Source organism: Chelonoidis abingdonii, chromosome 9 (assembly GCF_003597395.2).
Source record: "Chelonoidis abingdonii isolate Lonesome George chromosome 9, CheloAbing_2.0, whole genome shotgun sequence".
Lineage (NCBI taxonomy): Eukaryota > Metazoa > Chordata > Testudines > Testudinidae > Chelonoidis > Chelonoidis abingdonii.
This window is the reverse complement of record NC_133777.1, coordinates 36,049,132-36,112,937: the sequence shown is the minus strand read 5'-3', so window position 1 is coordinate 36,112,937 and position 63,806 is coordinate 36,049,132. Positions and strand designations below refer to the sequence as shown.

At 50.9% G+C, this 63,806-nt stretch overlaps 2 protein-coding genes across 5 annotated transcripts; both read left to right on the top strand.

The window, feature by feature from the left end:
* Positions 1–3,302: 3,302 nt before the first annotated feature.
* NME4 (NME/NM23 nucleoside diphosphate kinase 4) lies at positions 3,303–13,300 on the top strand. Of its 2 annotated transcripts, XM_032799402.2 has the most exons (5): positions 3,303–3,534; positions 9,550–9,680; positions 10,615–10,716; positions 12,321–12,433; positions 12,867–13,300. In XM_032799402.2, exons 1-5 carry the CDS (start codon positions 3,387–3,389, stop codon positions 12,985–12,987), a joined length of 615 nt encoding a protein of 204 aa, XP_032655293.1. In that variant the 5' UTR covers positions 3,303–3,386; the 3' UTR covers positions 12,988–13,300. The 2 variants fall into 2 exon arrangements, with proteins under 2 accessions (XP_032655293.1, XP_032655294.1); XM_032799403.2 differs by lacking the exon at positions 10,615–10,716 and having other exon boundaries at positions 3,304–3,534.
* An 11,555-nt stretch (positions 13,301–24,855) lies between these two features.
* On the top strand, positions 24,856–51,748 carry DECR2 (2,4-dienoyl-CoA reductase 2). Of its 3 annotated transcripts, none has more exons than XM_032799375.2 (10): positions 24,856–24,910; positions 25,252–25,361; positions 28,746–28,814; positions 30,096–30,147; positions 39,635–39,770; positions 41,109–41,233; positions 42,729–42,822; positions 43,908–44,012; positions 44,826–45,043; positions 47,213–51,748. In XM_032799375.2, exons 2-9 carry the CDS (start codon positions 25,264–25,266, stop codon positions 45,041–45,043), a joined length of 897 nt encoding a protein of 298 aa, XP_032655266.1. In that variant the 5' UTR covers positions 24,856–24,910; positions 25,252–25,263; the 3' UTR covers positions 47,213–51,748. The 3 variants fall into 3 exon arrangements, with proteins under 3 accessions (XP_032655266.1, XP_074925472.1, XP_032655262.1); XM_075069371.1 differs by having other exon boundaries at positions 24,867–24,899; XM_032799371.2 differs by having other exon boundaries at positions 24,875–24,910; positions 44,826–45,014; positions 47,213–47,731.
* The last annotated feature ends 12,058 nt before the right edge of the window (positions 51,749–63,806 follow it).

Genomic DNA, 63,806 nt, shown 5'->3' with positions numbered 1-63,806 from the left:
AGTTTGGCAGTATCCTTTTCCCCTCAGGGTCTTAAGTCCAGCAACCCAAAAGTCTCTGGCACTGGTCACTGCAGCCCCAGACTTCAAAAGGTTATCTGCACAGTTTTACCTCCCAGCCTGGGGGGCACGCAGCAGTGTTAAGGGGCACCTTACATGGCCTGAGGCCAACTGCCCCCCCCATGGGGTTCTGCTGTAGCCTTCACCCCAAGTCACTCTGCTCCAGTCATCCCACAAACTGCTCTGCTCCACCAGCTGCTCAGTAACATATCTTCAGCCCCCCGCTCCTCCCAGCACTCAGTGATTTCAGCTTAGTAATTTTAGCTCTTTGGTGATTTCAGCTTGTATTGGGGAGCCTCACTGCTAGTGCACCATTGGCCTAAAGTGAAAGTCAGCTCAGTAGCCTGTAACTAACCTCCTAACAGAATTAAAATTAGCTCTGATATCCCACTATAGAGAGAGGAGGCAGTGCAATTGGTATTTTGGGGCCCATACCATCAGGTACAAATACCTATCCCCAGCCTCTCTTAATTGACTGTGTTTTGGAACCCATGTCCCTTGTCTAGTGGGTGCTACTTAGTTGATGGCGAGACCCTCTGTCATAAAACAGTTTCATTGTTCTTGATTCACATAATCAGGGTAACAACACTTTATTCTTCCTGCCCCAATAACAGAGAAACTGGGGATCCCACAGCAGCCAAAGTGACCATTTGGGCTCATGCTAGGCGAGATGGGTGTGCCTATGCAAACAAGATCAGTCCTTGAAGTTCTTTTCCACAATTAACCACCAGATATCAGGGTAGAGCTCAGCCTGACTCTGCTTACAGATCCATGAGATACTTTTGTGGTGACTGCAGCTGTGATACCATCCACTAGCCACTATCCGATGCCTGTTGGTGGACTGGGAAACGGGTTGGGTGGCAGGAGGACCTAACTTCTGTTCCCAGCTGTGCCCTGACTTTGTGTAACCCTGGGCAAGTTGCTTTAGTTTCTGTGCCTCTGTTTCCCTGTTTGTAAGAGGGAGATGATGCAAAGTGCTAAGTGTCCTCCATTCCCTATTCTCCTTCAGATTTGCCTGCTAAGACTAAACTCTGAATGTTATTTGAAACATTCTTTGGAGCATCAGTTTTTAAATGTTACCCCACTCCCCCCTTTTCATATTCTAATGCAATCTTTTGGTTTTGCTGCCTCATTAGTGAAACTTCCCAGGAGTGTGAACCTGTCCTTGACATTGTTACAGAGTGAGAGCTATTTTCCAGATTCTTGTTCAATTAAATATTTCTATTCATTGGGAAAGGCCTCCAACTGGGCTTCTAGCTAGCTTGGGTTTCTTTCTTTTGTTCCCCCAGGGATGAAGGAATCATGCTGATATCTGTATTTCCAGCAGCATGCATAGGAAGTTGATACTCCCACAGGATGTCTGCTCACATCCCTCAATCCCCACACACCTTGGCACACTTGGCACTCTGTAGGGTGAGGCTTGCAGAGAAAAACCAGCTCAGGCCTGAGCTGCAGCAGTAACACTGTGTTCTGGTCTATTCATATGCTGTGCTCATCACTGGAGTACGAGTGCCTTCCAACAGCGAGTTCAGTGATGTGACTAACAACTGTCACGTGTGTGAATGGGGTACATGGGCACTGCCAGGAGAGAGGAGCTTGCACTGCAGCTGCCTGAAATTTAAAATCTCTTTCCAAACATGCACAAGACCAAGAGTCAAAGTAACCCAATCCAGCCTGTGTGTGGTGATGCAAATTCTGACTCAAAGGAGGGTCAGATAATGGCGGATATCTTCCCAGAGTCAGGTGGGAAGGCTGCTCCAGATGCCAGAGGAAGCTGCTGCAATGAAGGGTCTCCTATCACCGGGGGCAGGACAGTGCAGAAGGACAGAATGCCTGAAGTGGTGAGTAAGCAGAGACACCAGGAGTCCCGTGGAACAATCCAGGGAGGGTTTTAAAACCAGCAGAGGTACTTCTGCTTTGAGGGGGTGGGGGATGTGGCTACACGTCCTTATCCACAGGACCAAATCACAGAATATCAGGGTTGGAAGGGACCGCAGGAGGTCATCTAGTCCCACCCCCAACTAAATCAGGACCAATCCCCAACTAAATCATCCTAGCCAGGGCTTTGTCAAGCCTGACCTTAAAAACCTCTAAGGAAGGAGATTCCACCACCTCCCTAGGTAGCCCATTCCAGTGCTTCACCACCCTCCTAGTGAAACAGTTTTTCCTAATATCCAACCTCAACCTCTCCCACTGCAATTTGAGACCACTACTCCTTGTTCTGTCAGATGCACAGCTGCCATTGTAAGTGGGCTCCAGGGTGGGAAGGGCAACACTCTTACAGGTGTGACTGGGAAAGTCAGAGGTGATGAGGGGGGGGAGTGCGCGTGTGTGCGCGCGCGCATGTGCATGCAGGCAAAGAATTTTAGTCAAGGCCCCAGCCTTTGCAGGCATCATGGTGGATAGTCCCCACCTCTCCTCTGGCCCGGCCCACAAAACCAAATAACTTACCCACAGTCCCTCCCAGCAGCTTGTTTCCTAGGTGCTGTGCTGCATCAACTCCCTCCTGGAAGCACAGCTCACACCTTGCTGCTCTAAGCTACATGCCCAGGCAGCCTGAGCCACCTACTGCCCCAGCCCCACTTTGGCTTGTAAATCGGGGGAGGTCATAGCCTCGAGCCTAGGAGGGAGGTTGGGCTGGGTGGATGAGCCATAAATGGCACAAGGTCTCTCAGGGGGTTGGTTGAATGACAGTTGCCCTTCCTTCCCAAGGGCATTTGCAAGGGCTGAGGATTTTAAGGCTCTCCAACCCTAGAGTAACCTGCACCTAGACTGGATTTGCTGTGCTAGGCCTCCACCTGCGTTTGGGAAGGGGAAGTGAGGCTCAGTGGGAGCCTAAACCCTTCATGGAGATTCCTGGGCTGTGCCTATCACCTTGGCCTCTGGGTGCAGGGGTCAGCGGGAGGACAGGCCCGTGGCAGCTGGGGGGTGACGAGGCTGAGCAGGATTCCAGGGGAGGGAGCCCCCGGGGGTGACTGCGTGGAGAGGGGCGGGCTCTGCTCTGGACTTGCTGCACTCCAAGGGCAGGAGCTGTGCGCCCTGGGGGGCGGGTATCCTCCATGCAATGGGCGGGGGGAGCGGCTTGGGCCCCCTGAGGCCGGTGCAGGGAGCAGCCAGCGCAGCGGCCTGTGGGGCTGGCGTCTATTGTAAGGGGTGGGACGGAAACCTGACACTTCCCTTGTTCCTCGCCGGGCCCCGGGGGGTGGGGGCGGGAGCCTTCCCCGGCCAGGAACCAGCCTGGGCGGGCTATAAAGTCCAGCCTGAGGAAGCCGAGCCCAGCGGCCGGGGTGGGCCCTGCTGTCCCGGGCCGCTGGGAAGGGCCGCGCATCATGGGCTTCTTCCAGCGCTGCGTGGCCAGGAGCCTCCTGCAGGGCCAGCGGAGTCTGGGCGGCCCCGCGCCGGGCTCAGAGCGCCTCAAGCCGGAGGCGCCAGCAACTCGCTCGCTGGGGCCTGGCTCCAGGCGCCCCTACAGCGCCGGTGAGTCCGAGCTGTGCGGAGCTGGGGGCCGACCCCAAACCTCCCCCCCCCCCCCCCCCCCAGCGCCGGGGGCTTCCCAGCTTCCCATCCCCCCGATGCAGCGCCGGGGGCTCCCCTAGCCCCCCCCCCCGCTGGGTGTTTCTCCGCTCGGGGTTACCCAGCAAGGCACCAATCGCACCCCCCGCCCCGCTCCCCATCCGAGCGCCGAGCAGCATCAAAGCCCGGCGGAGCCCTGGTGTGTGAATGGGACCAGCTGCTCCGAGCCCGGCCGCCCGGCGGGACTTGGCCCTCTGCACCCGACGGGCCCTGAGGAATGTGCGGGGATGTCTGTAAACCAACAACAAAGCCCCCCGCTGCTCTGATCGCTGCCGGCCGGGGCGCCCCCTCCTAGCCTTTGTCTCCTAAGCACAATATCTCCACGTGCATGGGGAACACCTCCCCCCTTCCCAGTTTGTTTGGTTTGGTTTCCAGTCCCTCCGTGGATGTGCCTCCTCTGCTGCTTCCCAGCTGGGTCATCAGCTGGCTGAGTCTGTGATCTCACTGCCTGCAGTTGCTCCCTCCCGGCTAGCCCCGTGCCCAGAGCTGCAAGCCTCCAGGCATCTGCTGGCCAAGAGCCCTTTCGGTGAGAGGGTGCTGGCTAAAGCTCCAGGGACTGAGGCTGCCAGATCGTGCTGCTGCTTTGCACTGGGACCCTCTTCCACCACCAGTTCTCAGGGCCCGGACTCCTTGCTTATAAATAGGGTATGAAATCCTCTAGAATGAAAAATGTACACACCATCCTGGTGAAATTCTTCTCCCATGCTGCTTTATTGGGAGGTTAAACTGTAACCTGGAACAAAGAAGGCAGGTTTGTTTACTTCTATTTTGTTCCTCAGAATGGTGCTTCTGGGGGGGGATTCGATACTGAGCGCTGGTCCCTTTGTCACTGCGGAGAAAGTTGATGGGTCTCCCTCTGTTGCCTGAGCCAAGAACACTCAGATGCCTCCCGTCCAGCCAGCGTGATCCCCGTTTGCCGTGTTCTGGGCAGGGTCCAGAATGTTTTCCAAGTTTCTGGGAGGAAAGAGGAAGTATTTAAGACAGTGGAGCTTAAATGCAATCAGCCCTTCCCAAGTTGATGAAGGGGGCAGTGCTGGCCAAAAGATGAAAGCTACCCCTATCCTTGGACTCCCCTCTGCATTTGGCACATGTCCGGCAGTGCCTACTCTAGAGAATTCACATCCTTTCTTTCAGCTGCTCTAGTGCTAGCAACAGCGCAAGTGCTAGGATAGACTGGGTCCAGCATCTTCAGCAGTGTCACAGCCCCCTAAGTGCCACCTGCACCATGGCTAGGGATGCATCTGATACTGGAACCTTTTCCATGGATGAGGGGCAGCTGTGGGTGACAGGCTCTGTGGGTCCTACATCCCACTCTCTTCCAACTTCTCTTTTCCCTGTATTCTCTCCTCCTGCTGCAAAGGCCTCTGCTTGAGAGAATTGAGAACTTTAGTTCCTTCCACTTAAACTGGAATTTAAAGCTTTTGGGTCTTTCAGAAATCCCCTGTAATTCAGCAAATGAGGGAAAGATTCAAGCTGGCCAGGTATTTCATTTGGCAAGCGGGCTCTCCTCTCCAGTCCATCTGTCTGGTCTAAGTAAAGTGTGCTGGCCTGGGGCTGAGCATAGGCCAGGCCTGGGTTACTGAAAGCGTGCTGTGCTGCACTAGGCTGGAGCTGGCTGCAGTTCGAGCCTGGCTCCAAGCAGTTTCAGCCCAACACCCAGCAATGGCTGCAGCTCGGCAAACAATTGGACATCAAATAATGCACAAGTGCGATGCCCCAAGTTAAGGTGCAGCTCTGACATGGGCCTTGCTGCACTGTAGAACTAACTGTCTGTTAGCCCTGATTACTGGGACTCGTTTGTCCTGCATGCGTGGATGGGATCCAGCTGAGACTCAGGGACTAAGGCCAGAAGGGACCATGTAGTCTGACCCAACCCTGTGGCACTGGAGTCCCTGAGGACTGTCCACACCATGAATCTGACAGGGTTTAAGCCTGCACTCATGTTTAGCTCTGCCTGTGTGGGTTATAGCCACATGTGGGGCAAACAAAGGGGGCTGGGGGGGAGATATGTCCAAGTCTCCTGAGTCCCCGTTCCATGATCAAACCACAGAATCATGCTGCTGCCTCCATCAATTCTCCCTCTGCTTTCCAGTGGAGATGGGATGAGCCTTCGGCTTGGTCTGACTTTAAAAGTGATGTTGACATAGCCTGTCAGAGATGTGAATAAACCACGTTGCTATGCTGACCTACCCCCAGTGTAGATGCAGCTGTGTCAAGGGCAGAGTGTCCATGGCCAGAGCTAATTTTCTCTGGGGAGGTGGTGGTCCTACACCCATGGAAAAACCCCTTCCAGGGGTGCAGGCTGTGTGCACGATGGGATTGCGCTGGCAGAGCTATGCAGCTATGTCCATGTGGGGTCTTCCTATCCTGGACCCACTGTTTAGTGTTGCCGGTTCTGAGGAGCGGCTGCAGCCTGCCCCGGGGTGGTTGACCTGATTGTTGGTTGGCATACAACCTGTGAAGTGTGTTGGGACCCCACAACTTAATGCAAATCACACAAATTTTGTGTAGCCCCTCGGAGGTGGCTGGCGAGAACACCCAGCTGAGTCCAAGCCTACCCAAAAGGCTCCTGAGTCCTGTCTCCCCCACTGAGGCCGGGGACTACTCATCCTTCAGCATCTGGGAAGAGATTGCAGGCTGGAGCGAGATCTAAAGAGCTGTGTCCCTTCCCCATGGAGCTGGCTGAGCCCAGGCCTGGCCTGTGGGAGTCACTGGTTAATACCAAGGGGCTGAGCTTGGAAACAGATGAGTCCCATGAGGCCTCCAGCTTGGTTCTTTCCAATTAGCAGACAGCTGAAGCTCAGCTGTCTGAAAGGGGACAGGTGGGATCCCCTTTGCTTGGTAATTGGGGGGTGGAATCCTGCAGGAAGATGTCTTCCCATATCCTGGGGAATGGCTAGTGCGGCCCGTGTCTGCGGTAGAATACACACAAATCCGCCAGGCCCTGTCCCAGCAATCAGACCCATGAGCCAGGAGGTCTCAGGAAGCTGGAGTGGAAATCCCTCATACACTCCCTTCCCACTGACCATGGTAGGAGTCAGGGAAGAGAGGGAGGGTTCTGCCTTGGTGAGCTGGGGTGGTCAGGTCACCTCATGCAGCAGGGAATGAAGGGTGCCCCCTATGAGACAGGAGTGGGAGAAGGAAATAATTGGGCTGCCCAGACTGGCAGAGTAGGGGCAAGGCAATGGACCAGATGGCAGAGCTGAAAGTGAAGAATTCAGCCTGGATAGTGGGGGGTGGGCTATGGGGAGGCAGTGGAGGGCAGCGATCTGGATGGGAAGGAGACTGGAGTGGTGTCTGCAGCTGTGTGTTGGAGGCTGGCACCGTGGCTCCTGCTTAGCAGCTCTTCCCACAGAGCTGCTGCAGGCTGCGCTGCTTCGTGCTCCCCCTACTCGGGAGCACTTAGCACAGTGGCATGTTTCTCCTGGCTCCCTGCAGCCTTGACACAGCTCCAGGCCCAAGCCCAGCCTGTTGCTAGTTCAGCCAAACCAGCTAAGAGCTGCCATCCTCTGCAGCAGCAGCCCTGCGGGGTAGGGGCTAAGCTGAGAGGGGGGGGGGGGGCACAGAAACCATTCCTCAGTCTGAAGACCCTGCAAACTCCTGGTAGGCCCAGGGGCTTCCTGCACATGTCATCTCTCCCCACCTGGCTCTTGCGTAGGGAGCTGCAATTGTAAGCTCCTGTTGGATCCAGAAATCTTCCCTCCTGCCTTGTCTGTGCTCCCTCACTGCAGAGAGTCACCAGCAAAGGGGAACTGAGCACCAGCTGCCTCCCTCTCCCCCCCCCCCCCCCCCCCCCCCCCCCCCCCCCCCCCCCCCCCCCCAGTGTCCCCTGGCTGAGCCAGGCCCTTCCAGCTGTTCCAGTGGCTGCAGGATACAAGGCACCGCAGCCTTCAATAGTTCCAGCTGGTGACTAGAGATTTGGCTTAGGGAAATGTTGTAGTTCCAAAAGGTGAGGTGTGTGAATAGGTGAAGATGATCCAGCTTGAGTGGTGTCCCTCGCTGCCAGCAGAGAGCAAGAGGGACATTCTTCTCTGCACGTCCCATGGCCCTAGGGGCTTGCTCTGCAGGAGCCTGGGGCTGGCATTGAGCAGAAGTGAGGGCTGAGGAAGGGGGGCTGCTAGCGCCGCTGCTGTGGCCTGTGCCTCTGGCTGCAGGCTCCAGTCTGAGCAGTCCAGCCCCAATTGCACCTTGTGTAGTCACAGGCTTGTGGCTACTCTGGGAAGGGAATGTTATATTTGAGGCAGTGTGGCCTAGTGGGTAGAGCATTTGACAGGGACTCAGGAGACCTGGTTCTATTCTTGGCTGTGTGGTTGGATGATCTTCTCCTCCCTGTGTCTTTTCCCCTCTCTAAAATGGAGGTGAGGATACTGCCCTGCTTTGAGAGCTGAGGCTCCTGAGACCACAGTAACTGTCTCTGCCCACACTCAACCACCATAAGCCTCCCTGCTTTCCGGACAGGTATACCTTCGGGCAGGCCAGCAAAGGGCACAAGGCAGAGGGGGGTACCTCTTGGCCAGGCACCCTTCCCTGGCACCTACCATCCAAGGAGCTAAAAGCCCTTTGCAGACACTAACGAAGTCAGTCTCTCAGCCTGGTGGGTCAGTGTCATTCTCCTTATTGTGCTGATGAGGAAACTGAGACACAGAGCGGTGATATGACTTCCTGCAGGTCAGTGACAGAGCTGGGCATAGGCCCAGGGATTCTGACTCCCAGGCCTGTGCTCTATCTGCAGGTCAGCCCCAAGGCACTCCCTGCCTTTCCTAGCAACCAGCCCCCAATACTCTGACCCCTGTGCCTTTTCACTGGCTGTGGGAGAGTCCCGCCCTCTGGCTCTTGGGGGACTGAGCCCAGCTCCCAGGGCTGTGACTCCTCACTGAGCAGGAACAATGTTTGCATCCTGTGCTCTGGTTGGGCTGCTGCAATTAGCTTGTCCTGGCAGGGTATTGACTGCAGACCAATGCCGGCAAGTCTCCAGGCTGGCAGGGCCCCCAGGGAGAGGGCATTCCTGATCTGCTGATGCCCATGGACAATGTGCACCGTGCTGCCCAGTATCCCAGAGGATTTTCCATCCTGCATCTACCCATTGGTCCTGCTGGTCCAGCATCCTGCCAGTAGCTGCAGCTAGTGCCCACTTCCTTCAGAAGGAGGTGGGAATCTTGCAGTGCACTTGAACAACTGGACAGTTACAGACAGGTGGGGAGTGGGGTTAATTTCCTTGAGCCTGCTGCTTCGCTTGGTCAGTCCTTTCATTAACACCCACAAGATCCATGCTGGCGATGACTGAGTGCACTGTCCCCAACACCGTGTCTGCCTAGAGAGAGGGTTTGCTGGGTGGTTCTAGGAACAGGGGTTGATCTTCCAGATCCTGTATTCTGAGCCCTTGCTCCAGGAGTTTCTGATCTTTGGCCCCACACACCCACTCTCTTCATGCGCCAGTGGGGTACTGATGTTGTGCCCATCACCATGGTATCTGAGCGCCTGGGCTTGTCCATCTGCTGCTGCCCCAGGGGGATTTTTGAAGGGCTCAGATTCCTCAAATTTGTTCCCAATCCTCAGTCGTGAGAGATGCCAAGCACCCACACCTCCCATTGCAGGACCAGTGGGTGCTCAGCACCTTGTGGGAGCCAACCCTGTGAGAGAAACCTACCCACCCTGCATTGCCTAGGTGGGGCCAGGCAGCAAAATTCAGACAGTGCTGGGAATCCTGCTCCAACTTCTGGCTCCTCCTGCCGACACCACGGGTCTGAGCAGCATAACCAGCTGCAGAGTGAAACCAGTAACTCCTGTTCCCTGCTCAGGTCGGGTCCTTGCAGGGCTCCCTGTGCAGCTGCTGGGAGAAGGATGGTGCCCAGTTTAGCTGTTTATGGATGGGTGACCTGGGCTGTAACCTGCCCTTCTCCCTTTCTCGCTGCCCATTAGGGATCCCGGGGATCCAGGAGCGGACACTGGTGGCAGTGAAGCCAGACGGAGTGCAGAGGAGGCTGGTTGGTGACGTGATCAAGCGCTTTGAGAGGCGCGGATTCAAGCTAGTTGGCATGAAGCTGCTCCAGGTACCTGCCTGCCACATCCCAGAGGACAGCCTGGTTTTCTGTTCCTGGTCCAGGTGACTAGAGACCTGGACAGACCAGCTAGATGGCAGGGGGACATTAAAACGTGGCCTGGATTTCTGTTCTGATGGAAGTGAGGCACTATCAATGCTGGCCTGAGCCAGGCCATGATGGCAGGAGCTGTCTAATCTTCCCCAAGCGCCATAGCTCGAACATGGCCCTCAGCAGCCCCTGCTGGTCCAGTCCGGAGCGTAAGTGTCTCCCAATGCATCCTGCAGCTCTGGCCCTCCGTTCCCTGCCGGCTCTGGCCCTCTACACTCCACTATTGCAGGCTTGAACCTCATCCCCACATCTCCCGCAACCTCTCCCACTGCATCGCCTGGCCTCCATTATTGCAATCCTGCAGGCCCCAACTCTGTCCTTGCCCTTAAATCCTGGCCAGCTGCCCCCTGCTATTCCAGTTTCAAGCTGTCTGAGCCAGAGGCAATTGCCGCTAGTATGCTGTTTCGTGGTATGAATACAGGCCCGCTAGGGATTAGACAGAGTTCTCCAGGCTAAGCTCCTTGGTGATCTGAACCAGAATCTGCTGGGGTGTGAGTCCAGTCCATTAACCCTTTGTCCACTGACCTCTAGGTCCCCACTCCACCCCCTGGGATTCACAAATTGTGGCCAGGGGCAATGAGACACCCCCTTCATTGGTGCCATGGGACAAACAAGAACTGAAGTTGTCTGATCAGCGGCTCCTGCCTCTGCAGCTCCCCCAGAAATCTAGGTAGAACCACTCTCTGCACAGGGAAGGTGCAGAGGAGACACTGAGTACTGGGAGATGCTGGATGAACTCTCTCTTCTGGCCATAGGGAGGGGGTATTGATTTCCTATTGGGTCCTGTCCTGGGCTCAGGGCTTGCTTCTTACTTTGGGGTCCCCCCTTCTTCCAGGCTAATGAGGGGCTCTTGGCAGAACATTACCATGAGCTGCGGAGGAAGCCCTTCTACCCAGCACTGATCCATTACATGACCTCAGGCCCAGTGGTTGCCATGGTAAGGCTGCAAGCCCAGTTGACGTGTGTGTGTGTGTGTTTAGGGGCAAAGGGTGTGGGAGAAGGGCACAGGGGAAGGGTGGGGTGGGTTAAAAGTAATGGTGGGGATGGGGATGTAGGACATTACTTTAGTTTCATTGTTTATTTCTCTCAGTGAAAGGGAATCTTCCAACACGTTCTGTCCTGGAATCCACATTCTCTGGGGCTTTGGTTTCTAAAGTCGGTTTGTTCAGCCCCAGATCCAGTGCTTAATTTGTGCCGGGGCTACCTCTGGGCATAGGCGCCGACTCCATGGGTGCTCCAGGGCTGGAGCACTCACAGAAAAAAATTGGTGGGTGCTCAGCACCCACCGGCAGCTCCCCGTGGCACCACCCCACCCCCGGCTCCTGCTCGCCTCCGCCTCCTCCGTGAGCGCACCACCGCGTCCTGCTTCTCCCCTTTCCCACCCAGCGCTAGTGCCACGAAGCAGCTGATTCGCAGGGCAGGAAGGAAGGGGAGAGGAGGGGGAACGCGGCACACTGGGGGAAGAGGTGGGGCCAGAGCAGGGATTTGGGGAAGGGATCCAATAGGGGCAGGGAGGGGGCGGAGTTAGGGTGGGGACTTTGGGGATGGGGTAGGAATGGGGGTGGTGCCAGGGGAAGGGATGGGGTGGAGTTGGGGCGGGGGGGGCACAGGCACCCACTGGTGCCAGAAAAAGTTGGCGCCTATGCCTCTGGAGATGCCAGTTCAGAGCCCCGGCACCTCTGGGCTTTCTGTGTCACTTGGTGGATATAAAACAATTGCTTGAGCCCCCACACCTCTTTCATTACAAATTAAGCACTGCCCAGGTGCAAGTGGAGAATGTTTCCTGCCCAGTGCAATACAGGGGACCATATACTGGGTGGAACTGGGACCTTCCCATGCTGTGCTGGGAACTAGCACCTGTCCCCCATGAGCACGGGAATCAGAAAGTGAGGATGACCAGCCTTATGTGCCCACCCCAGCTGGGTGAAGCTTCAGTGTAAACACCACGAAAGCCCCTTGCTCCAGTGACCTGCGGAGGGGTTTAGGATCATGATGGGTGGGGAAGCCTGTGGTGACATCAGTCCCAGGTGCAGCCCCTCACCCAGGCCCAGATCTTGCTGCTTTGACACCCACTCAGCCCTTTTGGCTTTGATCTTGGTTTCCGTTCATTTTTCCTCCCTGCACGTCACACTGTCTCTGTCCTCTGCTCTGCTCCCCTCCCCCACAGAATCAGCGCTCACTATGCCAATGCTGCCAGTGTAGGCCCAGGACTCTGCTCTGTGGCTCACCTTGGCGTGGCCCTCCCCTGCCTTGTGCCTGGCTGGCTGTCCCACTCTGCTTCTTTCACACCGGGTAGGAGGAGTCTGATGGGCCTGAGGAGCTCAACATGATCCCAGGCATCCCAGCCTTCCCCATTACTCACCCCTCTTCTGCAAGACCCAGACAGTCTGCATACACCGGTTCATGGCCCTAAGATCGGTCCTGAAGGGGGCACCCAGTTTGGCTGCTGGAGCAGAGTTCTGTCTCCCCACTGTGGTTGTGGAATGAGAGTTTCTGTGCACCTTGCCCTGTCTCAGCTCACACAGCCTATGTGTATTGCAGGTATGGGAAGGTTACAACGTGGTCAGGACTTCCAGGGCCATGGTAGGAGATACTGACTCCGCTGAAGCCAAGCCTGGGACGATCCGAGGAGATTTCAGCATCCACGTCAGCAGGTACAAACCGCACCGAGCCAGCCAACCAACTAACTCCGGCATGCTGGGCAGTGCCATGTGCCATGCTCGGCAGTCCCACAGACCTGAACCTCCTTGGCAGCACCCTGGCATCTGAGACAGTCTGTGTCTTGAGCCTCCTGTAGACCCATCTGTGGACAGCATTACGGTAGAGGACCAGTTGCCCCACCCCCATGCATGGAGTGAGGGGAGAGTACTCACAGGGGGGTAGCTAATGAAACTGTGGGGAGATGCTGGGGAAGAATGAAGTAACACTTAAGTGACCAAGGCTATGATATGAGCATATCGTCCATCTGTGGTGGCCAGAGGCAAGGGGAAGGGTCTCGGCTGCAGGACCATGTTCCCAGCAGCACCCAGGTTCTGCCCTTGAGGCTGCATGTCTGCCATCCTTATCGTGGGTTTCTCTTGGCTGCAGGAACGTCGTTCACGCCAGTGATTCAGTGGAGACAGCCCAGAGGGAGATCAGTTTGTGGTTTCACAGCAACGAGTTGGTGGAGTGGGACTGCTGTGACTACAGTAACACTTATCAGCTCTGAAGGCCTCTCCTGTCCACGTTGCCTGACCCAGGATCTACTACCTCTGACAGCGTTGCCTTTCTGTAGTTCCTCGGGGCCCAGCGAGCATGCCACAGGTCCTGACGCTGCGGAGTGGAGGCCACGCTTCCTTCGCGTTGACTCTACTAGAGAGCCGTACCTCCCTTCAACCTGCTGGCTACCAGATGTGGCAGACTTGCTCCTCTTGTCACCCTAGTGCCAATAAGCCCTTGGGGATCTGATGTGCATGAAGGAAGAACGATGAGGTTAAGTCCTTGAAGGATTCATATTAAAATCTAATTTGTTACAAATGTGACTCTGGTTTCCCTTCCTCTTTTGTTTTCTTGCCTTTCTTGTGGGAAGTGCTTATGGGGCCAGCAACCAGCTCTGTTGTAATATGCCACATAAATGGAGTAGCCAAGTGGCAACCCAGTCCAAACTCCTAATTTTTCCTAGATCCATTATTGTGGAACAATCTGAGGTATCTGGGTGGTTGGCACTGTCCCCCATATCTAGCAGCATATTGGCAGCTGATTTGAGCTTGGCAATGCGCCCTAGTGGTTGGACAGAGACGCAGAGCAGAAGAGTGGATAGGGCTGAGCCTGGTGGGATTCTGCAGGTGGGCTGTGGAATAGGAGGAGCAGCTGCCTGTCCTGACACTCTGGGAATCTGTCTGGCGGTGAGCAGAACCTTTGGGGGACAGCTCCATCAACTGGATCCAATAGAATCCACCTGGGTAACATGTCCTGCTCCAGAGCTATGAGACTATCCATGTGTGCATCTGTGTCACAGCCTTCTCAGTGACCTAGTCCAGCAAGGAAAGCTAGCTAAAGAGATGGTTTGGGGTCTGTGGATCTTCTCATTCCGAGTGTTGGCTGGACTGACACATGCTCTAGGCCTCCTGGGCAGTTGCTCTCCTCGAGTGATACATTGACCACACCAGTGCAGAATGGCCCCAGGTGTTTGTCACTTGATTTCGCAATCCACAAGGGGCACAGACATCCCATAGTACTTCCAGGGCCTCTACCACTCTGACTCAGGAAATGCTAACGGGGGTGGCATGGTGCTTGTCTGTCCTGTTGCGGTTTCTGCTGCTTGTGCGCTTAGAGACCTTTGCTGATTTTCCCACCCCCGAAGTTCAGTATGATAGCAAATCTTTGCATTGGGTGATGCTGAGCTCAGAGGTGTAGCAGTGTGGCCTGGTGGTTTTACTGTTGATATAGTTCAGCCACTCAGGATTTTGCTGCAGCTGTGGTCAAGTGATAATAAGCTGTCTTGTCTTCTCATGAACTCCTTCTGTCATAGAGGATCTGATGCTGATGGAGATTTCTGCCACCCACATATAGGCTGGACACTCCTTTGTCTTGCCCACAGTACCCTGTGTTCACATTTATTATGGGCCACAGGCCCACATTTTGAAGAGTGCAGCAGCCACCCACTCCATAGTAAGTGAAGATTTATTATCCACTTGTCCCACCATCCCACTGTGACTACAAAAACTACAGTATCTCATATCGCAGGAGCTCGAAAGATGCCAGCAGCCTGGGACCTTAAGAACATAAGAACGGCCATACCGGGTAAGACCAAAGGTCCATATAGCCTAGTATCTGTCTACCGCCAATGCCAGGGACCCCAGAGGGAGTGAACCTAACAGGCAATGATCAAGTGATCACTCTCCTGCCATCCATCTCCATCCTCTGAGGAACAGAGGCTAGGGACACCATTCTTTACCCATCCTGGCTAATAGCCATTTATGAACTTAACCACCATGAATTTATCCAGTTCTCTTTTAAACACTGTTATACGTCCCACCTTCACAACCTCCTCAGATAAGGAGTTCCACAAGTCACTGTGTGCGCGTGAAGAAGAACTTCTTTTATTTGTTTTAAACCTGCTGCCTATTAATTTCATTTGGTGACCCCTAGTTCTTGTATTATGGAATAAGTAAATAACTTTTCCTTATCCACTTTCTCAACATCACTATGATTTTATATACCTCTATCATATCCCCCCTTAGTCTCCTCTTTTCAAGCTGAAGAGTCCTAGCCTCTTTAATCTTTCCTCATATGGGTCCCTCTCCAAACCCTAATCATTTTAGTTTGGCCCTTTTCTGAACCCTTTTCTAGTGCTAGAATATCTTTTTTGAGGTGAGGAGACCATATCTGTACACAGTATTCAAGATGTGGTGTACCATGGATTTAAATAAGAGCAATAATATATTCTCAGTCTTATTCTCTATCCTTTTTAGTGATTCCTAACATTCTGTTTGCTTTTTGACTGCCTTCTGCACACTGCGTGGACATCTTCAGAGAACTATCCACGATGACTCAAGATCTTTTTCCTGACTGTTGTAGCAAATGTAGCCCCCATCATTATTGTATGTTAGTTGGAGTTATTATTTCCCCATGGTGCATTACTTTACATTTATCCACATTAAATTTCATTTGCCATTTGTTGCCCAATCACTTAGTTTTGTGAGATCTTTTGAAGTTCTTCACATTTGCTTTGGTCTTAAACTATCTTGAGTAGTTTAGTATCATCTGCAACTTTGCCACCTCACTGTTTACCCCTTTCTCCAGATCATTTATGAATAATTGATAGGATTGGTTTCTAGGCAGGACCGGTGCTAGGGTTTCTGGCGCCTTAGGCGCCAGGACATTTGCCGCCCGCGCGCGGGTCTCGGCGGCTCTGGCGGACCTGCCGCAGGATGCCTACAGCAGGCCCACCGGAGCCATGGCTTCCTGACCCCGGGGGGGAGGGGGTGCCCTGAGCTGCTGGGTCGGGCGGCGCTCGCTGACACCCGGGGGGGCGCCCTGGCTGCCGGGTCACGGCGGGGCTCCCTGACCCGGGGGGGCGCCCTGGCTGCCGGGCTGCGGCGGTGGCTCCCTGAGCCCGGGGGGGGGGGCGCCCTGGGCTGCCCGGCTGCGGCGGCAGCTCGCTGACCCCGGGGGGGCGCCCTGGCTCCCGGCTGCGGCGGCGGTCGCTGACCCCGGGGGGGGGCGCCAGGGCTTGCTGGGCTGCAGCGGCGGGCGCACTGACCCACGGGCACGCTGACTGGCGGCGCCCTGACCCGGGACACCTTGGCTGCCAGCGGCAGGCAGCTGCTGCTGCGGCAGCTCAGCCCTCCAGCAGCAGCGGCTGCAACCATTTAAAAATTTTTGGGGGTGCCACTTTTTGGCGCCCCAAATCTTGGCGCCCTAGGCAACCGCCTAGTTCGCCTAAATGGTTGCACCGGCCCTGGTTCTAGGACTGACCCTTGGGGAACACCACTAGTTACCCTGTCCATTCTGAGATTTACCATTAATTCCTACTCTTTGTTCCCTGTCTTTAACCAGTTCTCAGTCCATGAAAGGACCTTCCCTTTTATCCCATGACAACTTAATTTAGGTAAGAGCCTTTTGAGGGACTTTGTCACTAGCTTTCTGGAAATCTAAATACACTATGTCCGCTGGATCCCCCTTGTCCACATGTTTGTTGACCCCTTCAAAGAACTCTAATAGATTAGTAAGACACGATTTCCCTTTACAGAAACCATGTTGACTATTGCTCAACAGTTTGTTTTTCTATGTGTTTGACAATTTTATTTTTAACTATTGTTTCGACTAATTTGCCTGGTACCGACGTTAGACTTACTGGTCTGTAATTGCTGGGATCATCTCTAGATCCCTTTTTAAATATTGGCGTTACATTAGCTAACTTCCAGTCATTGGGTACCGAAGCCGATTTAAAGGACAGGTTACAAACCTTAGTTAATAGTTCCGCAACTTCATATTTGAGTTCTTTCAGAACTCTTGGGTGAATGCCATCTTGTCCCAGTGACTTGTTACTGTTAAGTTTATTGGTTAATTCCAAAACCACTTCTAGTGACACTTCAATCTGTGACAGTTCCTCAGATTTATCACCTAGAAAAGCCAGCTCAGGTTTGGGAATCTCCCTAACATCCTCAGCCATGAAGACTGAAGCAAAGTCTTCACTGAAGCTTCCTGCTGGAGAAGCCCCCTTTCCCCCTGAATCATGCTGCCATGACTGAGATGATCAGGGGAGCTCTTGATGTAACCTATTTGCTGATATTGTTTAAATTGATGATAGTGGCCAGAGGCTCGAGCTGAAATCAAAGCCCCTTTGTGCTGGGCACTGCCCAGACCCATAGCATGAGACAGTTCCTGTCACTGAGTGCTCACAATCTAAAGTGTACAACACAGAGGCAGCACCTGGCAAAGCGCTCTCTGTGTCGTTTCCTTTTCCTTCAGGCAGAAAGGAGTCATCCCCCAACCAACGTCCAGAACAGCCTAAACCTGGTGACCCTCCAGACCTGTTGAGGGGGCAGTGCAGGGGAGCTGAGTCTGTCCAGGTGGAAGGGGAGTTCTGATCCATGCTGCTGATTAGAATAAGATGTAACTGGGGTGGGGAAGGGAAAATGCTGCTGATTTCACGGGCTGTGGTTTGTAACACCTCTTACAAATCTATGGCACAGGCACTGCCTGGAAGGGCCTTCTTTGGGGTGGAGGGTTTCGATCCAAATCAATAAAATATCTTACCTGTTATATGCAGTCCTGACGCCCTCCTTCATCCACCATCCCACGATGGACTGGAGAGCCCATCTTCCTTTCCCCCCTCCTTGCATGGCCTGGAAACCCCACTGTACCTCCCGCTTTCACTCTCCCTCAAGGAACTGTGAATTCCCACCACGCACACTCCAGAGACCTCCTCCATGCCACAAATACTGGCCACAGACCCATGAGACAGCAGGCTGTGTAGAAGTCCTGCTACCTTCTGAGACCGCAGCCAGCATCTGTCACTGCCAGAGTGCAGGCCCATTCAGGTCAATCAACAAGTCATGTGTTATAGCCTGAAGAGGTTGGATGCACCCAGTGTGTCTCTTATTCCGCTATCTAGTCCCTCTGGGTCCTGTGTATTGCTCCAGCAATCAGTTGTGTTCTGCCAGCTTGCAATTACATTCTGTTTCCCAGTAGAGGTTGGAAGGGTGGGAGCCTGGTCAACGCAGTGATTCTCAAGCTTTTGTACTGGTGACCCCTTTCACATCGCAAGCCTCTGTGTGCAACCCCCTTTTAAATTAAAAACACTTTATATATATTTAACACCATTATAAATGCTGGAGGCAAAGTGGGCTTTGGGGTGGAGGCTGACCGCTCGTGACCCCCCACATAATAACCTCACGACCCCCTGAGGGGCCCCAACCTCCAGTTTGAGAACCCCTGGTCTACAACTAAATACCATACTAATGGAGATAGCCATCCCTCTGTTTTGCTGGGTGTATTTTCTCTGGGGATCAGTGCAGGGCTCCAGCCCACAGGTGGAGAGAGGGAAGGAAGTGGGTGCAGAGGCAGGGCTCATGCTGGAACTGCAAATTTCCCATCTTCAACCATTTAGGCTTTTACTTGAACATCTGTTAGAGGGTCTCAGCTATAACTTTCTCACCTGGGGATTGAGCTGCATTTGCCTTCCACTCCCCAATCCTATAAAACACTCCAAATCCTTAGGAATCAGATTGCAGTGTTCCTTGCCGTTTGCTGCAACTCAGACTTCAGTAGCATCAGCAAATACTCTTTTCAAAACCCATCCACCAACTTTTGAAAGTCTAAGTATTCTCCAGCCTCCGAATATCCCTTATTCATCCTGGCAGCATTACGTTCCCAGAACTGCAGCAGTTAGTTAAGCATGACCTCCTATGACATTACCCAGAGTACAATCTGGACTGATGGACAGCTGTGTCACCTCAATTCTCCAGTCTGGGGTGCTTTTTACACTGCTTTGTTGTGAGGGCAACCACTCCTGGCCTGCTCATATACACCCTCCAGCATTCAAAATCATTCCCAGTTGAATTATAAGAGTGCTTCTAGCCAGCCATTCCTGAATTATATTGCAGAAGGACATCAGCAACTCCCAGTCCCAGACTTGTGCCCAGAAATATCCATTGTGTAGTGCCCAGCTCTCTCCTTCTGGGCAATACAAGCTCATAGAAAGTCCATAATTTCATTAACAGATAATGATATGCACAAACCCTCCCAAGGATAGGTTATTTCAAGTGGTGGTTCCTCAACACTTCAATCCAAACACATTGGTTTAGACAAAACAATAAAATAAAGTTTATTAACTCTCAATAGAAAGATTTTAAGTGATTACAAGCAATGAGACATAAAAATCAGAATTGGTTACAAAGAAAAAAAAGAAAATGCAAACTGATATCTAACTTAAAAAGCTAAATGAGTTAAAAGGAAAGGTTTTTCTCACCAACTGCTTTTTGCAGTCTTTAGTGGAGGGAAGCTTCCCCGCCAGGATCCCTCCCCCAGTTCAGTGTTCTTTCAGGTGCTGTTGATGCTGTGAACAGAAAGAAAGGGAGGAGAGATGTCATTTGTGTTGTGTGTTCTCTATTCTTATATCTTTCTCTCCTCTTTGAGGATCTTCTCTTACTGGGCTTCAGGCAACAGTTGGTCTGGGGTACGGAAACCCCCAGCTCTTTCTTTGCCAATATGTAAATTTCTCACCCACACCTGTCTTCCTGCCAAATAATGGCTATCTGACTAGGTGATAGTCCATTTGATTATGTTGACACCTGGCTGAGGTGGTGGCTAGCCTTTTTTCTCTGGGGAAATGGTCTGAAGCTGTTTGTCTAAACTTGGAATATATTCAGCAATGTCATACAGCAGAATCTTAAAACTTTACATAGTGTTGACACACATTTTACCAGGACAATAATGTTCAGCAGATTGAGTTTTCAAACGATACCTTACAAGGCATACGTTACGCAAAATTTATTATAGTCTTGGGAAAAAGGTGAAAATAAGAGTACAGACTGCCACACCTACCATGCCTGAATCCACAGTGACTACCCTCTAGCAAAATACTTTTCCAGGGGTTCTCCCTCCAGTCCTTGCCATGGACTTCTAAGCTTTCCCCAATACTACACAGTAAACTCACTGCTCTGTAGTTTCTTATTTTGACTCTTGCCTTTGGAGTTATCGGTCTACTGTCCAGTCCCTCCAAGACCCCTCTAATGCAGTTTACTAGTGTCTGTTACTTTGAAGGTTTGCTGGTTTCCCCTCTTGGCTCCTTTACAGCTCGCGTAACGTGCAACCCAGAACTGCTGCTTTAAGAACAGCTACACTTTGTATAACCCATTCTCTTATCAGTACCTTGCCTGACTCCACTCTGAGAACCTGATCCCTGACTTTGTTATATTTCTTCCCATCTCCTCAGAAAAGACAAAAGCAAAGTAACTGTTTAACAACGTTCTTTCTTTATCCCCACCATATGGTATCCACTTTAATTTTTAACAGGCTTAATGGTTCCTTTTATTCTTTGAAGAAAGATCCTTCTGGGCTTATTTGTGTGTGTTCTGTAGTTTGCTTTTCATTATTTCTTTTTCTACTCTAATTTTCATCCCTTCCTCTCTTACTCTCGTTTCTACAGTGGCTGCTAAGCAAGGGGCCAGCTAGTACCAATTGGTTGTGTCTTTGTGGTGGGAATACTTGTCCCCCGTGAACTGGACCTAGGCCCTCCACCTACCCTGCACACACTTCCTAACAGCCATCGGATGGTAAATGACCTTCCGGCACTGCTAGGCTGGGCTGGATTAGAACCAACACCTGCAGGTGAGGGAGAGTAGCTCTTATCTAGTAGTTAGAGCACAGGAGGTTCATAGAGTTTAATGCCAGAAGGGATCATTCTGATCATCTAGTCCAGGGGTTCTCAAACTTCATTGCACCGCGACCCCCTTCTGACAACAAAAATTACTACACGACCCCAGGCATTAGCTTCGGCCCTGGGCTCCAGCAAGTCTAACAGCAGCCCTGGCAATCCCATTAAAACTGGGTCCTGACCCACTTCGGGGTCCTGACCTAAGTTCCCTGTAAACTGCGAGGCAGCGCAGCAGCCTATTTAGTGCCGCACAGGCATTCAAAGAACCCGCCCAGGGACCCGCTGGGGGAGGGGCACTCCTCTCCTTGTTCCCACCTAGCCTGATCCCCAACGTGTTGTGGCCAGGACATGGGGCGCCTCTCCCCCAGCACCAACTCTGCTGTGATGCAGCCTGGGCCGGCCCCAGGCATAGCCAGAGCAGCCTAGACCCAGTTGTGGACGGGTCGCCCAGACCTGCTGGGGTGGTGCGGCCGGATCAGGCCCAGCCATGGTTGGGGAGAGGCAGCCCAGCCCCAGCTGTAGCCAGGGTGGCGCAGCCTAGGGGTGGCCCAGACCTGGGACGGCGTGGCTGGAGCAACCCAGTCCCAGTTGGAGCGGCCCAGACCCAGGCATGCGTGGGGTGGTCCTCCCCCAAGCCAGACCTGCTGGGGCCTGGGGTGGGGCACCTATCCTGCAGCCCCAATCCCAGAGCTGCTGCAGCAGGGAGAGGTGCCTCTCCCTCCCAGCCTAGGTGCTGCTGCTGCTGCAGGGAGAGAGAGCTAGGGGGAGTCCTCTGTCCACACATCGCCCCTGAGCACCCTCCTAAACCCCAAACCCCTCATTCCCGGCCCCACCCGAGAGCCCACACCCCCAGCTGGAGCCCTCACATCGCTGCACCCCAAACCTCTGCCCCAGCCCTGAGCCCTCTCCCATACTTTGAACCCCTCGGCCCCACTCCCACCACATGAATTTTGATATGTGCACCAATATGAAGGTGATGTGTCACACATCACCTCCATATTGGTGCACATAACAAAATTCATTCCGCACATGGGTGGGAAAAATTAGAGGGAACCCTGTCCTGACCCACAGTTTGAGAACTACTGATCTAGTCTGAAATTCAGCACCACACACGCCAGAGAACCTTATCTAGTAATTCCTCCATTGAGCCCATAATGTTATGTACTACTCGTATCTCCTGGGCGCTAGAGCAGAAAGGCCCTCATCCTGTGCTGTAGGATGGACTACTTACAGTGCATAGCTCAACACTACTAAGCTCCACAGAGCCTTCTTTAGTGCTATCTTTATAACCTCAAAGAAATGAGCTTAGGTTAAGAGCTGCTTAAATGTACTGTAAGTCATAAAAACATTAATCACTCTTTTGCCAAAGGCGGCACAGTTAGTTTTTATTAGGAACTGTGGACTCCCTCTGGCGTTGTCTTTGCATCTGTGCGTAGCTAGTCATTTCAGACCTGATCTGGGGCCTCGTTATGCGATCAACTCACTGTGTAACTTTGGCAAGCCACATCACTTCCCAGTGCCTCAGTTTCCTTGAGAGGGATATGCTATAGCCTTCCTTTTGTAAAGCTCTCTGAGATCGACAGATGAAATGTTCAATGTGTTATGGTTTTAGTTTTTACTCTCACTGTCAATCCCTGAGCCAACCCCTCGCCTACCAGTAAACCTTAAACACATTTCCTCATTTGATTTAAAATTCTCTCTTTGACTTTATAGCTTTTTTTTAAACTTTATAGCTCAGCATCTAAGGTTAATAAGACAGTAAAAGTTACAAAGGCTGGACTGGAACAGTTCTGAAGCAATACAGCCTACGCAATTTCAATGGCAAACAAGCAGATTATTTCAAAATTCTCAACAATAAAAGCTCAGTTTAGTGCAGCTAGATGCATCATAAAAAAATGGAACTGGGTGAAAATGCTTAAGCCACTCAAATGGTACCTTATTCAAGCACTGTGTGGTTTCCTTTGGGAATTAGCATGTAAACTGGAGGGAGGAACAGAGAGGACACGTGAAGAGAGAAGACAGATGTATTAGAATAAATGTTTGATTTGGGCCAGAGTAGAAACATCCAAATCCAGGTCCAAATCTTCCCTAAATTTTAAGCTGTTTGGATTTGGGGTTCTCATCTCGCCACTGCCAGAGAAGGGACAGTAGTGAAGGTGAAATTACTTCCCTGAATGCTGGGATTGTTTAGATCTCGACCCTTCTTTGGATCACTAATCAGTTTTGTTCAGTGTCATACTAGATCAGGGGTGGGCAAACTACAGCCTGCGGCCACATCCAGCCCACCAGCCAATTTAATCCAGCCCTCGAGCTCCCGCTGGGGAGTGGTGTCTGGGGCTTGCCCCGCTCCCGCGCTCCAGCTGGCTGTGTGCCACAGCTCCCGGAAGCAGCGGCATGTCCCTCCTCTGGCTCCTACTTTTCGGGGCAGCCAGGGGGCTCCACGTGTTGCCCCATCCACAGGTGCCGTTCCCACAGCTCCCATTGGCTGGGAACTATGGCCAATGGGAGCTGCAGGGGTGGTGCCTGCAGATGGGGCAGTGTGCAGAGCTGCCTGTCCATGTCTCTGTGTAGGAGCCGGAGAGGGGACATGCTACTGCTTCTGGGAGCTGCTTGAGGTAAGCACCACCCAGAGCCTGCTCCCCTGGCCCCCTCCCATCCAACCCCCTGCATCAGCCCTGATCCCCCTCCGTCTGAACCCCTCAGTCCCAGCCCAGAGCATCCTCCTGCATCCCAAACCCCTCATTCCCAGCCCACCCCAGAACCTGCCCCCCCCAGCTGAAGCCCTCCCCCCACACCCCAACCCGCTGCTTCAGCCTGGAGCCCCCTCCCACACCCAGAACTTCTCATTTCTGCCCCCACTCCAGAGCCTACACCCCTAACCATAGCCCTCACCCCACACACAACCCATGCCTCTGCCCCAGCCCTGATCCTTCTCCTACCCTCCAAACCCCTCAGTCCCAGCCTAGAGTACCCTCCTATACCCCAAATCCTTCATCCCCACCCCAGAGCCTGCACCTCCAGTAAGAGCCCTCACCGCCCCCACACTCTAACTGTCTGCCCCAGCCCAGAGCCCCCTCCCGCACCCTGAACTCCTCTTTTCTGGCTCCACCCCAGAGCCTGAACCCCCAGCCAGAGCCCTCACCCCCTCCTGAACACCAACCCCAATTTCATGAGCATTCATGGCTCACCATACAATTTCCATACCCAGATGTGGCCCTCAGGCCAAAAAGTTTGCCCACCCATTCTAGACTATTGTACAGTCCCTCCCCTAGCACAAGCAAAAGTAAGGGAAAAAAGAAAACCATTGTTGAGGGTTACATCCCATGATCCCTACACATGTGGAGATGGGGACCACTGTGAAGATCAGCAATGTGGATGTTCCCACTGGAAGCAAAGCAAAGGGATATTTGAATGACAGCTACTAACCTTAAATCAACAAGTATCAGGAGATAGCCATGTTAAGCTGTTCCCACAAAAACAATAAAGAGTTTGGTGGCACCTTAAAGACTAACAGATTTATTTGAGCATCAGCTTTTGTGGGTAAAAACCCACTTCTTCAGATGCAAGACCTTAAATCAGACTCTGGTAGGACAGGGATTTTATCAATCTCAAATCAGCTCCTAAAGGTTCTTGTGTGGGAGAGAGAAGACCCAAGTGATCAACTCATCTCAAGCTGGCCACGTTAACGAGTGCGAGAACTACAGATAACGTTAGGGGGCGAGGCAGTCTTGCCTAGTGACAGAGCAGGGGTCTTCCTGGGTCTGCTGCAGGCTTCCTGCTGGCGGGTCCCCCCTGGGTGCCAGTTATTGCCAGTGCTGGACCCAGAGCCGCGCCTCCGCCGCTGGGACGGGGCGGGCTCCCTGCTCCGCCTCCGCTGGAGGGGGGTGTCTGTGCCCCGCTGGGGGCGGGAGGGGGCATCAGCCTGGCCTGGAAACCGGGCTGTGGGCGTGTCCGTGGCCAGGTCCCTCCGCCACGCTCTGGGCAGGCCCGGGGACGCTACGCCGCGTGCCCCGCTTTCCCGCACACAGCACAGCCGCTACCACTCCACAGCAAGGCGAGCAGCGCGCATGCGCCTCCAGAAACACACCGCCCGCCCCCACAACGGGAAAGGAGGCCCGAGGGGGAAAACGAGCCCCGGAATGTCCTGTATGGACTACAAATCCCGGCGTGCCCCGCGCGGAGCCAGCCGGTGCGCAGGCGCGGTGCACTGGAGGTGAGAGAGAGAAAGAGACCTGGCTTCGGCGGATCAGCTGACGGCGGGTGCGAGGTGCGTCCCGACCCGAGCAGGCGTCCCCGGTGCCCCAAGCCAGGGAGCCCCCCGGGGGGGGTGCGCCGTGCGGCTCCCCAGCGACCGCGAGAGCCCCTCGCCGTGTCGCTGGGCTGTGCCCGCCGGGCGGGTGGCCAGAGTGCCGGGCTGGCGAGCGCTAGCGGGCTGGGGCAGGCTGGCATGGGCCGCCCTGGGTGGGAGCGGGTCCCTGCGGGCGGTGCACGGGAGGGCAGGTTGGGCATGTTGGCGGGCAGCAGTGGCTCGGGGCGCTCTCCCCGGGGGCTGCCCCTTGCCCATGTCGAGCTCGTGGCTTGTGCCTGATCCTGTCTCGTTCTGTGCAGTGCAGGAAAGCCATGTCCCAGCCCGGCTCTGCTTGCCAGCCGCCTCCTGATGTTGACACAGATGACTGCCTGCAGGACTATTCCTACCTCTTCAGCCCAGATATCCTCAAGTGAGTGCAGGGAGAAGCGGCTATTTCTGGGCCCCAAACATTCTAGATGTTCGCTGGCCCATGACCTGTACTAGTCAATGGTTATTTGCACTTTGCTCCTTTCCTGTGTACCATAACAACCCTGCCTCGCGCCTTTCAGCCTGAAAAGTGGGGGAGGGTGTTTTATGGGAGGGCCTTCCAGGAATTGTCTTTTTATTTAGGAATATAGGATTTGTTATATCACAACTGGCCATTGGTCCATCAGATCCAGTATTGTGCTTCTGACCATGGCCAGTATGATTCTCTGTATTTGCACAGCACATGAGTGTGTGTGGTCCTTCACATGTAATGATATATTGATAAATAGAACTATATATTAATTTATCTCAAAGCTCTTTGCAAAGGTGGTCAATATCATTATCCCCGTTTTATTAATGGGGAGACTGAGGCACTGTAGGGTGAAGTGACTTTTGCAAAGTGACTCAGCTGGCTAGTGGCAAAGTCAGGATAGACTCTAGGTCTCCTGAGTCCCAGTCCAGTGTTCTATCCATTAGGCCATCGTTTCTGCCCTATATACATAGGGTAACTTATACTCAGAGGTGAAAGTAAGCTGGTACGGGCCAGTAAGGAGGACCGGTAAGAAGAAGAGACTGACTGAGGGAGGGAGAGAGAAGCCTGCTCCCTGCATAAGAATAGTTTAAACTCAGCTGTTCCCTGATGGTTCAGCCCTCAGGGCTAGGTTTCTGGCATCCTCATTAATTTCACTCACAGTAGCTGGGGGGAGGGGGTTGAGGGGAGGGTGTGTTTGACCATGGCAGGGGCAGTCTTTTTCTGCCCTCGGGATGAGGGGATCTCTCCAATACTACATACACAACAAATACAGGCATTTGGCTGCACAGCATAAATCCAGAGCTAATAAAAGCAGGTGGAAGGGGAAAACTCACTATCACGTTGGTTTCTCTGCTCCTCCCTCCCCCTCCTCCAGCCAGGCTGCAGACAAGGCTCTGCATTCCTCCCCCTCTCCCAGCAAGAGTTCTCCTCTAGGCTCTAGCTTGAAGTAGGGACACTGGCTGAGATGCCTGCTGCTGCTGCCTGCAAAAGAACAGTTTAAACTCAGCTGTTCCCTGTGCAGTTCAGTGCCCAGAGTTAGGAGCCGTTTCTGGCATCCTTGTTAATTTCACTCCCAGTGGTTGTTGGGTGTGTATGACCATGGCAGGGGCAGTTCTTTTCTGCCCCTGGGATGAGGGGATCTCCTAAACACAATCAAAATCAGGAACCATTTCCAAGTTCAAATCTATCCCATTCCCTCCCCAGCAGAGGAGGGATGGTTGTGATGTCCAAACTGCTTGCAGATCCTCTTTGAAATGTTACTATTTAAAAAAAAAAAAACACAAAAAACATGAGAGACAAAACAAAGAGCACAAACAAAGACTTTCCCTCACCAAGATTTGAAAGTATCTTGTCCCCTTATTGGTCCTCTGGTCAGGTGTCAGCCAGGTTTACTGAGCTTCTTAACCCTTTACAGGTAAAAGAGACATTAACCCTTAACTATCTGTTTGTGACACCTCCTTTGAAAGAAATAGTAGTTTTCATTCCAATCCACCCTCTTTATATATTGATTTAAACCACCTGAAATGTCCTTAGAACATCGGGTGCAATCTCAGATCTTTGTCCTGCCTGCAGAGTGCAGAGCCTGAAATTGACAAAACTTTCTTAGAAATATCTTGTATACCTCATGAAGGCTTTTCCAGTTGTCCTTCATTCACCCCTGACTTCCCACCCCCAGCTCCCTCCCTGGCTGGCTGGCTGTGGTTTTTGCCTTGGTTACTTACTCCTTGGCAGACCCAGCCCAGTGGCACCTGCTGGCTCTCTGCAGGCAGCAGCTCACAGGGGCCGGTTGCTGGGGTCGCTGCTGGTCGGTGGCAGGCTGCAGCTGCATTATTTGACAAATTCATACACATACACGTACATACAGTCAGAGGTGAAAGTGTGCCAATCTGGTCTGGTCCGGCATACCGGCAAGAGCCAGTACGCTGTGTTGGACTGCATCGACTTCCACGGTGGGAATTGAAAGGGCTCTGGGCTGCCCGCGGCTGCGGGCAGCCCTGAGCTCTTTAAATCCTAGCCGCTGCTGAGATTTAAAGGGCTCAGAGCTCCTCGCCGCTGCGGGCAGCCCAGAGCCCTTTAAATCCCGGCCACAGCTCTGGTGGCCGGGCTGGAGCCAAGATTTAAAGGGCTCTGGGCTTCCCTCAGCGGCAGGAGCTCTGGGCCCTTTAAATCCCTGCCCCAGTCCCACAAATCTTGGGGTTCCCCTGGTGTCCAGAGCCCCAGGCCCTTTAATTTGCCCCTGAGCCTCGAGGGTCTCCCAGCCACATCTGCAGCTGGGAGCCCCTGGTTGATTTAAAGGCCCTGGGTCTCCCAGCCATAGCTGGTTCCTCAGGGCCTTTAAATCTTGAGAGGCCACACCTCTTCTGGATGAGTCCACGCCCCCTCAGGCCTCCGGCAGTACCAGTAAATCCTGTAAGTTACTTTCACTCCTGCTTATACTCTACAGGCAGGGCTGTCCCTGGGGGGGTGCGGGGCCCAGGGCAGAAGTGATGAATTCGTCTCTTCTGGGACCAACCGTGACAGCCAATTGCACTGGTCAGAACCCCCGCTCCAAAGCCTGGGGCCCGAAGCGGTCACCCTGATTCACCCTACCAAGGGACGGCTCTGTCTACAGGTTTCTGCTGCAAAGATATTATTATCTAAATTTATGCTTCAGAGAAAGTTGACCCCTCCACTCATATAGCTAAAGACATCTAGCCTATGGTGCAGTGCTGCATATGTGGGAAGAGATGTTCCTTCCCCCACCTCTGGTGGTCATCTCATATCTTGGAGCATGCGATTTAATTACTCTTCTCTTAGCACGTATAGATTCAGATTCCTAATGTTATTCAGCCCCTTGGATTTGGATTAACCTCCCCATTTACAGATTTAAAAGTACTGTCATCAGTGAAGGTGCTTGAGAACTGCCCTCTCTATGGAAGGGTTTCTGCAGACAGACAGATTGCTATAGCAGATGGACATCGCTGCCTCAGTAGATTCAACCTCAGGAGTCTCTCTAAACTGACCCCTACATTCGGAGCCTGGGACTAAGTGTCCTGAGCATGCTATTTAACATGGTGAGTTCTAGTATCTGATCTGCTTCCTAAAGCAGCCCCCATGCCAGCAGCCTGCTGTCTAACTCCAGGGGGTAGGGTATTTGTTGCTTCCATGAGATTGCTGTGCATGCACTTCCCGTCACTGCTGTGTCTTTCGCTTTGATCAGAATTGTTGCCCTCTGTGACTGAGGCAGGGAAACATCTAGATTAATTCCATGTGTGAGAGTTTGGCTTTGAATGGCTTTACTTCCTCTGCCAACAGGGCCAAAGTTGCGTTCATCACTGGAGGTGGCTCTGGGATTGGATTCCGTGTAGCTGAGGTTTTCATGAGGTATGGATCTCTGATCTTCCATGATAGTTTTGTTCCCAGTCCTCCCCATCTGCTTCCTCTACTTTCATATTCCCCAGCTTCCTCCATTTGTCGTTTAGTTGAAACAGCCCAAAGTATTTTGCACAGTATAGTATGTGATTCCTGAACTCGCCCTTTGGAAAAGCCTAACTTTTATTTTTGTGACTTTTCATTTTGCTGCTGGATCCCAGCTAGCTTTGTACTTACCAGAATCTATTGAGAGAGGCCATTCTCTTGTGATTTCCAGCACAGTTTTTCATGTTCAAACAGCTTAGTGCCCATATATTTTCATAAAAACATGAAGTAAAATTACTCCATGGCATCTGAGCTGTATCCTTTGTATATTCTGATATGTATAGCTTGTCCAGACGGGATCCATCACATTAACCAGATGGATGATTGGAGGAATGCTTGTGTTCCATTCCTGTCTTTCAGATTCTGCCAATTAGATCGTATCAAATGCAGAGAGAGACTTCCCTGGTCATGTTAACCATCTAACTTGTTTAAATCTCTTTACTTTTGTGCACTGAATGTATTGTTGGTGCTAAATTAAATATTAATGAATGTCCGTGATTGCTGGCCATTCCTCTCTGTGCTTTCTGGACAATTTACTCTGTAATCTGGTTGCTCTCCAAAATAACTGCGTAATAGTATCTTTACTTTTGATAACATACGTAATAGCCGTCTAACTCGGATTGAATTTAACCTGAGCACGCTATGGATTGAACAGTCTGAACTCGCTCCCATGCTGAGCCCTGTCGGTCTCTCTTTGCTACAATTTCCTGTTGTACTTTTCTTTGGATGATGAATCCCCTATGCACTGTTACTGATGCATAGATTTTAAGACCAGAAGGAAGCATTCTCATCATATAGTCTGACCTGCATAACACAGGCCAGAAGACCTCACCCGGCGATTCCTGCATCCTGCCTTTAACTTCTGTGTGAGCTAAACTAGATCTTTCAGAAAGAAAGAGGGAGCCAACTTACCTTTGCCAGGTGCCCATTGTGGAGAGTGGAAGGCACATCCTGAATTATACCACCTGCTCTCAAACACTATAGAAAAGAGAAGTGAGCTCAACCTGTCTCCTTCCCCTGAAAGCACTGTGGTGAGAAATTCCTAGGCATTCCTGTGGCAGAGCTCAGTTTCAGGTTTACTAAACCACTGTCGGTGTGACAGTTTAATCTCTGTAAAGATTTTGAGGTAGATGAGCTGTGTGCAGTCCGTATGAGGCATTCAGTGTTGCCATTGGGGTTTCTTTGCAGGCATGGCTGCCGTACAATCATTGCCAGCAGGAACTTGCAGAGAGTAGCTGAGGTGAGTAGATGGGAGTCTGGTGGGAGAGGAGCTGGGAAATCCAAGACCATTTTTGCATATTTCCAAAGAGACCAGAATACGATAGGGGCAGTAAGGCATGGTGAACCTAATGAACTCCACCCTCTTTTATCTCCTTGCACATCTTGAGCAGTATGGTCCATTCCAGGCACATCGGTATCCGAAAGATAACCAGTGAGCTGAGGGGTTGTGACAAGGAGTATTAGGATATGGCTGAGCTAAGAATTCCTCTTGGTGAGATCTGTTGCATTTTGGATTAGTCTTCCAAGGGTAGTGGTGGAAGTTTCAGTGCGTGAGCTATTTACAGCAGGACTGATTGGAGCACTGGAAACAGAACAAGGAATAATGATCTCAAGTTGCAGTGGGGGAGGTTTAGGTTGGATACTAGAAAAACTTTTTCACTAGAAGGGTGGTGAAGCCCTGGAATGGGTTACCTAGGGAGGTGATGGAATCTCCTGCCTTAGAGGTTTTTAAAATCAGCTTGACAAAGCCCTGGCTGGGATCATTTAGTTGGGGATTGATCCTCCTCTGAGCAGAGAGTTGGACTAGATGACCTCCTGGGGTCTCTTCCAATGCTGATATTCTGTGATTCTAAAAATCAATTGGAATAACACCGCCACCCAGCGCTTATCTAGTGATTTTCATCCATAGATCTCAAAAGTGCTTTACAAAAGGGGTGGGGTTCCAGTATCATTATCCCCATTTTACAGATGAAGAAACCGAGGTATAGAAAGGAAGTGACTTGCCCAGGGTTACCCAGTTAAACCAGTGACAGAGCTGGAAATGAGACCCAGTTCAGAGTAGGGTCTAATCCTGTACTGGTTCCAGAGGATGAACTACCTGGGACCTAGCAGGGTTTTTCCAGTCACTGCATGTTGTTTTTTGCATGGTTAAAAGGCAGGTAAAAAGAATGAAATTCTAGAAAGTAGAGGAAGAAAAAGGCATCTTACACTAGTAAGTTTCTGCGCAGTAAAGCAGTTTTCTGTGCTATAACTCCTAAGGTGTGTACACTGCCAAGCCACGTAGTGCTCAGGAACTGTGCAGTTGCAGCACTGTAAAAAAGGCATATAGCTTTCTGCGCTGGGAGTACAGTGCCTGGTAGACACCCTGGTCAATTACAGTGCTGCAATTGGCCTCTGGGAGGTGTCCCACAATGCCTGTTCTTGCCTCTCTGATCATCGGTTTGAACTCTACTGCCCTGCCCTCAGGTGACCAAACATCATCTTCACCCTGTAAAATTCTTTGGAATTTTGAAAGCCTCCTTCCTGTTTGCTTGGTGATGCGTTCAGTGGTCTCAGTGCATCTTTCTAGTGGCCATGCCTGCTCCATGCACGAGGCGATCCCCCACTTGGAGCATTGCCGAGCTGCTGGACCTCATCAGCATTTGAGGAGAGGAGGCTGTCTAGTAATCTTTATTCTATTCACTGAAAGTAAACAGAACCATACAGAGCAACAGACAGTTATTTTAAACCTTCATATTGCATCGTCTGCACCAATCACAATCACCTCCTAGCATTACAAGCACTGCAGTCCCGAGCATAACAACAAATATTAGTGGCTTTCAGCTTCAGATCACTGCCTTCCCACAGCTCTTAGTGGCAGAAGAGGAAGAGATGTTCTGTGGGATAGCTGCCCAGAATGCACCTCTCCAAATACCGCTGCAAGTGCCACAAATGTGAACATGCTATTGCGCAGGCAGCTGACAGTGTGAACACACAACAGCGATGTCCCTTCAGTGCTCTCTGAGTGGCACTGTAACTTTGCCAGCGTAGATATACGCTTAGACTTGACTACGCATGAGGAAGGTGACCTAAACTGAATGACTCTGTTAAATTGAGCTTTATTTGTTTTATTTCAATTGACTCAAAGCCTCTAGTTGTGAGTTGCTGACTTCCAGGCAGATTCAGAAAGTAACAGCAGAACATCTGATATAAACCAGCATCCCCTTTACCCTGTGTAGAATTCACTGAAATGGAACAAAGATCCAGATAGAAACTGGAGTGTGAATCGGTGTGACTGATGGGCTGCTTAAGGTGCAGACCCCAAACACTTGAAAAATCATGAGTTGGGCTAAAAAAAAAAACCCTACACAATTACAAAAAAAAATTTTTGTTTGGTTCTTTTTTGTATTTTGGGGTCTGAGTCTTTAGGGGCCACTAGGTTACATTTTCAAACTTTTCTCTGCAATTATGAGGACTAGAAACTTCCGTGTAATTTATTTATGGAATAAAAGCTGAGCGTCTCATGAAATCACCTGACTCGAGGAGCTGGGGCTTGAAGAGAAACACCAAATGTTGTGGAACTTGTGCTAAAATTGCAAGAGTTGGCAACATGGCAAGTGAGGGGCATACATCAGCCTATTCTGATGTGCACTTAATTGTTTGAAGTTGTGTGGGAGGGTGGAAAGGCCAACAAATAAAAAAGAACACCCTGAAAGTCACAAACCCTACCTCTCCAGCCCAGGGGCGTTGGCCGTTCTCACCCTGCTCATGTGGGGGTGAGGGGAGGGGCACTGTGATGCTGCTGCAGCTGATAAGCACACAGGCTCTGCCACCCCACTCCTTTCCCTGCCTGCCCAATGCTCACTGGCTCCAGGTCCCTGGTACTCTTCCATGGGGCAGGGGTTGGGAATCACTGCCTGGGTTTTCCCCACAGCAGTAGCAGCACGTGGGGCTCTGACAAAGCTGCGGCTCCTCCAGGGAAGGTGGCGTATAGGTCAAGGGCAACCTGGCTGTCTGTGGTCCACCAGCACCTTGCTGGCCTTACAGCAGTCATGTGCTGTACGTGCCCTGTGGGATCAATCCCCCAGTGAGGGGCTGGAGCAGGGAGAGACTGGGGCTGCAGAACCTGGCTTGAGCATCAGGGACATGAGTCATAAATATGGGGGCCCCAAACTGTGCTTTAGGGATTTCCTCCTTGACTCCTGGGACTGGCCCCATCCCCAGGAGTAGGGGAGAGCAAAGACTGGTCGACTCCAGCCCTGGGCAGTCTCCCAACCCAGCCCTGCCATGTGTTCGGGGGGGCAGAAAAGAGAGAAATGGTGTTGGGGGGAGAGGGATCAAGAGAAAGACACATGGGTGGGGAGAGAGATCAACGGGCTCAGGAGCTGCTGCAGGAAACCTGGAAATGGCTGGACAAAGAGCCGTCAGGGTTGAATGAGGCATGAGAGAGGGGTGTCACGCAGGGGATGCGGTGAGAGAGTGATGACTTCATAAGTCTGTAGCGGGGGGAGGGGGCAGAGTCACTCTGGCTGTGAAGGGAGACACTGACCTAAGAGTTAAGGGCCCCTCGGCCAAGTACCACATTCCCCCCACACACACACACACCAGCTCAGGCCCCCTCTCATCCAGACCTTTTACACTGCCCAAACTGGGCCCTTGGCCCTCCCACTGCTGAGAACCTTATTGATTATGGTGAAAAGCAGAAAGCCAGAGTATCCTTAATTGTAGGGAAACCAGTCTTTCCCATCCCCCTATGCCCAGGAAATAGTTCTGCCCTGTCTCATCTCTCCTTCTCCTGGGTTCCTCACCACTTCCCCCAGGCCCTGGGGGACTGCAGCTGGGTCCCCTACCCATTCCCAGGCAGGTGCTGGGGGTGGGCAGAGGAGCCTAGTCCTGCTGCTCATAGGGGAGTGGCTCTTACCACTCCCCAGCTAGCTCATGGTGGGAGGGAAAGCTTCACTGGCCTTCTGCAGCAACAGCCCAGATTGGCTGCCCCTCTCCTGGAGGCAGCTCAGTGGGGCAGGCAGCCAATCAAACAGGGGCTTCTGCCCCTCTCCCCTCCCCCCCTCCCGGGAAAGGTGGAAATTGGGGCTTGGCAGGAGCATGTCACATCATACCCAGATGGCTCCGCCCCAGCACATCGCTGACTTGGGGCAATGGGGAGGAGGGGAGAGGCTCCCTGCTGTCAGAGTGGTGCTGCTCAGCCTTCAAAGGCCCAGCCTTCCTTCTCATCATTGGCTGCAGCTCTTGCGGGACGGGGCACAGGCTTCACCTCCCCTGGTCCATCACACAGCACCTTGGGGTCTCCCAGCCTTGCTGCTCTCTTGGTTTCCTGCTCTCCCTGGCTGTGCCCATAGATCGTTTGTTCTTTCCCTTTCTTCCTCTGTTCCCACTGGTGCATTAGCTATGTGTGGGGTAATGGAGTCCGATCGTGCGAGTGGTGTGACAGAATGTGGCCTCGTATTCACACCCTACATGCTATTGTAATGATCTTTGTACAAGGCACGCCTTGGGATGTATCATTTGAAAACTCATAACTTGCTGATCAGTAACATGCATAAACTTTATGAACATAAGCTGACATCATTGCTGTCCTGTTTCTAAACCAGTTTCTCTGAGACAAAGGGCAAGCTGATACCCAGTCAGGTGTCAACAAAGCTGATGGGCCATCACCAGTGAAGTGGCTGTTGCTTGGCAAGAAAGGGATGGCAGGGACAAAGAGATCTGGATCTTAGCAAAGAAACAGCATGAGGTCTCCTTCCTCCACCAGCCCCTGTCTCTTGGTTCTCAGCTGGAAATGTTTTTCAGAGAGGGACTGTGTAATAAGCCTTTCTCTCAAATCTGGACCTTAGCGTCCAAAATCTGGGTGCTTAGCATGAACCTCCAAGCTTAATTACCAGCTTGGATCTTATCTCGCTGCCACCATCCAAAATTTCCAGGGTTTTGGCCCCCTCTGGTACTCGCCCACAAACCTTTCCCTGGAAGAGACCCCCAAACCAAAGCTCTGTTCTTACCAGCAAGGGAAGATACTCACTTCCACTTCCCCCTCCCTCTCCACCCAAGACTTTCGTCTCTGGCGCTACTTGAGGAGTATTGATGCATCTCTTTACATCCAATACAGAAAGCCTGTCCCTCTTTTCCACAAAGAGACAAACCTCAAACACAGACAGCAGATGATTTTATCTCTCTTTCCCCTCCCACCAGTTCCCTGGTGCTGCCGAGCTTATTCTGAGAGAAAACTCAAACAAACTTAAAAGAAAACTTTATATAAAAAAAAAGAAAGAAAAAGACAGTCAAAAATTTATCTGTATCAAAGATGACAATAATACAGGATCAATTCTACTTCTAAAGAAAAAAAGATATACAACAGTATGATTCAAAAAAGATATCCAATTTGAAACATTCCAGCAAGTTACACACATGTAAATACACCCAAAACAACATAAAAGCCTATATTGTTTTTCTACCTGTACTTACAAGTTGGAAACAGAAGATAGAAGGAAGTTGCTCATAGCTGAGACACAGAAAAAAAGAGACAGACCCAAGACAAAGAAGACCCACACAATTCCCTCCCTTAAGCTTTTAAAAAATCCAGTTTTCTGATTGGTCCTCTGGTCAGGTGTTTGGTTCCCTTTGTTAACCCTTTACAGGTAAAAGAAACATTAACCCTTAGCTATCTATTTATGACAGATTGAAACTATAAAAAAGAAGGACAAACGCTCCAAGAGGCTCCTCCTCTCTCTCCCTGTCCGTCTCACTCTTTGCATCTGAGAAGGCAAAAGAAGCAGCTGTTGGACTCTGTGGGAGGGGTCCTGACCTGAAAGTTTGGCCAGCAATGCTGTTGTGGCATTGCCAACCCCAACAGTTCAGAAATCATGAGTCAGACCCACAAAATCATAAGATTGGCCTAAAAATCATGAGATGCTTGTAAAAGATTAAATTGTGGGTTTTTTTAGTCCACCTTTGGGTTTTTGATCTCCCCCTGCCTACTCTTAGAGGATCTGTGACTAGCACAGTACTGCCTGTTCTTGCATTTTTCTTGAAAGGAGGAGGATTTTGGCTCCTGCTGGAGGAGCTCTCTCACTAGTACAAAGAGCTCTTACCTTTATGCAGTTATGGAGCTGGACTTGCAGGGTCCACTCTCTATCTCTTGCCCGCCCAGGCCATGGCAGTCACCTGTTCCCATAGCTGTCAGAGTGTTTGCAGCTCCATGCCAGACATTTTGCACCAGTGTGAAAAAGTCATTAGTCTCCCGTAAATGGTCCCCTGCCACTGTTTGTGGAGAGACAGCTACATGAGGGACATTAAAGACACGCACACTGATGAGAAACATCACAAATGGAGCTTCACAAAACGTTACTTCCCCGCAATAGTCTATGATTGCCCCATACCTTTTGTGTTTCTATTATTGCTCATATGCTGCTGCTGTCCTGCAGGAAACCTTCATTCAGGACTGGGGGAAGCAGAGGAAGACGATGGAATTTTAACTCTGCCTTGCTCCTGGTCAGAAGCAGCAGCAGTGCTCAGAGCAGAAAGGAAAACCCTGGGGAAATGAGAAGGAGGTGCTGGTGGAAGCTGAGCTTCAAGCAGCTGCCCGGGGAGGCACTATGCAACCCTGGCAAAAGAGTTGTATTGAAGTGGCTCTCCAAAACAATGTGCATCCCAGGACAGTGGGAAGAGGTGGGGAATGGGGGGCTGAGCCAGGGCAGTGGGATGAGGTATGAAGGGGCAGAGAAGCTTATTTGACAGCAGGAACCCTGGCCGCCCGGGGTGGTCTGATAGCAATTTCTAAGTAAAATTAAGCCTGACTCTGAGATTCTAAGGTGAGCTCATGAGTCAAGCTTAATTTTACTTAGAAATTGTGTCTTTCACAAGTAATTGGCGAGCATTGGCATGTCTGCTGTTGGAAGCATATGGTGAGAAACTTTTGCTTTGAATCTAATATAGTTTGTTAAGCTTGGCACTAGAAATGTGTGGGCAGTGCTAGATCAGCAGAAGAATTCTCTTGACTTAGGCATCAGTTCTGCAACTGAGTCCTCATAGTGACTCTTTATGCTTGCATGGAACCTTATTGTGCCTGTGCAGATGGCAGGATTGGGGCTTCATATTGTAATTCTGTCAATAATGAAATGAACCTCTTTAGATCTGTGAGATTCTTGGAGAGTCTTAGATATGCTGCAGTATAACAAGACTTCATAGAAAAGGCAGAATGTTTTGTTCTGTAAATCATTTTAAACGCCAGCCCTCTTTTCATTCAGTTTCCAGGGGCAATCCTGGCAATTACAGGCCAGTAAGCCTAACTCAGGCAAATTGGTTGAAACTATAGTAAAGAACAGAATTGTCAAAAACAGAGATGAACACGATATGTTGGGGAAGAGTCAACATGGTTTTAGTAAAGGGAAATCATGCCTCACTAGTCTATTAAAATTCTTTGAGGGGGTCAACAAGCATGTGGACAAGGGTGGATATAGTGTACTTAGATTTTCAGAAAACCTTTGACAACGTTCCTCACCAAAGGCTCTTAAGCAAAGTAAGCAGTCATGGGATAAGAGGGAATGTCTTCTTGTGGATCAGTAACTGGTTAAACGATAGGAAACAAAGGGTAGAAATAAATGTTCAGTTTTCAGAATGGAGAGTGGTAAATTGTGGTGTCTCCCAGGGGTCTGTACTGGGATCAGTGCTGTTCAACATATTCATAAATGATCTGGAAAAAGGAGTAAACGATGAGGTGACAAAATTTGAAGATGATACAAAACTGCTCAAGATAGTTAAGTCCAAAATAGGCTGCGAAGAGCTACAAAAGGATCTCTCAAAACCGGGTGACTGGGCAACAAAATGGGAGATGTAATTTAATGTTGATAAATGCAAAGTAATGCACATTGAACAACATAATCCCAACTATACATATAAATTGATGGGGTCTAAATTAGCTGTTACCACTCAAGAAGGAGATCTTGGAGTCATTGTGGATAGTTCTCTGAAAACATCCACTCAATGTACAGCAGCAGTCAAAAAAAGTGAACAGAATGTTGGGAATCATTAGGGAAGGGATAGATAATAAGACAGAAAATATCCTATTGCTTCTATATAAAACCATGGTACCCCCCACATCTTGAATACTGTGTGCAGATCTGGTCATCTCAAAAACGATCTATTGGAATTGGAAATGGTTCAGAAAAGAGAAACAAAAATGATTAGGGGTATGGAACAGTTTCCATATGAGGAGAGATTAATAAGACTGGGACATTTCATCTTGGGAAAGAAATGACTAAGGGGGATATGATAGAGGTCTATAAAATCATGATTGGTGTGGAAAAAGTAAATAAGGAAGTGTTATTTACTAATTACACAAGAAATAGGTGTCATCTGATTAAATTAATATGCAGCAGGTTTAAAACAAAAAAAGGAAATATTTCTTCAAACAATGCACAGTCAACCTGTGGAACTCTTTGCCAGGGGATGTTGTGAAGGCCAAGACTATAACAGTGTTAAAAAAGAACTAGGTAAGTTCATGGAGGATAGGTCCATCAATGGGTATTAGCCAGGATGGGTAAGGATGCAAAACTATCCCCTGAAGCGTCTCTAGCTTCTGTTTGCCTGAAGCTGAGAATGGGCAACAGGGTATGTATCACTTGTTGATTACCTGTTCTGTTCATTCCCTCTGAAGCACCTGGCATTGTCCACTATCAGAAGACAGGATGCTGGGCTAGATGGACCGTTGGTCTGACCCAGTATGGCCATTCGTATGTTGTTGGCCTGTTTCCCAATTAGATGCTCCTGTGTGGTCTTGCTAACCCGTATGATAATGATGTCTACTGAAAGCATTTTTTAATGGGTGCCAGTTCTGTGTTTTCTGATGGAGCTTTGAGTCTGCCTTTTAGCAAATGGCTTATGAGAGATGCTCTGTGAGATTTCTCTGGAGACTTATCCATGGGAGGAGGCTGGAAAGAACACAGAAAGAACATACCATAGTTAATGTGGCTCAAGAGGCACTGATGACTCTTACTTGGCAATGAAACAGAAGAGTTAGAGATGAAAAGATCTAGCAGCCCAGCCCTAAGGGACCAAGCGGGCTGGTATCCTGCAGTATCATCTTCCATGCTTTGTCTGTTCCAGTTCAGATGACGCAGGCAATGACTCTTTCCACAGTCTGGTAGATCTGGTAGCTTTTACTGAGCCTACATTTTACTTTTCTTAGTTTCATTCTATTGCTTCTAATTACATCCCCAGCCTAAGCAATTCCTCTCCATTACACCCCATCAGATACATCCTCATTAGCCATTGCCTAACCAAGCTTAAATTTTAGCTCTCTCAGTCCTCCAGTGTAAGCCAGTGCCTGCAGCCTCTATTATTTTTTCTTATTCTCTCTTGGATCCCTCTAATGTGTCAATATCTCTCTGATAATACAGTGCCCAGAAATGAACATATTTCTGCTGTGATCTGTCCAACAGAGGCTTGATGTAAACATCCCACGCACTCAACAGAGTAATGTATAGGTTATAGCGACATGCAAGAATCACTTCACTCACCACCAAAATGCAGCTGCCTCTGGGGTGGAACATGACAGCTGTTTAACAGCACAGTCATATGACAAGAAACACAAACAGCTGCCCCAGGACACGACAGGATAGAAGGTCCTTCTGCCTGATATGTCCTTCCGCTAATGCCAGAATACGAGTCTCCCCTCTGGTTCCTAACAGCAGGAGGTAGGATTGGGATCCCTAATATAAAATCTTTTTCTTTTCCAGGCTGCCAAGAAGCTGGAGGCTGCCACTGGTCAGCGATGCCTGCCTCTTTCTCTAGACGTCCGGCAGCCCCAAACCATCGTGGCAGCGGTGGATGAGGCTGTGAAAGAGTTTGAACGAATTGACATCCTCGTTAACAGTGAGTTGCTTGCGAAGCGGGGGAAGTGACAGGATTTTACAAATCCGTATGTTTCAGGGAACAAACTCATCACCAACTGAGGGTCAGGAAGAAATTTGTGCCCCCATGGAGGCAGTGTTCTGTTAACATCTGGGTGCATTGCTGGCATGGGTACCATCGTCTGAATGCTGGTCACGCTGGAAACAGGATCCTGGACTAGAAGGAATATTGCTCTGTTCTGGGTGAAGTTTCCTATGCTCTCACTGCCTTGTGGGAGCCTGCAGAGCCAAGTGACATGAGAGGCTGGGAATACTGGTCCCATGGAGGTAGCGGACTGACAACTGTCTGCCAGAAAAAGAAGTGAGGAAGGGGGCAGTTAGCCTCATTCCCAGCCCAGCAGGGTTCCCCACTCATCTCTGTTTGACTCTACCCTGCTCTGTATCACCCACTTAGGGTATGGCTACACTGGCACTTTACAGCGCTGCAACTTTCGCGCTCGGGTATGAAAAAACACCTCCCTGAGCGCTGCAAGATACAGCGCTGTAAAGCCTCAGTGTAATCAGTGCCGCAGCGCTGGGAGCACAGCTCCCTCCCAGTGCTGCAAACTACACCCGTAGAGGATGTGGTTTACGTGCAGCACTGGGAGAGCTCTCTCCCAGCGCTGGCGCTCCGACCACACTCACGCTTCAAAGCGCTGCCGCAGCAGTGCTCCTGCAGCGCTGCCACGGCAGCACTTTGAAATTTCAAGTGTAGCCATACCCTTAAACAGCAATTCAAGCAGCCCCTGCTTGGCTGATCTGGAAATTGATTGCAGCCAACCCTTTGATACCCAATTGTCTCAGTAGCCAGGGGTGGCAATGCCAAGGGGGCACCTGGACGCTGCTCTCTGAACAGTGAGCCCTTCACCCAGTTCTGGGACATGCTCAGCTACGGGATACAAAAGTGTATCCCTGCCTGTAAGGTCTGCGCAGCTGGCTGCTCTGCTGCTCCAGCGAGCTGAGGACTTCCCTGACTAGCACAGCAGAGGCCTGAGGGGCATTCTTAAAAATGTCCTTTGCTAACTAAAGTGGGGGCAGCTAAAGCAAGTTACAGTGCCCCACCTAAACTGAGGAGCCAGAAACCATTACAAGTTGCACCGGGCAGCCTGTGTCAGTGTGGCCCTGGGTTGGTAGCCTCAAGGCAGATCACGTGTTCTCTATATAGTGAACAGTTCTGAGGATTGTACATGTGCATGCACACCCCGTCCCTGCTGCGGAGGAAGGGAGGGAACAGCACCCTGTGCCCACCTGGTAATAGATCATAGCGGTCTCGCTCCCCCGCTGCCCACTAACTGTGCCTCTGGATGGTCTCCCTCTCCAGATGCTGCTGGTAACTTCCTGTGCCCGGCCAGTGCTCTCTCCTTCAATGCCTATAAGACAGTGATCGACATTGACACCCTCGGCACCTTCAATGTCTCCAAAGTGCTCTATGAGAAATGCTTGCGGGTAAGTTCATCCTGCACCAGAGGACGCACTGCTGGGGAGTCCGTCGTGTTGATAAGAGGGCGGGGGTTCGGGTCCTACCATGGATAAGCTGTTAATAAAATCCTTGCTTGTTATTACAGCGATAAACAGTTACGTGTGGTCTGGGGTTCAAGGGCATGTTATCACCAGTGACTCCCTTTGTACCAATCACCACTGAAAAATCTCTTTAACCTTTTATTAAAGCACAGCAAAAGCATTTGAAACGTAAAGTATTAATTGTAACACTGTTCCTTGGTCTCTTTCCATTCAATTGCAGAGAGTCTTTTGGGGGAACCCCCCGTTTGCCAGGTGTTTAGATTCGGGGCTGGAGGTCCGGAGGAGAGAGAAAGGGTTAGCTTTGGATAGTCTATTGAAGTCCAATCCTGTTTCCTTTGGACAGAACAAGATGAACACATGCTTGTATCCATCCTTTCAGAAAGCAACTGCAAAGATCCTTTTCCTAGCCCATTGCTCTGACCACATCACCCCTCTCTCTTTTCATCACTCCACCGGCTCCCTCTTTTCTAGCGTATCAAACATATGCACTTGCCTTCACTTCCAAGGCCCTGCTCAGCCCAGCCCCGCCCCACTTGTCATCTCTCAACCAGTATCAAAAGGCTGATTCCAGCCGCAGTGGACCCACGATGGCAACCTCCATCACCCACTTGTTAAACTTTCCAACAAGCCCCTTTGTGCTTTCTGCCAGGCTGCCCCTCTGGCTTGAGAAGAGCTCCCCTTAAACACCCCCAAAACGGCCTTCTCCTCCTCCACCAAACCCCTCCTTAGAACTCTCCTTTGTTGTGATGCGTACAAAACACTTGACAATGATTAGGCTGCTGGTGTGCTAAGACCATAGCTGATCATGCTCATTTATCTTGTCTCATTGGCAGCCCCATCTTATATCACCTCTCTGTCTCCTAGTGTCTTTCCTGTACCTTCTATCCTCGCAGCAGAACCTTCCCCCGATACAGCCATTCACCTGTGACAGTGAATGTGGTTCAGGCGGCCTCTAGAAAGTGGCTGCCTGCAAAATGTGGGTTATGCTGGGGAGAGGGTGACCTTGACTTAGGAGAAGTAGATGGAGGGTGACGTGAGCCAGTGAAACACTGATTCCTTTCCCATCCCAAATCCTTCCATCTCCTTCACTTTTCCTTGAGGCCTCTAATCTTCTGCCATCTCCTGCCTTCTCAGGGTGCTTATACCTTTCTAGAAACAGGCTGCAGATTGTGCTGGAATGTTCTAGCACAGCCCAGAAGGAGAGCCGTCCTATGCAGGCCCCAAGCAGGGAGGTGATCAGAGAGCCAGGCAGAGATGGCAGAACCACAAGTGTTGGGCAGACAATCTCCATTCCTCACCAGACCAGTTTCGCCTTCAGGGTATTTCTCTGGTCAGTGTGTTGCATCGCACGCCCAGGTCCTGCTGCCCCAACAGACAATATCTCTGCTCTGTTCCCTAACTCCCTGTCTTGTTTATCCAGGACCATGGTGGGGTTATAGTTAACATCACAGCGACCTTGAGCTACAAAGGGCAAGCTCTCCAGGTGCATGCCGGGACGGCCAAGGCGGCTGTAGGTACAGTAAACACACTTGACCCATTTGGTTCCTTTCTGTGTCTTTTCAAGCTGCCAAAGCCCAGCCAACTTACTGGCTCTTTCAGAGCCTCTGATGGAGAGACTTGGAAGAACAATACTGGGATCTTGCATAGTAGTCCCCTTAGTACAGATAGGCGGAGTCAAGCCCAGATCTCTGCAGCATCCTCCCTGACCAGGCTAAGAGGGGTCACTCGGCCTGGCTTAACAAGTTATTCCTCCCTTGTGCAATCTCTACTTGCCACTTTCCAGAATGTGACACTGCAGAAAAATTGCAGGATGATGCATTCTGGGATACCACCAGCAAACCGTGATTGTACAGAAAGGAAAAATAACTGAAAAGAGCCTTCTGCAGATCGGTGCCTAAGCACCAGTCCAAAACCCACTGGAGTCAGTGGGAGCATTTTCACAGACTTCAGTGGTCTTTGGATCTGGCACTAAGTGACTTGCCAGGATCACACTGAGCTGGTGACAGAGTTATGTTTAGAACCCAGGCCTGTGCTGGGCTCAGTCCAGCAGACCATGCTATGCTGCTGGTCTCCATGGCTTGTTAATGCCAGATGACGTTAGTTATGTGGCCTGTGGGACATATGCACAAACACACGTAGTCAGGGCAACTGCTGGGACCAGATGGCAGTGATAAAAGGCCCTCTGTCAGCAGGCAAGCACAGCTCCTTGGAGGGGGTATCTGCAGGAGGCCAGCTGCTTCCCCAATCCTGTGAATTCTGACTCCTCTGCTTCATTCAGACGCTCAGCACCCGTTGTATCCCTGATCTGCCCTCTCCGGCCCTGCCACTAGTGCTCCGTGCTGACTTGCAGCAGCCCTGCTATTCTAGCCTGTCCCCACAGCCCTCTGCCATTCCAGATCTGAACACACCATCCCCTCCATAGCTCTGCCTAAGCCCCTCAGTCCTGACCACAGGACCCTCTGCTAGTCAATCCCGACCACTTTCACCCCTTTGCTTTTCAGACTTACACGCCCCGCCTGGCCCCGCCTCTGTTCGCTCTGCAATCCCTTCACTGTCATTGCTCTGTTTTTCATTCTGCTTTGAATGTCCTTCCTCCTAGATGCAATGACCAGGCACCTGGCAGTGGAGTGGGGGCCCAACAACATCCGGGTCAACAGCCTGGCACCAGGCCCCATTGCGGGCACTGAGGGATATCGGCGGCTCGGTAAGGGGCTCTCAGAGAAGTCCTCAGGTGGAGGCTTCTCCTGAGAGCGGGAACTCTCTCTGATTAGTGCAACTATATGTGTGTAAGGGGGAGTTTAGATGGTGTACCAGCCCCCAGAGCTCAGAATGCTGCCTCTGCCATACCCTGACCAGTGTCTTGCTACAGCGGCTAGTGTGTGCCCTGATGCCTCTTGTGGTGAAGCTGGGCAGGGACTTTGCACCACCTTGTTACTTTACCCTGTGGCCACAGGAGCTTAGCCACTAAGATTCTTGCCCTGGATGCTGTACAAAGGCTTGTTTCTTGCACTCGTTGTCCTGCAATGTCACACAGGTGATCTAGCACTGCCTGTGCTGCCCCAGCCTGCTGTCTTGTTTTTGAAAACATTGGATATATTTCCACGATAATTTAAGAGACCGTAAAGGTGATGAGGTCACCTAATCCACCCTCCCTGCTGCAGGATTGTTTCCTCCTCTGTATTCTTCAGGTATCTGTCCTGTCCTAAGCAAGGGGCTTCCACCATCTTCCAGGGGAGGCTGCTCCCCAGGCTAAGAGAGCTCCTTGGTAGAACTCTGTCTTGCTCTTCAGTCTAGATCTTCCCTTCTCCACTCTCCTCTCTTTGCCCATGGGCAGATCCTCATGTATGTTTCTGCATCTGCTCAAGTTTCTTAGTGTGGCTCCCATCACTGTAGTATCCAGGCTCCTTGTAACCCCCAAACAGTGCCAGCCAGTTTCAGCCTTTTGCCCTGGGTAGGGAAATGGCGTCCTGCTGGATAAAGAGTCCAAGGACCTTTATTTGTTCTACTCTCTCTATAGGTGGCGCTCGTGCAGAAGAGGACAGCTACCTTGATACACTGCCCCTCCATAGGGCAGGGAATAAGACGGAGATTGCCCACAGTGTGCTGTACTTGGCAAGCCCCTTGGCATCCTATGTGACTGGCACAACCCTGGTGGTTGATGGGGGGAGCTGGCTGACCTCTCCTAACAACTTCTCCGCACTGTTGGGTATTGCATCACACTCTGCTAAGCTCTAGGTGATGTGAATTTCCCCCCTCTGTGGAACTAGATATGTTCTCCGGGCTTAATGTCCGAACACCTCGTTATGCTGGAAGCAAACCAGCGACATTGGCACAAGGGGGTTGTCCCAGGCATGGAAAATTCACAGTGAGTGCATTCTGGGTCACCGGCACTCAGAGGGTCATCATGCACTCATCAGCAGCTGGCATGGTAGCCCTGGACTTTCCCTGCCAGGCAAGGGTTGGGCCTGTGTAGCACTGGTCAGTGGTTGGTGTGGACCCCATGCTTCCTGTTGGTCACACTGCTTTTCCTGTCAGTGCCTCCTCACTGCACATCTGGTTAATAGCGGTTACCATTTTCCTGGTGCTGTAGTTAGACAGGGTGAGGGTAGCGGTCACATCCCAGAGGAGCCTCTACCCTTCCCATGTAGGCTTTCCAAGATCAGCAGTATGAAATACCTTGTGCTGTGGTGATTCATGTGCAGATTCTTCGTAGCCCAGGGCCACAGGTCATGGGTATGTTTGGCTCCCAGGTGTGTGAGGCCTCTCCAGAGGTCCTGAAGGCTTGCAAAAACTCATCTGGGATACCTCCCCTGCCCAAAGAGTCCCAGCTGCCGGCCCTTGCTGAGGAAGATCGACAGCAACAAGTGTGGAGGTTCCAAGCTAGGCTTCTTGAGAGAAGGCTGGGCAAATAGTTAGGAAGCGCAAATGTGTGGTTATTAAATCTGCAATCTCCCAGACACCTCGCCGCATTTCCCCATCTCCCTCCCTAAAACCCACGTGGGAGAAATTCCAGGCCAGCTGGTTTAGTCTGGGCACAATTAGAAAGTGTGTGTGTGAGAGGGTGCACGATGGAGCTCTGGCCAGTTCTACCAGCGCAGGATCTGCCCCCAGGTGTTCAAAGAAGGCCAAGCCATGTAATACAAAGTGGTGTAAAGGACAACGGCACCAATCTGCCAAGAGGGGCTGGTGCATGCTTGCCCATTGAATTGGGTGCGTCATTGGCAGTGGGAATTAATCCTTGGGCCTCTGGATCTTAAAGCAGGAGCGGCACTGACTGAGCTAAAAGGCCAAGCTCTGTTAGCCAAGGCTTAAGAAGGCTCATCATCTACTATATGTGGCCCAGCTACACGAGGGGGATGGAGCCCCACACCGAGTGAACTGCCCACATTCACAGAATGCCCAAAGAGCTATTAGTTACAGCTGGAGGTGGCAGACAGAGGCTCGCCCGACTCAGAGCTAGAATTTGGACCTGCGTCTCCCATGTCCCGGGTAATGGGCCCTGATCGCCAGGTGCAGAGTCAGTCTCCCTTTGGCCCAATGAATATTTTGTTATTTGTACAAAGTGGAATAGCTCCAAGACGAGAGACTAACTGACTCTTAGTGGTTATGAGCTGTGCTGGTGAGTGGTATCTCTCCCTCTGTCCCCTGCAGGCCGCCCCCCATTTCACAAATCATTTTGGGAAGGCTTGGTTGAAACACAAATACATTTTGAAAGCTCTAAATGTTTGGTGAAAGAGAGCTGTGGTTTTCCAGCCAGCCCAGGACTGTTCGTCTGACACCTGTAACTAGCACCATTGGCCCCTGGAGAAGGCAAAGTAACGGGGTGCCTTTTCCCTGTGCTCCGACTGCAGGATCACTGTGCAGAGACATGTGCAGGTGTCACCCTGCCCTCCCCCCGTGCTCTGTCCTGGCCCTCTCTCACCTTGCCAAAGCCACGGACTGTATAACCCAGATCAGCTCTGAGGCACACAGGACTAATCAGAGACCCACACAGAAGTGTCCCCTGTTTAATTCATAATGTTGTTTAACCAAACAACACACCAACAGGTGGAAGGGATGGGCTTGTCCTGTCTCCAAGGGCACATGTTATGTTAATCAGAACCCACGTTAATTAACAGGCTTGCCGGAACATTTACTCTGTATTCAGAGCATGGGGAAGGTGCACTTTGTTCTTCATCCCAAAGAGGTTTAAGCTGTGCGTTAAGCACAAGTCTTAAAGCAGCCTTAACTGTGGAGCTGCCATGGCACCTTCACGATAAGCTACTGATGTTGTTTGAACAAGGAGGCTCCCTTCCCCCCCACTCCCCATCCCCCAGTGCTCTTTTTGAGCCCTGCCTCAGTCTAGGCCAGTCCATGATGGATTTCACTTCCATTTCATTCCCTGACTTCTATTGTGTCTTACAGATCACTGGGCCACGGAAGTGAAGAAAGACAAATGATGGACGATCAGGGACTGACAGACAGGACACTGAGCAAACACTACGGCTTTGGACATCCCTATGACACAGGGTCAGGGGCCAGCCATGACCTCTGGCCATCAACCGTTGGGATGACCTCACTGGGGTAAAAGAGAAAATGGCAAAGTTGAAGATTCAATGTATGTCTTGGTGGGGGTGGGGTTAGCAGGGGCGGGGGAGCTACCGGAGTCCTGTCCAGAGGGGAGCTGAGCCCAAGTTTGCTCCTGATTTTATATTTTGAAGCTGGTCTAGCAATAGGTGCAGTGCTGGTGATGGGTCTGTGAGGTGCAGGGCGGGTTGCTGGAATCTTGCTCCGCTTCACTGTGCTGTTTTCATTTCTGTTACATCAAACTCTGTGTTTCTCTGCTGAGTTACTTTGGTAATGCCAGAGAGCAGGCCTGCCACCCCCTGTCTCAATTCCCAGCTGATTTTTCCCAGTTTTAACCTATAAACTGCTGATACCTTTCCACATCACTGGTAGATACCTTCATCTGGGCAGATGTTCTCTGCAGATAGGTGTTCCAGAAAGTGTGTTGCCCTTCCCCATTGCAGACTCAGTTCACTCCCATTCGAGAGCTGCAGGCAGTAGTGATCTACTCTCAAAACTTGCACCCAGCTTGCAAAGTGATCTCTCTGTGGTGCATGCCCCCTGAGGCCAGCCCTGAATCTCCATTCCCTTCCTGCACTTGGATGGGCTGGTGACCATCCAGAGTGTGCACTGTGAACAGGCGAGAGTCCATATTCCCACCATTAAAAATTGCCCTCAGCAAGCTGCAAATGGCCACCTCCCACGGATAGCAGCATGTGACCTGCTACCGTTCATCCTGCCGTGGATGTGAGCCAGATCACTAGCCCTGCTCTACTGCTACGGCTTTCTGTATGCTCCAGTGCTCAGGAGCAGTATTCAGCAGCCCAGACCCTTGCATTCTGTGGCACCCCAGCACAGCAGGGGAGAGACTCTGCAGCAGCTTCACATACACTGTGGGGTGGTGTTACTGAGTTACGAAAACAACCAGTACAATGTCTACCAGACTGCTTGTGCGATTCACTAATGGGTCTTCAGTCTCTGGGTGCTAACGTGCCCAGAACTCCCATTCATCTCCACTAGAGTCATAAGCGCTCAGCACCTTGGAAAATCAGAGCCTGTGAATTTTTATTTTTATTGTACTGCAGGTCCATGTCTCACCAGTCCATCATTGTACTACAGATGTTGGGGACAGCCAGAGGTTCTGGCAGTTGAGGAATGTGCAGAAGGCAGTTTGGGCTATAGGATAAGCGCCCAAGCCAAATGATAAAAAGAGTGGCAGTAAAATAGTTAATGTGGACACTGGGATCTTAACAGTGTAAATTTCAAACTCACCACTGAGATGGATGGGGCAGTTCACACCTCTCAGGCTGTGGTTTCAGGCTGCCTGCACACTCAAGCAGACATGTCAGTTACACTCAATTCACATCTGAAAGGCTTTCTTTGCAGCCAGGAGAACTAAAGAAGCTTTGCTGTTTATTTAAGCTTTGCTGCTAGAGCAGGATTCTGCATTGTGCATGGGGCCCCGACTGCAGCAATTAGGGTGTATCTACACTTGACACACTACAGCAGTAGAGCTGCAGCAGTTCCGTGTGGACAACAGGGACAGGAGGATTCTCCTATCAGCTGATAGAATCCAACTCCTGTGAGACAGGAGCTAGGACGACAGGAGAACTCCGCCATTGACCTAGCACTGTCCACTCCGGGCTTAGGTTGGTTTAACTGTGTCACTCGGGTGCGGATTTTTCACACCCTTGAGGAACGTGGCTATCCCGATGTAGGTTTTCAGTGTAGACTGGCCCTTACAGACAGTAACTGGTCCTGTTGTCATCCTGTGGGTTAGGTCGGGATTATCAGCCGCATTTCACATGTGAGGGTACGAGACAGAGAGAGGGAAGGCAGCTTGCCCAAGGTCACTCAAGGCGTGAGTGTCAGATCCAGCATTAGGACTCCCTGAGCAGTTCCTGATTTCTAGCCCCGTATTTAAACAGCTAGAACACATGGGACACATCTGGCTCGGATAAAGAGGTTACAATGATGGGAGGTAACTTGCCAGCCAGCCAGTGGCTTGTCCTTGCTCTGATTTACTTGGAAACAGCAGGCTTAGAATTCTAGTTGTGGTTCAGCAGCCAAAGAGAAGGGAAGCACCTTGAAGGAGAGGCCCATGAGGTGGTTTCTTTGCCTGCCTGTATTGGGTCTTTGGCAGGATCCTGTATGCCTGTGATACATCGACACTTCAGGTGGCTGATCTAGCAATGGGTTGTATCCCACAGAATGTTCTGGCTTTTCCAGATCTAAAACTGACCTTTTCTGGTTGCCCCAAATCTTCCCTAATGTCCAAAATCAGAGAGGAAGATTTGAAACAAGTGTATCCTGCATCTGATCCCATCTCCACTAGCTCCGAGACTTTCCCAAAAGTCTCCTAGGCCCAGATCCACAAAGCTACTTAGGCGCCGAACTTCCACAGAAAGCAACAGAAGATAGGAGCCTAAATATCTTCATGGTCTCAGTTTCTCTATCCGTAAAATGGGGAATGATGGTAGGATTCGCTGCTGCCTGTAAAGTGCTTTAAAGGAGAAATCATTACGTTCTCCAGCACACGTTGCTTCTGGGTCCCAGCCTCTCAAGCTACAGCCCGATCCATGAGACTTTTGCATATCTGTGCAGTATTCAATGGTAGGAAGTGAGGTGAAATTCACCACGGTCAGAATCAGTGCAGCAGCGTTCACTAGCTGTTCTCTTTAGTGTGGCTGCAATGAGCAGGGCTCTGAGGCAATGCAGTCAGACCAGCTTGTGGAGTAGCTCCGAACTGTATGAGAGCTGAAACGGAGCCTTTATTGCCGCTGACTGATGCATTTGAAAACCCACCCTTGCCTCCTGTGATTCTGCTGAATACAAACTACCTTCTGCCACAGAGTAACTGGAATGCCAGAGGTATTGCTTTACCAGCGCTAAATTTCTCAAATATACCTCCTGTGATCCTTGAGGGTGGAGGATTCCTGCTGTGCGCTGAGACTGTCCTTGTTAAGGAAATGAACAGAGCCAGGAAATTCTCTCCCTAACAGTGGTGCAGATTTGATCAGATACCACTCATCATTGCACCATAGGCAGCAGCCCCTGAATCAGTCTGTGAACCCAGAGAGAGCAACAGGGTCTCTGTCCAGCAGCCTCTGTAAAGAAGCCCATTTACATCCATTACAACAGATTCCTGTCTCTTCTGTGTTGCTACAGACAGTACAATCATCAGGTAAATCCAGGGGTGGATTTTGGTGCTCAGCATGAATAGATCCTTTCTAAATCAACAAATCAGCTGATCCTCCGCTGCCCGTACATGCTAGCACTGCACCATACAATAAGCTATATGCCATGCAGAAGGGGTGTGAGTGACTCCTAGAAAGAATTTAGCATAGGTGGACAAACTTTTTGGCCCAAGAGCCAATTCTGGGAATAGAAATTGTATGGTGGGCCATGAATGCTCACAAAATGGGGGTTGGGAGTGAGGGTTCTGGGATGGGGCCAGAAATGAGTTCAGGATATGGGAGGGGGCTCCAGGCTGGGGCAGGAGAGTTGGGTGGGGGCTCCGTCTGAGGGTGCAGGCTCTGGGGTGGGGCTGAGGATGTGGAGGGTGTTCGAGGCTGGAAACAAGGGGTTCAGAGTGCGGTAGGGGGTTCAAGGCTAGGACAGGGGGTTGGGGTGCGGGAAGGGGTGCAGGCTCCAACTGGGGATGCAGGCTCTGGGGTGGGGCTGGGAATGAGGGATTTGGGGTGCAGGAGGTGCTCTGGGCTGGGATTGAGGGTTCAGAGGGTGGGAGGGGGATCAGGGTTGGGGCAGGGGTTTGGGGCATGGGAAGAGGCTCAGGATGGCAGTTACCTCAAGCGGCTCCCAGAAGCAGCTGCATGTCCCTTCTCTATTGCTCTGCACACTGCCCCATTTGTAGGCACTGCCCCTGCAGCTCCCATTGGCTGCGGTTCTCAGCCAATGGGAGCTGCAGGGGTGGGACTTGGGGTGAGAGCAGCATGCAGAGTGGAGGCTCCTGGCTACCCCTATGTGTAGAAGCTGGAGAGAAGGCCATGCTGTTGCTTCCGGGAGCTGCATGGCACAGCCCCAACCCTGCTCCCCAGCTGGAGCACCAGATTAGGGCCATGCCTTTGCTTCCTGGAGCCGCGTGGAGCGGTCCCCGGCCCTGCTCCCTGGATGAAGCACCAGAGTAGGACAAGCCCCAGACCCTACTCCCCAGTGGGAGCTTGAGTGCCAGATCCAGCCTGTGGGCCATAGTTTGCCCACCCCTGATTTAGCAGATCCATGCCACCCTCTCGGTGCTAGAAATAACTTTTAATCTGTTTCTAAATTTGTAAAAGCTTGTTTCAGAAGATTCTGTTTCTTACTTCATTGTGGTTTTGCTGACTGATCCTTCCTCCGAGTTAACACTAAAGAATGAACCCTATCTGAGCTATCATATGTTTACCCACCAGTGTGTTTTATTCTGCAAACTTACCTCTGCCTCGAATCAACGTGGGTTTGAAAAGACAGGGTAAATCTTCATTTCTTCGTTCTCTCATGTTCTTAATAGAGTTTAGAACAGCAGCAATCAAAGATTTAAAAGATCCATGCAGCTCTTGGATTGGAGCAGGTGACAAGCTTTGTATGTGGGCCTAAAGCTGTTGAGCCAACTGGTTTGCTGCATGAAAGGCTAATGAAAATGAGACTAAACTCAGCCTAGCTATGTTCTTCCTGCATCACAAAGGGTGGAGATCTCCTGCCTTTTTCACAATAATGGCCTGAGCCAAAGCCAGTGGACTTTGGATCAGGCTGTTATAGAGGGTAATTGTAAAACTAGAAGCGTCGCTTAAGCACCTATGAAATGCCATGCAGGGTTTATAGTCACTAGGCTGGAGCTCTGCAGTGAGTACATACACCCATAAGAGTGACTCAGTAAAGCCAAAGGTGTCCTATCTGTTCAATATTAGCTACAAGAGGTCATGTTACAAATACTTCCACACCTCAATAAATGGGGATTGCATAGGGGAGTTCCTCAAGCGTTTGGGGCATTACCTACTCCATTGGCTTAAGTAGTCTCAGCAATTGCTGCATGCCTCACTTTCCTGCTGTCTCTGGCCAGGGGATCTCTAGCTGTGGAAGCCTTGGCAAAGCCCCCATTTGTGAGGAGCTCTGTGCTGTGCAGAAGGTGCTGCTGAGTCCAGAACATCCTGCTGCCTGTACTTAGGTCTGAGCTCTGACCCTTAGTGAGTCACCAGCATGCTGCTTGGTACAGTGCTACCCTGCATCAGAGTTATAAGTACCACTCACTGCAGTTGAGCAAAACGCTGTCGTCGCATATCAGGCAATGCCTGACTACAAATGTACATCTGCCCTTCAGGCGTCTGGATTCTTCTAGGTGAGAGAATCTTAGCACATGACAATTGGGGGAAAGAGCAATTAAATCAACCATTTCCTGCAGTAACATTGAAAGGGCTGCAAGGTAAACTACCCAGGAGAGCAGGTCTGAGGGAAGCCCCCATGCAAAGCATGACTGAACTGACCCTGAGCATGCACACAAATTACACATGAAATATTTGAAAAATGCATACAGTTGTCTCACGAGAGTCCAAGTTTGCAATAAGACGCCTCTCTGAGTGGGCCTGTGGAGGCAGCAGGATTTAGTATTCTACAAACACCATCAGTGAGGAATAACTAGGGAGTAAGTCTCTAAACATCAGTTGTCAAGGAGAACAAGCAAACTGCAAATGCCTTAGAACAGGCCTTTGCTAATCTCCAATTTGAGTACAGACTCCTTTCCAGAGTGCAGCAGAGAGCTCCCGGATCATTAAGACTTTGTTAATGTCACTCACAGGATGTTTGCCAGAGAGCTCTGGGCTCATTTCTGCTGCTGTTTCAGTCAATAGGAATTTTGCTGTTGACTTCAGTGGGAGTATTAAAGAGTTACAACTAGACTGCACTTGTCAGATCTACACACACTCTTAGGCCAGGTCTATACTACGCGCAAAAATCGATTTTAGATACGCAATTTCAGCTACGAGAATAGAGTAGCTGAAATCGAATATCTAAAATCGATTTACTCACCCGTCTTCACCGCGCGGGATCGATGTCTGCGGCTCGCCATGTCGATTCCGGAAGTCCGGTCGTCTAGCTGGAGTTCCGGAATCGATCTAAGCACGCTCTGGGATCGATATATCCCGTCTAGATCAGACGCGATATATCGATCCCTGAGCAATCGATTTTAACGCGCCGATACGGCGCGTAGTCTAGACATGGCCTTACTCTCCCTGACTCTTAAATGAGTTCTTTTCTCATTAAGTCATGGGATCTACCACTCTGCACTGGATCTCCCAGTCTCGGTTAGCAAGGTCATGCCATTTTCAGGACTCTTGTGGCAGGGGTGCTGGGCAAGGGGAGTGGAAGTTTGGCAGTGTATGTAATGTGTTATGGCGTGTGTCAGTAAATGGAGCACTTGTCCGGCCCCAGCATGAATGAGGGGCTTGTCTGGGCTCACTCTGAGCGCTGAACCTGCTTTTAGGAATGTAAGTGCCTATAGTGCCAGATTCATTGGATCTGCTGCATGGCAAGAGGCTGATGCTCAGGCTTTGTTGATAATGCTCCTGCACTCTGACTTGGAGACCCATTTCAGCTCTCACGGAGCTTAGCTCTCAGAAGCAGCTCCATTGTCCAATGCCAGGGGGAGGAGCCGTAAGCAGAGCTGCCCTGCTCTCTGGTGCTAGCTACTGGTGCCTTTCTACATTTCAATTAATTTTGAAAACCATCTCAAAGTGGGCTTGAAATGGTTTGTCAAAATCAATTTCTCCAGGCAGCTAAACAAGTAATGACATGAAATTCCATTCCTTGGGGGACGATGCTTTGATACACTATCAGCTGCATCTTCACTGCATGTTCGGTCAGATTGCTTCAGTCAGGGCAGCTCTAAATTTTAACCAGTGCTATTTACACACAGCATAGGGAGCTATGAGTGATGATTGATGTGCTACTGAAAGGCCAGCTATTCAGAAGTCTGGGGATCAGTGTGTATGGGGTGAGGAGAGATGGAGTTGTTTCTTTGAGAGCCGTGGCTGCAGTGTTTCTGGATTAGCCTTCATGACACAAAGAGAGGGAGGAGCAGGGTCCCATTCCCCAAACAATTTAAATCCACTTTTGTCTCATTGCTAAATTTACTTAACTGTTCTGGATTGTTTTGTTGTTGTCCCAACTGAGGACCCCCCTTCCAGTCAACACCCTTTGTTCCAGAGCTCCTGCTGGCCAAAGAAATTCATAGATTAATAGAAATCTGCTTTTTACAGATCCAGACTAACACGGCTACCCCTCTGATAGATTCATAGAGTGTAAATCCAGATGGGACCATTAGCTCACCTACTCTGACCTCCTGTAAATCACAGGCCATTAAATTTCACACCATTTCCCCTGTACTGAGCCCAATAACTTGTGTTTGAGTAAAGCACATCTTCCAGGACAGCATGCAGTCTTGATTTGAAGACACCAAGAGATAGAGAATCCACCACTTCCCTTGGGAGTTTGGTCCAGTGTTTAGTATCAGAGGGGTAGGCGTGTTAGTCTGTATCTGTAAAAGCAGCAGAGAATCCTGTGGCACCTTATAGACTAACAGATGTTTTGGAGCATGAGCTTTTGTGGGTGAATACCCACTTCGTCACCCACGAAAGCTCATGCTCCAAAATGTCTGTTAGTCTATAAGGTGCCACAGGATTCTCTGCTGCTTGTCCAGTGTTTAATCACCCTCACCTAAAAATGTGTGCCCTTAGTTCCAATTTGAATTTGTCAGCTCTCTGCTTTCAGCCATTGGTTCTTGTTATGCCTTTCTTTGCTAGATTAAACAGCTCATTAATACTCAGTATATTCTCCTCATAAAGGTTCTTATCCACTGTAATCCAGTGACCCCACAGTCATCTTGTTGGCAAGCTAAACACATTGATCTCCTTAAATCCCTCACCGTCAGGCATTTTTCTCCAGCCCTTGAGTCATGTATGTTCCTCTGCACCCTCTCCAACTTTCAAACAACTTTTAAAACATGTGGCCGCCAGCTCTGGAGGCACCATTCCCCCATGCTGTACGCAAAGGTAAAATGGCCTACCTATTGCTACTCACTACTCCGCTGTTTATGCATTAGCCTTTTTTGACACAGCATGACACCGGGAGCTGGTGCTGAGTTGCTTTTCTGCCATGACCCCCGGATTGTTTGTGGCATTGCTGCATTCCAGAATACAGCCCTGCATTCTGTAGGACTGGTCTGCAGTCCTTCTTCCTACGTGATGACTTTGCATTTGGCTGTATTCAAACACATTTGGTTGGAATGGGCCCAATTTACTGACCAATCCAATACTGATTAAGATGCCCCTTCAGAGCCTAGCACCATGGTGACCTGATGAGGGGAGCTGGAACAGGGTGGGCCAAGGGGCTGTGGCCTCCCACTTTATACTGGCCACAAGTGCAAGTGATGGGAAGAGGGGGTGGAGAGGAGCGAGTGGCGGATGGGGTTTTGGGGGGAAGAGGCAGTGTGAGGGCAGGGTTTGGAGGAAGAGGTGGCGCAAGGGCAGGGGCTTGGGGAGAAGGGTAGAGCCTAGGGCAGTAGGGCCATGGTTTGGGGGCCTGTGCCCCCCCCCACCTTAGGGCACTTCTGCCACTCCTGGACCTAATCCTAACTGGGATCTTTGGGTCCCAGGGGCTCTATCAATATTTAGCTGCTTCAGCTTCTCCCAGCCCCCGCCCTGATGCCATTCTATCTCCTGCAACAGCAATGGAGCTGCTGGGTACTCCTCTGTGGGAGTTAATAGTGTTGGTTGACAAAACCCTTGACCCAAGCACTAGGATGGAAATGAAGATGCAAAGGACGAGGCAGGAAGCCTTGCTGGAAGAAAGGCTTTGGTCAAACACAAGTGATTGGGGTCACTGCAGGAGTACTGGGCTGGAATTCTCTGGCCTGTGATAGACAGGAGGTCAGAGTAGCTAAATTAACTATCCCTTCTAGCCCTAAAAATCAATTCCACGAGGCATGTCGGCTCTTTCATGAATGAAACATGTTCTTTGCATACGCAATACACTTTACAGAACATCCACCGGGGGGAGCATTATTTCAAAACTAAAGAGATTTTTACCCACAGCCCCTCAGGATCCTATTAGATACACCATTCAGAACAAACCAGCCTGAACGTTTGAACAGTAAAAGCTGAATTGCACTGTCCCTACCCCCTTTAGAGGGGCATTAGAGAACCGGCTTCACACTTTCCCCCAACTCAGCCTCTCCCACTGTTCTTTTGGAGGTTCCCACACTTCTCCATGTGACACAACCATCAGAAATGCTAATACGATTGACATGGTGTGCTTGAGTGGAATAGCAAGATGGGGCTGCAGGGCAGGGATAAGGGCCATTGGCAGAGCTGCATAGGGAAGACCACACTGGAACAGCAAGGGGCTGCAGGTCAGATTTGGCCCAATGCGCCCATTAATTTTTGAAGTTCAAATGCTGATTATAAATCACCAAAAACAAATGATGTTTGTTGAGCTGAGCTCTAGTTGAAAGCAGATCTTGGTGTTTAGTTGTGGGGTGCAGGAAGGGTTGCAGATAATGTTCCTGACAGTAAATAAACCTGTACAAACTAAAACAAGCCCTATAAGTCATTTACAGCCAAATACTGTTGCTGTGAAGTCAAAACGTGAGCTGGATTCTTGCTGGCTCTGCAGAACTGTCTCAAGCCCTAATGAGCATATTGGAGCAGCCACACAGCTCAAGTGTTAACATTCAATATATGGGAAATGGACCTGGAAGCACAAAGCGGGAATGGATGGGCAGCTTCTGCTTTGAATTCCAGTCCCACCACACCTCTTTCCCTACTATGTACACACACTTCCCCTAGGTGGCAGTAGAGGACAGTTAGATGTAGGCAAGATGCCTGGGAAGTTGCCCATAGTTTCTGTTAACACAGATTCCCATAAATACATTTTGTTTCTTCGTTTATGGGAAACATTTGTTTATGGCCAATATTGGGGCCTAGAGACCCCCAGTGATGGACACAGCATCTTTCAATGTGTTGTGATGTGACAAAGCAGGCTGGAAATAGATTTATGGGTGCTGAGATAGGATTTTGAGATGGCAGGAGGGATAGCTCAGTGATTTGAACATTAGCCTGCTAAACCCAGAGTTGTGAGCTCAGTTCTTGAGGGGGGTCATATAGGGATCTGGGGCAAAAATCTACCTGGGGATTAGTCCTGCTTTGAGCAGGGGGTGGGACTAGATGACCTCCTGAGGTCCCTTCCAACCCTGATATTCTGTACTCTCACACACAAGATAAAGGAAACCAAACCCACAGTGGACCCAACTAGCTCAGTATCCTGGCTCAGGAAGGTGAGCAATACCCATAATGCAGCTGGCCAACTGTGCAGTGCTCCATGTAGAGGAAAATTTCTCCTGCCTCCCACTGATGGGCTTACACTCTGACTCATGAACACTCATCACCATCTTAGCTGGAGGTGTGCCACAAATGTGCCCTGAAGGGGCATAAAGCCACCATTTGTTTAAATCTAGCCACAAAATTTGTCTCCGTGGTGCTTTTCAGCCAGATAGAGGTTTCCCCCAAGGTTCATAAGAATCCGTCTTTTAACATAAAGAACTGGTTAAGAGTTTCAAAGCCAGCTAGGGGCTTTAGATAAGGGGAGCTGTGTATCTAAATCCTCTAGATAGCTACAAAAGTTTGTTTGTGCTGTTTGACTTCTCCCCTCATTTACTCATGGTGAGGTACATTCCTTGCCATGGGAATCTTTCAAAAACCTGCTTTGAATTCAATGGGATGTCTGTGACAGGAGTCAGAGGCCCCTTCTGATGACCGGCAGACAAGGAGTTAATTCCTGCCTCTTATCACCACAGGTGCACAGACAAGATGGAGTCAGGAGGCTGATGGCAGAACCAGAAATAGAACCAAGATCTCCTGACCCCTAGCCTGATGCTCTGACCACTAGCCCATGCAGAGCAAAAGAACTGCCTCCTTTCCTCACAGATGGTATGTACTCTTGTCATAAACAGATAGCTAAGGGTTAATGTTTCTTTTGCCTGTAAAGGGTTAACAAAGGAAACCAAACACCTGACCAGAGGACCAATCAGGAAACCGGATTTTTCAAAGCTCAGGAAGGGAACTTTTGGGTGTGTGTCCTTTTGTCTGTGTTTCTGTTCTGTGCTCTCTCGGCTATGAGAGTGTTTTCTATCTCCAGGTTTCTAATCTTCAGTTTCCAAGTTGTGAGTACAAAGGTAGAAAAACAATAGGCTTATATTGTTGTTGTTTTTTTGTATTTACATGTGTGTAGTTTGCTGGAATGTTTTAAATTGTATATCTTTTTGGATAAGGCTGTTTATTCATGTTTTTCTTTTAGCAATTGACCCTGTATATTGTCATCTTGATACAGAGACCATTTTTATGTCTTTTCTTCTTTTTAATATAAGCTTTCTTTTTAAGACCTGTTTGAGTTTTTCTCTGGTTTAAGGCTAAGGAACGAAGGAGGGGGGAAATCTCTTTGTGTTAGATTGACTAGGTTTGAATCTGCATAGCTCTGGGTGAGGGGGAGAGACACTTAATTCTCTGGTTTGTGTTCAGGAATTGAAGCGGGAAAATCTGGGAGGAGGTAAAGAGCAGGAAAGGGAAGTGGATTATTTCCCTTTGTTGTAAGACTCAGGGTATCTGAGTCTTGGGGTCCCCCAGGGAAGATTTTGGGGAGACCAGAGTGAGTCAAACGCTGGAAATTTTTGGCTGGTGGCAGCGCTATCAGATCCAAGCTGGTAATTAAGCTTGGAGGTTTCATGCAAGCACCCACATTTTGGACGCTAAGGTTCAGAATTGGGATTTATGCTTATGCTAACTCTGAATCAGCACCCTCTGTTCCAGGAGCTTGTCAGTGCAAAGGATAGATCTGTGACTAATGGTTTTGGAGAATTTCTCTTCGGCTGTTCTGGGCAGGTGGCTATGACACAGACACTATCAATCCTGTTGGAACTGCTGACCTCTACCACGGCATCAATAGCGAACGTTAATGGGGCATCTCTTGTCAGTAACCAGCAAAACGTGGATGGAGCTTCGTGATTTGGGGTCGGCAACCTTTCAGAAGTGGTGTGCTGAGTCTTCACTTACTCACTTTAACTTAAGGTTTCGCTTGCCAGTAATACATTTTAACGTGTTTTAGAAGGTCTCTCTATAAGTCTTGGGTCAGGGCAGATGGCTATAGGAGAGTGATAGAAGGCAGATATATTAGCCCCAGGTTAAGTAGGTCCCCTTTCCCTGCGTAAGGTAACAGGGAAAGTTCCAGAACAATCAGGAACTTTCTGGAAACAATTAAGGCAGACAGACTGATTAGAACACCTGCAGCCAATCAAGAAGCTGCTAGAATCAATTAAGGCTAATCAGGGCACCTGGGTTTAAAAGGGAGCTCACTTCAGTCGGGGAGGGGGTTCAGAAGTCAGGGCTGGGTGTGTGTGAGGGGGTGCAGGGGTCAGGGCAGAGGGCTGGGTGTGTGTGAGGAGTGCAGGGGCCAGGGCAGAGGGCTGGGGTGCTTGGCTCGTGGGGGTGCTCCCAGGCCCCTGCCATGAGTGGCAGGGGGCTGGAGAGGATATGCTCCATCCCCACCCCTTTCCCCAAGGCCCCGTTTCCACCTCTTCTCTGCCTTCTCCCCAGAGCAGCGAGCACTCTGCGGCTCTGCTTCTCCCCCTTGCAAGGGTGATCAGCTGATCAGCGCAGGGAAGGAGAGGAGGAGGGGCAGGAAATCAGCATGCTTGGGGGAAGAAGTAGAAGAGGTGGGAGCTTGGCTGCCGGCAGGACCAAGCTTCTGCCTCCAGCCCACCACTGTTCTGGAGTTTTGGCAGCCGGATCCTGCCAACTGGAGTCTCAGCCTGCTAGCAGCAGTTCCTTCACCCAGGCTGGCAGTAGGCACTGAGTGGGACTGGCGGTGGGACCCCAGCTGGCAAGGGGCCAGCAGCAGGAACCCCAGAGTGGCAGCAGACTGAGCGGCTCAGACAGCCCCCGCTCTGGGGTTTCGGCTGCCGGCTCCTGCCAGCTGGGGTCTCAGCTCAGTTCCTTTACCCAGGTGGGCAGCAGGCACTTAGTGGGACCAGCGGTGGGACCCCGGCTGGCGGCAGAAACCTCAGAGCGGCAGCGGGCTGAGTGGCTCAGCCCACCACTGCGTGCCATCAAAAATCAGCTCGCGTGCCACCTTTGGCACATGTACCGTAGGTTGCCGACCCCTGCTCTAGGGTCTAGTCTGGGTTCTCAGTGCTTCATTGTTATTTAAAACACAAAATTGCACAACTGCGCTCCAATTCACTGGCTGACTAGACTGCTCAATAACAATCCAGCCACAAACCCACATGGACCTTCAATCTTCAATCTCTCACGTTCACCTCTGCCCCAAATGCCTCTGAGGGGAGAGGGGGTGTCGACCTAAGATACGCCGACTTCAGCTACACAAATAGCGGAGCTGAAGTTGGCGTATCATAGGTTGATTTACCTGGCTGTGACGACGGCGGTGAGTCGACAGCTGCTGCTCCCCAGTCGACCCCGCTTCTGTCTCTCGCTGCGATGGAGTTCCGGAGTCGACGGCAGAGCGATTAGAGATCGATTTTATCACGTCTACACTAGACACGATAAATCGATCCCTGATAGATGGATCAGTGCCCACTGATCTGGTGAGTAATGTAGACGTACCCTTAGAAAGGGACTTTGCAGCCTGCCCACAACGTTAGCACGTTGAGGCCTCACAGTTTGCTTTTAGTTTTCTTTTATACCACATGCTCTGACACACCACACTCAGCACTGTGGCATCAACACCATAGAGAGAGATGAGCTTCAAATTATACCATCAGGACAGCTAGGCAGCCAGGAGAGTCAGAGAGATGTCATTCTTCCTAATGGGATCTTCCCTACACCTCACCCCCAGAGCTGGCAGGGGCTGGGAGCGTGGGTGTGTAGATTCTCAGAGCTGCACTGACAGGGTTCCAGAGAGAGGTCTCAGTGATGCTAGCTCCAAAGAATGGCTGTGTTTGCTGTGTACCTCAAGGGGAACTGAGCCAAGCTCTTTGCTTTCATTGCCATCTTTCAGGTGCTCTGGTTCTGGCTTTGATCCTTGGATTTTTCAGGCTTACCTGTGGGTGTGACTGAGCTGTTCATTTCCCTGTGAGGTTGTTGGCAGTTGCTAGCAGTTTAATCCTGCCTCCTCTCTGTAATCAGTTGAGTTGGAGGAGCTATAATCCAGATGTATTTGCTAGCATTTAAGAGCACCTCTCATAGTTATGGAAACCAGCAAGTGGTAGGATCCTGGCAGTGGACAGGCTAGCAGGTGGCCCAGGCTTGGGAGGTTGTGCTGGGGTGTCTAGTTAAAAGGGCCAATTAGCCCCATGAGAGGCTGCACCTGGAGGAGAGGCAGGGCTGCTAAGGTCTAATGGCTGATGAAGCCCAGTTTGGGAGGAGCTGGGCTAGGCAGGAAGTTGGTGGTAAGAGGGGACTGTGGGGAGGAGCTCTGCAGTTACTGCCTAGAGGTGGGAGCTGGCAAGAGACCATGAGGACTAGGGGGAGAATAAGCCCTGGGATCCTGCCTTGAACTACAGACTCTAGCAAGAGCCCAAGAAGGGTGAAACAGCCACAGGGAGCAGCTGAAGCTCCACTGCTAACACAGAGAGGGACCAAAGCTAGAGACAAAAGATAGGGAGCAGCTCAGCGGGGTCTGGGATTGCATAGACTGCGGACACTAGTCATAGGCAGGGTCGTCCTTAGCCATAGGCAGAACAGGCAGCCGCCTAGGGCACCACTTGGTCTGGGGGCACCACTCTGCTGGGAGCCCGGAGGGACATACCTGGTAGGGGAGATACCATGATCATGGGAAGCAGTGGAGCACGTAAGAGCAGGGCTGCTGGGTCCCAGAGAGAGCCAAATGCAGCACAGTCTGAGGGAGGGGATTGGCTGCTGAGGTCTCTGGGAAGGGGTGGGGGAAGGAACTCACCTGTGAGTGTGACTCTTTCCCCCTGCGTGAAGTGAGGCAAGCTCGGTGGCTTTGGCACCAGTATCCTTTGTTGTCCACCATAACGTCCATTCTTCTCCCCTCTGCCCCACGGAGCACCCCCCTTTCTCCCTCCCCCACATGGAGCACTCCTCTCTCCCCCCTCCCCTCTGTCAGGGATGGGTTGGATGAGGTGCTGGGAGGGGGTTGTCTGGCTGCCTGCTGAGGAATGAAAGTGAAAGTAACTCACTTCCTCGGCAGGCAGCCAGGATTGGAATGGTCACACACGGCTGGGCTGGGGATAGCCAGATAGCATGTGCGAAAAATCAGAACAGGGAGTTGGGGTAGAGTGAGCAGATGTCCCACTTTTATAGGGTCAGTCCCAATTTTGGGGCCTTTTTCTTATATAGGTTCCTATTCCCCCCCCGCGCCCCTGTCCTGATTTTTCACACTTGCTGTCTGGTCACCCTAGGTGAGGGTAACTGGTGCCTATATAAGACAAAGCCCCAAATATCGGAACTGGCCCTATAAAATCAGGACATCTGGATCTGGTCACCCTAGCTGGGGAGCATGTCTCTCCCCAGGGCTGGTAGTGATCCATCTCATCTTGGGGGAGCTGCACAGGGCAGAATGAGCTGCTGTGGCTCCATGGGTGCCCCGTCCCTGAGAACAGATGCTGTGCTAACTTCACCATGGTCCATTGGGCTGGCAGTGGTGCCCATTGGTGTGTGATCGGACCTGAGGGTTTGCTGCTGCTGTTACCACTCTGCACCTCAAGAGGTGGATTTTGGGGTTCTGCAGTTTTCCACCTATCTCCTCCTCTACTGCAGCTGTTGGACCAGCAGGCTGGGGGGTGAGCCAAGCATGAAAGCAGTGCTGTGTTACCATTTAGATTGTCATTTAACAAATTTGTTTGCCAAAAATGCTTGCAAAAAATCCTGAATTGAATTTCAATATTTTTTTTTAAAAAAATCAATGTCTTAGCCAAAAACAGAAAATTAAGTCGTTAACAGTTATTTGTGACAAGTTTGGTATGGGGAAGGGAGTGGGCCAGTCTTCATCAGAGAAACAAAAAATGTTGACTGACTTTCCTATAGCCCTGTTACTGCTAAATAGAGCCCTCCACGTTGTAAATATCCTCATTTCGCTTACTAGTGTATAGAGCAGGGCTCAGCCAACCATACGGCACATTGTGCCAAGGTGGCCACACAGCTGATTTTTGATTGGCATCAAGCGGCAGGCTGAGCTGCTCAGTCTGCACGCTGTGGGGTTCCGGCTGGCTGCCCCATTGCCCTCTGGCGGTCGGCGCCAGCCTTCACTAGGAATCGCCACTGCTGGCTGGGGACCCTAGGAATTCCGGCTTGGCAGCGGGCTGAGAAGACCGGCGGCTGAGACCCAGCGTGGCACCACAACCGCTGTCGCGGCTGGGTTCCCATTACTCAGCTGATAGGCCAGACTGAGCAGGACTAAATTCAGACGAAGATGGAGGAAAACAGAGCCAATCTAT

What these genes read in the sequence shown, in the direction of transcription:
- NME4 (XM_032799402.2), top strand. Translation starts at nt 3,387, where the DNA reads ATGGGCTTCTTCCAGCGCTGCGTGGCCAGGAGCCTCCTGCAGGGCCAG. An exon ending in CAGGCGCCCCTACAGCGCCG is followed by an intron (nt 3,535 to 9,549) that starts GTGAGTCCGAGC and finishes GCTGCCCATTAG; the next exon opens with GGATCCCGGGGATCCAGGAG. An exon ending in TTCAGCATCCACGTCAGCAG is followed by an intron (nt 12,434 to 12,866) that starts GTACAAACCGCA and finishes TCTTGGCTGCAG; the next exon opens with GAACGTCGTTCACGCCAGTG.
- DECR2 (XM_032799371.2), top strand. Translation starts at nt 25,264, where the DNA reads ATGTCCCAGCCCGGCTCTGCTTGCCAGCCGCCTCCTGATGTTGACACA. An exon ending in AATTGACATCCTCGTTAACA is followed by an intron (nt 39,771 to 41,108) that starts GTGAGTTGCTTG and finishes CTCCCTCTCCAG; the next exon opens with ATGCTGCTGGTAACTTCCTG. An exon ending in CAACTTCTCCGCACTGTTGG is followed by an intron (nt 45,015 to 47,212) that starts GTATTGCATCAC and finishes TGTGTCTTACAG; the next exon opens with ATCACTGGGCCACGGAAGTG.